Source organism: Chiloscyllium plagiosum, chromosome 13 (assembly GCF_004010195.1).
Source record: "Chiloscyllium plagiosum isolate BGI_BamShark_2017 chromosome 13, ASM401019v2, whole genome shotgun sequence".
NCBI lineage: Eukaryota > Metazoa > Chordata > Chondrichthyes > Orectolobiformes > Hemiscylliidae > Chiloscyllium > Chiloscyllium plagiosum.
Window position 1 is genome coordinate 31647478 of NC_057722.1, and position 69814 is coordinate 31717291.

Genomic DNA, 69814 nt, shown 5'->3' on the forward strand with positions numbered 1-69814 from the left:
CATTCCTGAAGAAGGGCTTATGCCCGAAACGTCGATTCTCCTGTTCCCTGGATGCTGCCTGACCTGCTGTGCTTTTCCAGCAACACATTTCCAGCTCTGATCTCCAGCATCTGCAGACCTCACTTTCTCCTCCAACTAGGTTAGAAAAAAAGCTTTCCTTCTTTAAAGTGCAGCTGGAAATGTAATGCTTCTAGATTTGCTATATGTTAATATTCTTACTAATGGAATTATTGTTAGACACTACTTAGACCAATTGAAAGGTTTAATTTTTGATCTGGTTTAATAGGTACCTTAGTTTAAAGAGTAAAATATAATTTGCATCAATCACTTGTCAACTTTCCTCCCACATTACCATGGATTCCTTTTCACTTTTTGGACAGTGTTTGCTCTAACAGCCTCCGTCAATGGCTTTAACTATGCTTTCTCTCTTTAGCTCATTCATTCTGTCTCCCACTACCACCCAGCAACAACTTTATACTGTGGGTCCCAATGTCAGAGAGAATACGGACAGCTAATGATCCAAAATTTAAAGAGTGTGCAAGGTAGATGAACATTGGAATAGCTGACTCTTAGAGGTGTTTAGAATTAATGTTGTGTGGAAAGAAAGAGAAACCATTGATAGCTGTGCCCCTTGAGACAGTAGAGATGAGAGTGACACCCAGGGCACTGACTGAATAATGGGCAAGCAACACTGCAACTGTTGTATAAGGTAATAGTTCTGACAAAAAATTAATGTTAGAGATTTAATTGAGCTCCTCACTACCTAATTATGTCATACTCTTTGGTATTGGTGAATTTCTTTTGATTTTAAAGAAGACAGATTAATCATTTGTGTCTCCCAGTTGTCCCAACTGTGTTTTCCCTGCTCTGCATGGTATTTTTGAAGGGCAAAGCTCAAATCAGTTACAGGTGTGTTCCTTACATTGACAAGCCCCCCAGGATTTGTTTGAAGTCTCCAGGAATTGAAGATCAAGATTAATCTCCAAGTCACTACTGTGTGTAACTCTGGAAAAATTCATAGAGGCATTAAAAAAAAGATTGTTTTTGTCATTGATTTTTATCAGAAAAAATACTGAAAACAGGAAGGAAGAAAAAATGATTGGCTGGCTGGCTGACAGTTAATCATCATCCAATGGCATAATGTATCCTTTTGCTTTCCAATTAGTGGAGGAAAGCAGAACATTAAAAGGATGTACTGGTTAACTAATGACTGAAACATGGGACAAGTCATGTGATGAAGTTTCCAGGAATAGATTTCATTATGGTTTGCAGCCTTAACCTTCTTCCACTTCCCAGTGGTTGAATGCAGAGCCTGCCATTTTCTGTGTAGTCTGCATGCTATTGTGCAACAATATGGGAAACATGCTGGCATATAATCTGCACGCTTCCGAAGCTATTGATTTAGCAACTAAATGCTACCTTATAACTCAGTTAGTCAGGCTGTTATGACTGACTAAAGCTGATGGTGAACTGGCAAGGCAACCATCTGAGGTTAACAAGTTGGAACTTTGTCCCCCAACTAGAGATTTCTTTCAACAGAAGAGGTAGAGAAGCATACAATAAGGTTAAGTGTGATTGTTACTGTTTCTGCTGTTTGGAGCACACCTATAAAACTCTCCAATATGTACCTCTAAGAATCTTGAGGATGATAGTTATGCTCTGTGTGCTGTTGTAAAACAAAGGTGAGGCCAGGCCAATGACAGACATTAAGCACCCTTACATCCAAATAGGATGGGCAGACCAGGTGTTCAGGCTTTGGAACCATATACCAATATAATGAAGAGTCATGTGTGGGAGGCCCATGAGTTCCTCTCTCTCAACAGGCTCCAGCAGGCAGAATACCTATGAGATGCCAACTGTGCTAGGCCTTACAGCCAAGGAATTTCTGCACTTCTACATGACAGCAATTCATCAATGTACTCAGGTTACTATTCCATTCTTGTCATCAAAATCACCAAGAGGCATCAAGATGCACTGTCTTCTTCACCCATTGAGGATTGCAACTTTTCATGCAAGTGACTGTTTACAACCAAAAACAAGATGGTCCAACATTAATAACGTGATCATGACATTTTAATTACACAATAAGAAGTGCATTTTAAGGTTTGAACGTCCATGTCACTATCGTGCACCTACATGCTATTTTGTTTATGTTTTTGAAACTATGATGTGGTGCAACCCTACACCTGCAGCTAAGGTGGAGGCAGGTTGTTGAACACAATGTCCTAGTGCCTGAGGTGAGCTTGGTAATTGCCCTCTAGTTGTTCATACCTGAAATGCTCCAGTATGCCGACAGATTAATCCATGGGTGCAATGCATCCTCTTTGGCCTTGGTTACCGGAGCATTGGGGTCACTGGCAAATAGGTTATGAAATGTGTATTCAACTTTGGCATGCTCTGAAAAGAAGAACAGCCTAGCAATCCTCTTTATTCTTGGTTTGGGATGGTACCTCAAAGCAGTACTTGAGGAGAAAGGACTCTTGGGAGAGGTGCATGTGCTCCTCTTGCCTTACTAGCACTGTACACAACTCTGAGCACTTAGCTGGCAGCCAATAAGTTATCTGCTGATTCTGGCTCTCCTTGATATTTGCAAACTTTTCCTTACAGGAAGGCAAATAGTTACCCACCAGAGATAGGGCAAAACTCATATTCTGAAGGGATTCGTCAACCACTCATACTTGTCCATACAATGCCTTTGGCAGCTCTGTGAGATATACAACTGCAACCCATCTCCAGCAGGCTTTGTACGGCCGTAACTGGAGGGCTCAAAAAACTTTTTAAAAATCAGAGCTGAAAATGGCTATTCATCCATTCAAACTTGGCAATTCAACAAAATTATAGCTGATTCGTTTATGCCTTATTTCCAGTTTTTCTCCTCACCCTCATAACTCTGGACTCCTTTGTAGAACAATAATCTATTTTATGCATTCTTGAGGATATTCAATGACCTAGCCTCCAATCATCTCTGGGAATGAGAGCTGAATTGAATTGAATTGAATTGAGTTGAATTGATTGTCATGTGTATTGAGGCACAGAGAAAAGCTTTGTCTTGCGAGCAATACAGGCAGATCAGATAGTTAAGTAGCATAGACAAGTAAATAATAGATAAACAGTGGCAAAAACAAAAACACAGGTACAAGGGAATGTTAAGAGTTTGAGTGTCCATTCAGTATTCTAACAATAGTAGGGTAGAAACTGTTTCGAAACCAGCTGGTGTGTGTGTGTTCAGGCTTCTGTACCTTCTCCCTGGTGGTAGAGGTTGTAGAAAATCATTGCCAGGGTGGGATGGATCTTTGATAATGCTGGCGGCCTTTCCTTGACAGCGGGCCTGGTAGATGGATTCTATAGATGGGAGGTTGGCTTTTGTGATTGTCCAGGCTGAGTTCACCATTCTCGCTAATGGTCTCCGATCTTGAATGGTACATTTGCCATACCAAGTAGTGATAGATCCGGACAGAATGCTCTCAATGGCGCACCTTTAAAAGTTGGCAAATTTCCTCAGCTGCCTGAGGAAGAGGAGACGTTGTTGGGTCTATATTAATGAACTTAGAAGAAATTCCTCCTGGCTTCCGTCTGAAACGTGAATTTGTAAATAACATCCTCAAGTTCCAGATACACCCATGAGGGAAACATTAGCTCAGCATTTGACCGATCAAGTTTCCTTAGAATCTTATTTTTAACTCTAATTCTTTTTAACTCTAACATATATAGGCTTTCCAAAATAGGCAACCAGTTGAACCCTCGCAAACTTTGTTTGAACTGCTTCCAAGGTAAATATATCTCTCCTTAACTAAAGACACGAAAACCATACACAGTACAGTCTTAACACAGGTCCATACTTTGAAGCAAAACCTCCCCACTTCTGTAACCATGGTTCTTTATAGCAAATATCAATATTCCATTTGTCTTCCTAATTATTTGCTGGACCTGCACACCATGGTTTGTGTGTTTCATGCAACCAATCTGTAGAATCGTAGATTCATAGAGATATACAGCATGCAAACAGACACTTTGGTCCAACTTGTCCATGCCAACCAGATATCCAAAATCAATCTAGTCCTATTTGCCAGCATTTGGCCCATATCCTTCTAAACTCTTCCTATTCTAACACCCATCCAGATATCTTTTAAATGTTATGATTTTAACAGCCTCCACGACTTATTCTGACAGCTCATTCCATACATGTGTGAAAATGTTGCCCCTTAGGTCATTTTTAAATCTTTCCCCTCTCATCTTAAACCTATGCCCTCAAGTTTTGGACTCCCCCACCCCAGGGACAAGACCTTGTCTGTTTACCCTATTCATGCCCCTCATGATTTTATAAACCTCGATAAGGTCACCCCTCAGCCTCTGACACTCCAGGGAAATACCTGCAGTCTATTCAGCCTCTCCCTACAGCTAAAATTAGATTAGATTAGATTAGATTATTTACAGTGTGGAAACAGGTCCTTCGGCCCAACAAGTCCACACCGCCCCGCCGAAGCGCAACCCACCCATACCCCTACATTTACCCCTTACCTAACACTACGGGCAATTTAACATGGCCAATTCACCTGACCTGCACATCTTTGGACTGTGGGAGGAAACCGGAGCACCCGGAGGAAACCCACGCAGACACGGGGAGAACGTGCAAACTCCACACAGTCAGTTGCCTGAGGCGGGTCTCTAGCGCTGTGAGGCAGCAGTGATAACCACTGTGCCACCATGCCGCCCACATCCTCTGTAAATCCTTTCTGAACCCTTTTGATATTTCACAACATCCTTCCTATAGCAGGGAGACCAGAATTGCACGCAGTATTCCAATAGTAGCATAACTAATATCCTTTACCGCCACAACATAACTATGCAACTCCTATACTTAATGCTCTGACCAATAAAGGCAAGCATGCTAAACACCTTCTTCAATATCCTATCTACCTGCATCTTCAAGGAATTATGAAACTGCACTCCAAGGTCTCTTTGTTCAACAACATTCCTCAGGACCTTACCATTAAGCGTATAAGTCCTGCCCTGATTTGTCTTTCCAAAATGCAGCATTGCATATTTATCTTAATTGAACTCCATTTGCCACTCCTTGGCACATCTGATGAAGGTCCCATTGTACTTCGCTGTCAATGACACCTCCAATGTTGGTGTCATCTGCAAAATTACTAATATACTCATGTTCATATCCAAATCATTTTCATAAATGATGAAAAGCAGTGGATCCAGCACTGATCCTTGTGGCACACTGCTGGTCTCAGGCCTCCAGTCTGAAAAACAATCCTCCACCACCACCCTTTTGTCTTCTACCTTTGAGCCAGTTCTGTATCCAAATGGCTAGTTTGTTTTTCTCTATTCCATGTGATCTAACTTAGCTAACCAATCTACCATGAGGAACTTTGTTGAATACCTTACTTAAGTCCATATAGATCACATCCACCTCATCAATCCTCTTCATTACTTCTTCAAAATACTCAATCAAGTTAGTGAGACACAATTTTCCATGCACAAAGCCATGTTGACTATCCCTAATGGACATTGTCTTTCCAAATATATGTAAATTCTGTCCCTCAAAACTCCTCTAACAACTTGTCCACAATCGATGTCAGACTCACTGATTTATAATTCCCTGGTTTTTCCTTACCACCTTTCTTAAATAGTGTCACCACATTAGTCAACCTCCGGCCTTTCAGCACTTTACCTGTGGCAATTAATGATACAAATATCTCAGCAAGGGGCCCAGAAATCACTTCCCTTGCTTCCCATAGAGTTTTAGGGTCACAGAATCCCCACAGCGTGGAAACAGGCTATTTGGCCCAACAAGTCTGCACCAATTCTCCAAAGAGCATTCCATCCAGATTCATACCCCTTCCATATGATCCTGCATTTTATATGGCTAATCTAATACCCCTGGATTCTACGGGCAATTTGACATGACCAATTCAGCTAACCTGCACATCTTTCTCTATCTTTATGCTTTTTATGACACCTCCTCCTCTGTAATATGGACATTATTCAAAGTGTTGCCGTTTATTTCCCCATGTTTTCTATCTTCCATATCCTTCTCCACAGTAAACATTGATGCAAAATACTCATTTAGTATCGTCCCCCCCCCCCATCTCCTGCGGTTCCACACATAGGTAGCCTTGTTGATTTTTAAGGGGCTCTATTCTCTCCTTAGTTACTGTTTTGTCCTTAACGTATTTGTAGAATCCCTTTGGATTCTCATTAACCCTATTTGCCAAAGCGATCTCATGTTCCCTTTTTGCCCTCCTGATTTCCATCTTCAGTATACTCTTACTGCCTTTATACTCTTCTAGGTACTCACTCAATCTCTGCTATCTATACATGATATATGCTTCCTTCTTTTTCTTGACCAAAACCTCAAGTTTTCAAGTTATCCAGCATTCCCTACACCTTTCAGCTTGCCCTTCACCCTAACAGGATCATCTGTACTCTCATCATCTCATTTTTGAAGGCTTCCCATTTTCCAGCTGTCCCTTTACCTACAAACGTTCACCCTCCAATGAACTTTTGAAAGTTCTTGCCTCATACTGTCAAAATTAGCTCTCCTTCAATTTATAACTCTATCCTTTTCCATTACTACTTTTAAACTAATAGAATTATGGTCACTGGTGCTATAGTGCTCCCCCACTGATACCTCAGTCACCTGCCCTGCCTTATTTCCCAAGAGTTGATCAAGTTTTGCACCTTCTCAGGTAGGTACATCCACATACTGAATCAGAAAACTTTCTTGTATACAACGTCCTTTCCATCCAAGCACTTAATACTATGGCAGTCCCAGTCTATGTTTGGAAAATTAAAATCCTCTACCATAACCAATCTATTATTCTTACAGATAATTGAGATCTCCTTACAAATTTGTTTTTCAATTTCACGCTATTTGTGGGTCCATAGTACAATCCCAATAGGTGGTCATTTGTTATTTCTCAGTTCCACACAAATAACTTCCCTGGACTTATTCCCAGGATTATGCTCCCTAAGTACAGCCATAATGTTATTCCTAATCAAAAACGCCACTCCTCCTCCTCCCTTGCTCCCCTTTCTATCCTTCCTGTAGCATCCACATCCTGGAACATTAAAATGCCTGTCCTGACCATCCTTGAGCCACATCTCTATAATGGCTGATATCCCAATCTCATGTTCCTACCCATGTCCTGAGTTTATCTGTTAGGCAGCTAACATTGAAATAAATGCAGTTTATCAGTTCTACATCATTCTCTGCTTCGTTCCTGCTGTCCTGACTGTTTGACTTACTCCTTTTCCAAACTGTACCAGTCCCAGTGAGGAGACAGATCAGTCTATCTTCCTTTGCTCCCCTTCCCCCTGCTTAAAAGTTTAAATCCTCCCGAGCAACTCTAGTAAATTTCCTTGTCAGTATATTAATCTCCTTCCAAATCAGGTTCAATCCATCCTTCTTATACAGGTTACCTCTACCCCAGAAGAGATTCTAATGATCCAAAATGTGAATCCTTCTCCCCTGCACCAGCTCCTCAGCCACACATTCATCTGCTCTGTCTTCCTATTCGAATCCTCACTAGCTCGTGGCACTGGGAATAATCCAGATATTACTACCCTCGTGGATCTACGTTTTAAATTCCTGCCTAACTTCCTATATTCTCTCTTCAGAATTTTGTCCTTTTCTTTTCCTATGTCATTAGTTTCAGTGTGTACAATGACCTCCTGTTGGTCCCTACCCCCTTTAAGAATATTCTGCACCCTTTCCAAGATATCCTTAATCCTGGACCAAGGGAGGCAACAGACCAGTTTGATGTCTCACAGTCGGCCACAGAAACATCTGTCTGTGCCTCTGACTAGAGTGTTCTCTGTCACTATCGATCATTTGGAACCTGGAGTACCACTTGTTCCATTAGAGCCAGTCTCGGCTGTCAGTGCTACATTCTCCTGAGAACCCACTACCTCCTACTTTTTCCAAAATAGCATACTATTTTGAGCTGGGAATAGCCACAGGAGACTCTTGCACTACTTAAGAACGAGGAGCAGGAGTAGGCCATCTGGCCCTTCGATCCTAATCCACTATTCAAGAGGATCATGGCTGATCTTTTGTGGCCTCAGCTCTACTTACCTGCCCTCTCACCATAACTCTTAATTCCTTTATAATTAAAAAAATTGACTGAATTAGCATCAATTACTCCACTGTGCAGAGAATTCCATAGTTTCACAGCCCTCTGGGTGAAGAATTTCTCAATTCAGTCCTAAGTCTGCTCCGCCTAATTTTGAGGCTATGCCCTCTTGTCCTAGTTTCACCTGCCAGTGGAAACATCCCTTCATAATTTTATATGTTTCTATAAGATTCCCCCTCATTCTTCTAAATTCCAATGAACATAATCCCAGTGTGCTCAGTGTTTCCTCAAAAGCCAACCCCCTCAACTCCAAAATCAACTGAGTGGGCCTCCTCTGCACACCCTCTAGTTCCAGTACATTCCTTCTCAAGTAAGGAGGTCAAAACTGCATACAGTACTCCAGTTGGGCCTCAGCAGCACCCGATACAGGCATAACATGGCCTCCCTGCTTTAAACTCAATCTCTTCAGCAATGAAGGACAAAATTCCATTTGCCTTCCTAATTATGTATTGTACCTGGAGACCAAATTTCTGTCATTCATGCACATGGATACTCAGGTCCCTCTACACACCAGTATGTTGCAAATTTTTACCATTTAAGTAATAGTCCTTTTTATTGTTATTCCTACAAAAATGGATGACTTTACATTTATTAACAATGTATTCCATCTGCCAGACCTTTGCCCACTCACTTAAAGTCTCTATTTTGCTCTGCCACTCATCTTAGTGTCATCTGCAAACTTCAACACACTACACATGGTCCCCAACTCCAAATCATCTATGTAAATTGTGAATAATTGCAGTCCCAATACTGATCCCTGAGGCACACAATTAATTACTGATTACCAACCAGAATGGCACTCACTTATCCCCATTCTTTGCTTTCTGTTGGTCAACCAATCCCCTAACCATGCTAATACTTTACCCGCATCTTTATCTTATGCAGCAACCTTTTGCCCAGCACCTTGTCAAACACCTTTTGGAGATCCAGGGACACCACATCTACTCGGTTCCCATTGTCCACCATGGTCATAATGTCTTCATAGAATTCCAAAAAATTAGTAAAGCATGACCTGCCCTTCATGAACCTATGCTGTGTCTGTCCAATGGGACAATTTCTATCTAGATGCCTTGCTATTTCTTCCTTAATGACTGGTCAATAATTCCCCACCTTCTGTCTACCGCCCTTTTTAAACAGTGGCATCACATCTGTTGTTTTCCAATCTGCTGAAACTGCCCCAAAGAAAGTCCAGCAAGTTTTGGAAAATTACAGGTGTACTTGTTATTTCCCCCGCCATCTCTTTTAATACCTTGGGATACATTCCATCAGGACCAGGCACTTGTCTATCCTCAGCTCCATTAGCTTGCCCAACACTATCTCTTCCGTGATAATGATTGTTTCGAGGTCCTCGCCTACCTTCGTCTCTTTGTTAATTACTGGCATGTTATCATGTCCTCCACTGTGAAGACTGACACAAAATACTTGTTCAATGCCTCGGCCATTTCATTATATCCCATAACTAGATGCCCCTTCTCATTCTCTCAAGGACCAATGTTTACTTGAGCTACTCTTTTTCGATTTATACATTTATAGGAACTTATGCTATCTGTCTTTATATTCTGTGCTACTTTATTTCTCATATTCTATTTTAGTTTTTGTGGCTTTCTGTAGACCTTTAAAGCTGTCTCAACTTTTCAGTTTCCCACTGATCTTGGCCATGTTGTATGCCTTCTCTTTGCATTTGATAGTTTCCCTTATTTCCTTAGACACCCATGGCTGATTACTCCTTTTCTTATAGTCCGGCCTTTTCACTGGAATATACTTCTGCTGGGCACTTTGAAAAATTGTTTTGAAAGTGCTTCATTGCTCGTCAACTGTCCCACCATAACGTTTTTGTTTCCAATCTACTTTATCCAACTCCTCCCTCATCCTATTGTAGTCTCCCTTGTTTAAGCACACGACCCAGGTATTGGATTTTATCTTCACACTTTCCACCTGTATTCTAAATTCAACCATACTATGATTGAACCTTCCAAGAGGATCCCTAACTATGAGGTTCTTAATTATTCCTGTCTCATTCCTGCACTGGACCAGACCTAGTATAGCTTCCTCCCTCATTGGTTCCACTGCATACTGTTCAAGAAAACTATTGTGGACATGCTCAATGAATATGTTCAATGCTACCTTGACCGAGCTGGTTTGACCAATCGACATGTAGATTAAAATCCCCCATGATAACAGCCATACCATTTTTATGGGAATTAGTTATTTCTTTGATTACTGCCCATCCCCAATGTGATGTTATTATTTGGTGGCCTATAGACTTATGGCTATCAGTGACTTTTTCCTTTTTATAATTTCTAATTTCCATCCAAATGGATTCAACCTTGTTCTCCATAAAGCCTATGTCATCTCTCAGCAGTGCCCTGATGTCGTCCCTGTACAGCAGAGCTACACCACCTCCTTTACCTTCCTGTCTGTCCTTCCAAATAGTCTGATACCCCTGGATATTTAAGTCCCAGTCGCGATCATCCCATAACCATGTCTCCGTAATGGCTACTAAATCAAATTCATTCGCGATGATTTGTGCCATTAACTCATTGATCTTGTTGTGAATGCTATGAGCATTCAGGTAAAGTGCCCTTATGCTAGTTTTCATATCCTTATGATTTCCAACATCTCTAATAATATCTCCTGCATTGTCCTTCCTTGTTACTTCTTTCATAGTCTGACTTGTAGTTAAACCCTCCTGCACACATGCTAACCTGCTGCTTACCGTTTTATTTACCATCATACTTCCTGTCATTTTCCCCTTCCCTTCCCAACTCACTTGCTTAGAAGTCCTAGTGACCACCCTATTTATCCTTTTTGCTAGAACACCTGTTCTAGATCAGTTCAGATAGAGATCATCCCATCAGTATTGATCCCTCCTGTTTCAAAACTGATGCCAATATCCCATTAACTTGAACCCCTCTTTCGCACACCATTCCTTTAGCCACGTTTATTTGACTAATTTTCTTATCCTTATGCTAATTTGCATGTGGCTCAGGTAGCAATCCGGAGATAATAGCCCTTGACGACCTTTCCTTAAATTTTGTTCCTAGTGCTTGATAATCCTCAAACAGGTTCTCCTTCCTAGCCTTGCCCATGTTGTTTGTCTCATAACAACTGGATCATCACCTCCCGCTCCAATATCTTTTCAAGCCACTCAGAGATATCCTGCACCTTGGCACCGGGCAACCAAGACACCATGCGGGATTCACTATTCGGCTTACAAAGGATACTATCTCTCCCCCTAATTCTATAATACCACTTGTCTTTTTGGTCCCCCTTTCCCCAGATTGCCTCCTGCACCATGGTGCCATGGTCAGCTGGCTCGTCCTTCCCGCAGCCCTTTTCTTCATATACATAGGGATCAAATAGCTCATACCTTTTGGACAAGGTCAAGAGCTGAGGCTTCTTTGTTCCTGAACTCAGGATCCCCCTACCTGCCTCACACTTGCAATCACACCCAGATGTCCCTCATCACTGACTGGATTTGAATTACTTTATTTACCAGGTGACTGCCTCCTGAAACAAAGCATCCAGGTAACTCTCCCACTCCTGATGTGCCACAGTGTAAGTTCAGATTCCAGTTCATCAAATCTGAGCCAGGGTTCCTCCAGCAACCAACATTTGTTGCAGATGTGATCACTGAAGTTCACAATGAGATCAGCCAGCTCCCATATCATACAGCTCCAGCACATCACCTGCCCAGCCTTTTTGACATACCTCCCTCTCCTACCTTTCCTGGAGGTCACCCATCTCCCTGACTGTATCTTCAGTTTATCTCCCTCCCTACAACTGCCATCCATTATATCCTTTCACTCTGTAAATTCCTCATTGTCTCTAACTGCCATTGTAATCAATCCATGTGATCTGATAGGATTCACAGCCAAACACACTTCCTGCAGTCACAATCATCAATAATATGGAAATTCTCCTTAATCTCCCACATCCAACAGGAAGAACATAGCACTCTACTAAAGGCCATCTTTGTATCTTAACAATCTACAGATCCAGAAAATAGCAGTCTTACTGCTCTAAAAACACTGTTCCATACTAGCTTAGTACCTATTTTTAAAATATTTTTAAAGTTTAACAAAGAAATACATCTCAATAAAAACATGTAATCAGAAAAGAACCCACTCTATTCACTACTGTAGTTTTACAAAGTTACACTACAGCAATATTGAGAATCTCACCATTTCAATATTCTTTTCTATTTTTCTTGTCAAAGTGGACTACTGCAGATTTTTCTGCGTTACGCTCTACCTGCTAAACATTTGCCAATTCACTAAATGCCTTCACATTCCGTCTGTATTCTATCCATGTTTATATTACCATCAAATTTAGCTACAGGACAGTTGGTCCTTTCATCCAAGCCTAACATTGATTGTAAATAGTTGATGCCCGTGCATAGACACCTGTGCCACTTCATTCTGGTTTGATATGTGAAAATGACCCATTTTTTACAACTCTTTTGATGTTAGCTAGCTAATCTTCTCTCCAAGCTAGTAAATCATCCCAGCATCATGAGCTCTCCTCTTGTGTTGTGATCTTCAATATGATACCTTAATGAATGCTTTTGGAAATGTAAATACTCAACATCCATAGTGCTGTTGCATTCTCAAAGAAGCCTAATACATTTGTCATGTTAACTGTGCCTAATTGTTAGATAATTTTGTAAACATCCCGCTGCTACTTTACAAATGGATTCTAGCAAATATTTTCCGATTCATTGATAGTTTTCCCAATGTCCGATTTTAGGTGACCTGGCCTAATATTCCTGTATTCTAAAACACCTTCTGAAATGTTTGCCATTGCTTTTCAGTCGTTACCTTCTATCATTTTTCTGGTCTACTTTAGCCAATTATGTATTTATAAACGTAAGTAAAGGAAATTATAATTTGGGGTACTAGTGAACAAATTTCAGAAAGATAAGATTTATTACAACAATAAACATGAACTTAAAAATGAATCCCTAATACTAAAAGCTAGACCAAACCTCTGGAGTATTGTGTACAGTATTGGTCTTTACTTAGGAAAGAATGTAAAAGCATTGGAGCAGCTCAGAAACTGTGTCTCGATATGGAATGGGTGATATGTTTTGAGAAAGGTTGGACAGCCGAGGCTTGTATCCCCTGGAATTTAGAAGAAGAAAAGATGACTTGATTGAAATATGCAAGATCCTGACAGGTGCCGACAAGGTGCTTGTGAAAAGGATGTTACTTTTGTCGGAGAATCTGAAATGAGAGGTCACAGTTTAAAACTAAGCAGTCATACATTTAAGATGGAGGTGAAGAAACATTTTCTTCTGTCAGGTGACAATCTTTGAAACTGCTTCCTCAAAATTTGGTGGAAGCAGAGTGTTTGAATCTTTTTGAGAAAGACGTAGATAGATTATGGATAAGATAGGGATTGGAGGGTAAAGGTTATCAGGCATAGGTAGGAATGTGGAGAAATGAGATCTTATTGAATAGAATCACAGAAAATCAAAGCATAGAAAATGGCTACTCACTTCATCATATTTGTGCCAGCTGAAAAAAGGAGAAAAAAAAAACTAGGAGCTCATTTTAATCCCACCTTCCAGCACCTGGTCCACAGGCTGGTCAGTTGCAGCCTTTCAGATGAAGATCCAAATTCTCCTTAAGTGAGTTCAGGTTTTCTGCTTCAATCACCAAACTACACAGAGAGTTCCACACACCACCATTTTCTAGGTGAAAATGATTTTTCTTATGTTCCCTCTAATCATTCGACCAATTAACTTAGAAAAGTTACCAAGGTGTGGGAGTGGAATTAGGCCATTCTGATCAATCATTGAATGACAGAGATGTTTCTCAACCCCACTCTCCGGCCTTCTCCCAATAAGTTTTGATTCCCTTACAAATGAAGTCCTCTGCAACCTCCTGGCATCCTCAACATCACCTGTCCTCTGTCTATCTTTGTATCATCTGCAAACTTAGCAACTGTGCCCTCAGTTCCTTCATCCAGATTGTTAATGTATAACATGAATAGTGGTCCCAAAACTCACCTCTGTGAAACTCCACTCGTCGCTCGTAAAAAGAAAACCCTTTATCCCCACTCTCTGCCTTCTGCCAATCCTTTGTCCATGCCAGTCCCTTGCTCCGAACACTATTGACTATTATTTTCTTTAGCAGTCTTCTATGTGGCACCTTGTCAAAGGCCTTCCCGAAATCCAAATACATCTCATCCGCTGGTTCTCCTTTGTCTAACTAATTCCTCAAAGAATTCTAACAGATTTGTCAAACATGATCTCCCCTTGAGGATATTGTGCTGACTCAGTCCTATTTTACCATGCATGTCCAAGTACTACAATTTCATCATCAATACTGTACTCTAAAATCTTACAAACAACTGATGTCAGGCTAACAAGCCTATAATTTCCTATCTTCTCAGAATTGATTAAACTAATTCACATACCATGAAGTCAGACTGACTGGTTTATAGGTATGTGGCCTATCTCTTGCATTTTTTATAAATAATGGTGTAAAATTCACAGACTTTCAATTCCCTGGTATTTTTCCTGTGTTCAATGAGGATTGAAAAATGAAGTGAGAAATGAGCAGGTTGAAGGGGCCAAGTGGCCTACTTCTGATCCTAAATCATGTATTTGTATGTAAATCAATCATCTATATAAATGAAAATCAATTAATCAATCAATTATCTGAGCTATTGCTGGGTATAACTAACATGGACTTTGTATCAATCTTTGGAGGCAGACACACTGAGTGGTCCTAGATGGAATTGATAGAAACTGAAGGGCTGAATTGGGTTGCTTTTCAGGTTTGCCTCCTCTCCCAGCCCGTATGTAGGTAGATGTTTGGGAAGGAGGAGAAGGAAAAGGGGAAGGGTGGTGTGTGTCTACACTCTCTCTTATAAACACAAACTCTCTCTCCATCCTGCCCACACTCTCGCTGCCTCCTCCACACATTTGTATTTTTTACTATTCTCCTTCTTTCACACTCACACACTCATATCCTCACTTATTCAGTCACATTCCATCATACACCCTTCAACTTTCATCCCATAATCTCATAGCTTCCCTCATGCTCACACTCCCTCACAAATACAATCACCCTTCCTTCCTTGCATTCCTTCCTTCCATTTCACGCTTCACACTTCATAGTCATAGCATCCCTAACGTGTGGAAGCAGGCTATTCAGCTTATTGAGTTCACACCACCTCTCCAATGAACAACCCATCCAGACGCACCCTCTACCCAATCCCTGTTTCCCTGCATGCCCATGGCTAATCCATCTAGTCTGCACATCCCTGGACACTATGGGCAATTTAGCACAGCCAATCCACCTAACCCACACACCTTTGGACTGTGGGAGAAAACCAGAGCACCCGGAGGAAATCCATGCATATGTGGGTAAAATTACACAGACAGTTGCCCAAGCCTGGAATTGAACTGGGTCCCTGGCATTGTGAGGCAGTAGAGCTAACCACTGAGTCACCATGCCACCCATATATCCACCCTTTACTCACACATCCTATTACAAATTTGTATAACCTCCCTCACTTTTCCACAAACAGACATTCATTCTCCCAGTATCTGACACACTCACACACACACTTTCTCTCCCTTCCACCCTCCTTCCCTTACATATACACAATCACAGAATCAGAAGTGTTCTGTTGCAGGAGAGGCCATTTGGCCCATTACATAGCACTAGTACTTAAAATGAGCATTATTACCCATAGCCAATTTCCTCCTGTATACACATACCTAAGACATTATTTCTTCTTAATATTCATTCAATGCCATATTGAATGTCTCACTTGAACCTGCTTCTATCACAGCTCCCTTCATGCCAAAACCTTCAGTATTCTGTGTGAAAAAGATTTTACTTGAATCACATTTTCACTTTTTGCAAATCAGTTTAAAGAACAGTTTCTCCCTATCTACTCTATCAAGCCCATTGTTTTCAGCGCACACACTCCCTCTCTTCCTCCTTCCCACAAAATCCCTCTCTGCCTCCCTTCCAAATTCTCACTCTGTCCACTTCTCCCACATGCTCATTCACTCACCCTACCTGACACATACACTCTCTCCCTCACATGTACACATGCTCTCGCTCCCTCACCCTCACTCACATGCACACTTGCTCCCTCCATCACTCTCTTACATGCACTCTCCCTCCCTCACTCTTTCACACTCATTCACACTCATACACACTTACCCACACAATCTCACATGTACATATATTTTCCATTCATCATGCTCATACATGTGCACACATTCTTTCTCCCTCACTCTTATGTACTGTCTTGGATTCTCAGTGCTTTCCATCAAACCATCCCTTTTAAATCTTTTCCCCTCACATTGACAGCCCCTTTACCTCATTTTCCCCAGCAAAAACAAAATACCTGTGGCATGTTAAGTAAAAATCTGTGGAAATATAAACTATGACCACGAATAAAATTATATAACAGACCAGCAGTCTAGCATTTAGAATTTTATAGCTGCATTACATACAGACTTTACTTCTGAGTGAAAATGGATATTAATTTGCTATAGAGCTGAGCTCAATGCCTCTTTCCATTAGATTACTGACTTATAGTGTGGAAACAGGCCCTGCGGCCCAACAAGTCCACCCTGACCCGCCGAAGCGCAACCCACCCAGACCCGTTCCCCTACATTTACCCCTTCACCTAACGCTACGGGCAATTTAGCATGGCCAATTCACTTAACCTGCACATTTTTGGACTGTGGGAGGAAACCGGAGCATCCAGAAGAAACCCACGCACATACAGGGAGAATGTGCAAACTCCACACAGTCAGTCGCCTGAGGCGGGAATTGAACCCGGATCTCTGGCGCTGTGAGGCAGCAGTGCTAACCACTGTGCCACCGTGCCACCCAAATTAGAGTTGTTGGCCATTTCAACAAGGTTTTGTCTGAGAAGTTGCTAAAATATAAGCTGATGAAGATCTGCTAATGGTGTCAATCAGAACATGTGAAACCAAGGTTTGTTTGTTTGGTTCTTAACACACTTTTCTTATATTGATGAGGAACTTTTTGAATGGTTCACAGGAGGATTATCAACTTGTTGAACTACATTAGGAATGCTCCTCTGTGGCCAGTAAGTATGGAGAAGGTTTGAAAGTGAGCAAAGCGAGCAACTATGAACAGCATCTCCTTAAGCAATCAGATGTAAAAATTTGAAAATTAACAGTACAAGGAATGACTAATCAATGTAAATTAGAATGGGTGAATTCAATTTCAATTCAAACAGAAAAGTAAGTAAAGAGATGAAAAGAAAGGTTGATTAGCAAGAGAGGAGAAACAAAAAGGAGAAGTAAATATTTTAAAATCATCAAAGAATTGTTGAAACCCGAAGAAATTAAGCTTCACACTTACGAGAGTTAGTTTTCACGAGTTCATTGGTAGTAATTCACAATTAGCACAATGTTGAAAGAGTGCCCAATATTTTATCCAACATGCTTGAACACTTTCTGGCTCTAAAAGAAACTGTTTGGTGTCAGTTCATGCCAACTCTAATTTTCTGCTATGTGCTTAGTTTGACTTTCTCATAGAAATGCAGCAAATGCACCCTACTCAATACTTCATACTGATGAGCTATTGATAGTTAGCAATCCTCACCTGAGGTTACTGCACCATTACTGTATGATAGCAAATGTGATACCCTCATGGATATTTTGACAAATTCTGATTTTATTAATTGGTCTTCCTGTTACTATTTAAATTATTTTATGAAAAGAATAGCTAAACAAAAACAACAGGTTTAATTCAGGTAAAGTAGAAATACAGCATCATACTGGAAATACAAAAATGAGGTGAAAGATTCAAATTGAAAAGTAAATACATTCTAATTCAAATGAAAACCAGGGAATAGGACAAAACCAAAAGCAGAAAACTGCTAGAGAAAATAATAGATTAAATGAGAAAACTGAGGTTGAGAAAAAAAAACCTAAAATGCAACAAAATCTTTGCAGTGGTCTTGGAATTGATAGCAGGGCTTTTACAATGAAACATTTTATAAATATGTGTATATTAATTATTACTGATACTATATAACATATTTTTCACTTAGGAGTTAATAACGTAAGGCTATAATACCATTGAAAACTTAGCAAGCATTTAAGCAAACAGAGCTTTTCCTATTTGTCACAAGTGATTTTGCAAAGGGAAAATGTTTAAACACTAGTACAACTATCTATTTTTCTGTTATAAGCATTGAATTTACTTTTCCAATCTGACATATAAGAGTTCCATCGATGGAATTCCTGCTTCCACCGTTGGTCTGCTTCATCCATGTATGCTGAAAAACAAAATGCCATTTATGAATTTATCCTTTTAAATGGCAGTTCCTACTAAGGAAATTAAGTTAATATACTAAATTAATACTGAACTGAGATTTAAACATTTACACTCTGGAAAAATTATACACTCAAGTTTTAATAGAACAAGATATTTCAATCTAAGCAGCTTTATTGTCACAAATCACACTGTTTTAATTTTTAAGTCTGCAGTATTTCCCACTGGTGTTATCACATAGGCAAAAAGCTCCGTGTTCTAAATTTATTTCTGAACAGCAAAGGGATATGCCTCTCCAATATGGAATTTATCCTTTTTTGGTTGCATTAAATCACTTACATAAATATCACATTAACACACAAGATTCCTGGCACATTTCCAATCATTATTCTATAAAAAGGAAATAAAACAAAGCAAAACAAATATTAACTTTATCTGCTTCACTCTTTATCACAAGTTCATATCCCACTTCAAGTCAGCAAAAGATACAGAGCTAATCAGAGCTGTAGAAACTGATATTTGGGCTAACCATTAATGAATGATTTTTTCAGAATGTACAGCAACATTCAGCTTGTAATTACAGCAAAAGCTCAAACAGTGAAACACTACACAAAAAGCCAAATGTGGACAGCCTATTGTTGAGGTGATATGATTAGACAGTTTAAGTTGAGTTCCATTCATAATTTTTCCATAATCAAACAAAAAGAATGCTCAACAAATATCTTTCTTTATCCTACACTTAGGTACTAGGATCAGTTGCAGTGTGTGGTAATCAGCAACATTTCTTTTCATTCTGAAAATGAAATGATAGGGAATCTTATTTAATTTGCTCTGCAGTGGCAATGTCATGACATTGTATCATAAGTATTATTGATGTATTAAAACTTAAAAATATAAATTTTGTAGTTTAAAGAGAATTACGGAGAAAAAAAGCTGTAGATATAATATAATTATATCTGACAAATTCTCAAGTGGTACCCTGGAATTTCAGACCTGTAGAGTGTGAGGGAAACTTTAGACAGAGCGAGAGAGAATGAAGCGAATGACTCTCTCTCACCTCTCAGCTGAAAGGGACCTCTTGCAGACATTTTTGTGTGTTTTGCCCTTCCAGAAATATACATAAAATGGGGTTCAAACCCAACTGCAACTCTGATCTCTGTGTACCCGTGGGAGAACATGTGCTGGTAGTGAACTGAGAAATCCATGTAACTGGCCTAGATTTGAATGCTAGAATGTTATGAAGGTCACAGCAATGAACTACTCACTAGTCAACAATTCATTGCAAGTAAAATGACTCTGTTGCTCCGAATGAGACAAGGAAGTTAGCTTGGCTGAGGGATGGGTAGGACAGGCAGCTTAATGTTCCAGGATACATATGCTACAGGAAGGATAGAAAGGGAGGCAAGAGACGAAGGAGAAGGGCATTTTTGATAAGGGATAGCATTACAGCTGTGCTGAGGGAGGATATTCCCAGAAATACATCCAAGGAAGTTAGGTTTGGGTAGAACTGAGAAATAAGAAAGGGATGATAACCTTATTGGGATTGTATTATAGATCCCCTAATAGTCAGAGAGAAATTGAGAAGTCAACTTGTAAGGAGATCTCAGCTATCTGTAAGAATAATAGGGTGGTTAAAGTAGGGAATTTTAACTTTCCAAACATAGACTGGGATTGCCATAGTGTTAAAGGTTTAGATGGAGAGGAATTTGTTAAGTGCGTACAAGACAATTTTCTGATTCAGTATGTGGATGTACCTACGAGAGAAGGTGCAAAACTTGACCTACTCTTGGGAAATAAGGCAGGGCAGGTGACTGAGGTGTCAGTGGGGGAGCACTTTGGGGCCAGCAACCATAATTCTATTAGATTTAAAATAGTGATGGAAAACGATAGACCAGATCTAAAAGTTGAAGTTTAGAAAGGCCAATTTTGACGGTATTAGGCAAGAACATTTGAAAGCTGATTGAGGGCAGATGTTTGCAGGTAAAGGGACTGCTGGAAAATGGGAAGCCTTCAGAAATGAGATAACGAGAATCCAGAGAAAGTAGATTCCTGTTAGGGTGAAAGGAAAGGCTGGTAGGTATCGGGAGTGCTGGATGACTAAAGAAATTGAGCGTTTGGTGAAGAAAAAGAAGGAAGCATATGTAAGGTATAGAGAAGATACATTGAGTGAATCCTTAGAAGAGTATAAAGGAAGTAGGAGTATACTTAACAGGAAAATCAGGAGGACAAAAAGGGGACATGAGATATTTTTGGAAAATAGAATTAAGGAGAATCCAAAGGGCTTTTACAAATATATTAAGGACAAAAAGGTAACTCGGGAGAGAATAGGGCCCCTCAAAGATCAGCAAGGTGGCCATTGTGTGAAGCCGCAGAAAATGGAGGAGATACTAAATGAGTATTTTGCATCAGTATTTACTGTGGTACTAAATGAGTATTTTGCATCAGTATTTACTGTGGACAAGGATATGGAAGATATAGAATGTAGAGAAATAGATGGTGACATCTTGCAAAATGTCCAGATTACAGAGGAGAAAGTGCTGGAGGTCTTGAAACGCATAAAAGTGGATAAATCCCCAGAACCTGAGCAGATGTACCCGAGAACTGTGTGGGAAGCTAGAGAAGTGATTGCAGGGCCTCTTGCTGAGATATTTGTATCATCAACAGTCACAGGTGAGGTGCCGGAAGACTGGAAGTTGGCAAACATGGTGCCACTGTTTAAGAAGGGTGGTAAGGACAAGCCAAGGAACTACAGACCAGTGAGCCTGACCTCGATGGTGGGCAAGTTGTTGGAGGGAATCCTGAGGGTCAGGATGTACATGTATTTGGAAAGGCAAGGACTGATTAGGGATAGTCAACATGGCTTTGTGTGTGGGAAGTCATGTCTCACTAATTTGGTTGAGTTTTTTGAAGAAGTAACAAAGAGGATTGATGAGGTCAGAGCAATAGATGTGATCTATATGGACTTCAGTAAGGCGTTCGACAAGGGTCCCCATGGGAGACTGATTAGCAAGGTTAGATGTCATAGAATACAGGGAGAACTAGCCATTTGGATACAGAACTGACTCAAAGGTAGAAGACAGAGGGTGGTGGTGGAGGGTTTTTTTTCAGACTGGAGGTCTGTGACCAGTGGAGTGCCACAAGGATCGGTGCTGGGTCCTCTACTTTTTGTCATTTACATAAATGATTTGGATGCGAGCATAAGAGGTACAGTTAGTAAGTTTGCATATAACACCAAAATTGGAGGTGTAGCGGACAGCGAAGAGGGTTACCTCAGATTACAATAGGATCTTGACCAGATGGACTAATAGGCTGAGAAGTGGCAGATGGAGTTTAATTCAGATAAATGTGAGGTGCTGCATTTTGAGAAAGCAAATCTTAGCAGGACTTATACACTTAGGGAGTGTTGCTGAACAAAGAGACCTTGGAGTGCAGGTTCATAGCTCTTTGAAAGTGGAGTCGCAGGTAGATAGGATAGTTAAGAAGGCATTTGGTATGCTTTCCTTTATTGGTCAGAGTATTGAGTACAGGAGTTGGGAGGTCATGTTGCGGCTGTACACTACATTGGTTAGGCCACTGTTGGAATATTGCAGTAAATTCTGGTCTCCTTCCTATTGGAAAGATGTTGTGAAACTTGAAAGGGTTCAGAAAAGATTTACAAGGATGTTGCCGGGGTGATGGATTTGAGCTATAGGGAGAGGCTGAACAGGCTGGGGCTGTTTTCCCTGGAGCGTTGGAGGCTGAGGGGTGACCTTATAGAGTTTTACAAAATTATGAGGGGCGTGGATAGGGTAAATAGGCAAAGTCTTTTCACTGGGGTCGGGGAGTCCAGAACTAGAGGGCATAGGTTTAGGGTGAGAGGGGAAAGACATAAAAGAGACCTAAGGGGCAACGTTTCCACACAGAGGGTGGTACGTGTATGGAATGAGCTGCCAGAGGAAGTGGTGGAGGCTAGTACAATTGCAACATTTAAGAGGCATTTGGATGGGTATACGAATAGAAAGGGTTTGGAGAGATATGGGCCGGGTGCTGGCAGGTGGGACTAGATTGGGTTGGGATATCTGGTTGGCATGGACGGGTGGGACCGAAGGGTCTGTTTCCATGCTGTACACCTCTATGACTCTAGTCAAGCCAGTCAAAAGGAATCAAGGCAACAGGAGGACGACTCTCTTTCTATGGCTACTGCCAGCCAACCACCATCAAAAGGAAACAAAACAAAAGGATCGAATGACAAAGCCAAACATTTTTAAATTGACTGTCCAACTACCTATATTCCACTACCTACTCTTCATGAACCACCCAGAGAAACTATGTTTATATCTTGTAACTTTTATTCTTTTTGGACTCACTTCTTCTACTTAATCTGTGTGTATGCTTGCAATGTTGTTAATTCATATCCTGTTTGCAAACTAATAAATTCACTCTTATATTTACTCAACAAAGCTCGGTTAAATTGGCTACTTTTAGAACATTAATTCATTCGATCTGGGAGAAAGACATCCACAGGTGAGGGATCCTTCTTTAAATTAACTTTGTTGCAACCAACCAAAGGGGTAGATGAACAAAGAAGGGGAGCTAACTCATACCTGATCATCAATAAGTTTAATCATTTGAGCTATCTATTTTGAACTGTATTAACTTGAGGAACCTCACTTGGGCTCTTGTCAAAATATGGTCATGGTCTGATACCATTAAAATTCTAGCCTTGGAAACTGAGTTATGAATCATCCTGAATGCATTACAGACTCAAAATTTGGCTCCTGCTATCAAGTTGAAGCCCACATTATGACAACCTTTAAATCATGTTGCTACAGGAGGTGATTACACCAAAGGGAATTAATGGTTCCAAAATTGGCATCTTAGTTGGCCTCAGTAAAATAGAAGCAAAGCCTACAACAAGGAATGCAAAGGCTGGAATAGAGGTTGAAGAAGCCCCTTTCAAAATTCACAAGTGGAATAGAAAAATTTACCTTTTCCCAATATAATGCAAATTTAGTAAAACTAATAATAACTTCAGCAATTCCCAATTAGCTAGCATGCATTCATAACCTTGAAGTAGGTTTGTTCATTTTTGAAGTGATTAATCCTTAATTCTTGAAAATATGTTCAATTTTATGCAACATACTTATGAATTAACTTCTAATCTTAACAGGTACAACATTCTATGCTTTATTTCATTTTTGTTGATGGAAGTCTCAGACCTTGTATAAAACCCTTCCATTAAATTTTTAATTGTTTTCCTTAAGCATAGATTGGTTGAACAGTGTATTTGAAATTAATAGGCATTTTATCATTTAATTTACTGGTGTTCTATGGTACTGAGCTGATGGGAAAATAGTACCTACAATAGATGGATAATGTTGGTCTCAAGGAAACTTAAAGATAAGCAACAAATGCTGGTCTCATTGCTGACGCTCATTCTATGAATAAAAAAGTTTTGTTATGTATCATTTATACCTGTTCTTTGAAGTAGTTTAGGAAGAAATTGATTCCAAAAGGCACACTGCTGAGCACGGTGTTTCACATAAATACTTGGTGCTTCAGTGTTTAAAGTTATGTATTGTTGTCCTAACTGCGTATATTCAGGCCACTCCACTCCTTGCATTTTGGATTCGTTTGGGTTACTTTGAAATAATAATATAAAAATATTAATATTTAACTCTGTTACAAAAAAAAGCAATAGCTTGACAGTAGGAAGAACCTATTTCAGAATTCTTTAACCACAGCTAGTAATTGCCAAAACATTAGCAAAACAGCTAGTTGTGTCTAAAAACCGAAAGAACTGCGGATGCTGTAAATCAGAAACTAAAACAGAAGCTATTGGAAAAGCTTAGCAGGTGCAGCATGTGTGAAGAGAAATCAAAATTAACATTTTGGGTTCTGAGGAAGGGTCACCTGACCTGAAACGTTAATTTTGATTTCTCTGCACACATGCTGCCAGATCGGTTGAGCTTTTTCCAGCAACTTCGATCTTTGTGTAGTTATAGAGTCATAAACAGTGTTTGTTGATTTTTCAAAAAGCAGAAGTATTAAGTGCATTCACACTTTTAGGACTGTTAGTGAATTTACTTGTAAGCAGATCCCATCTGCATTTGATCCTCCTTTGTGTGCAAGGGATTTATCTGGCTATGTGTACAATTCAACAATGCCAATCTTTACATTTTGTACTTTTAAGTATCACATGCATTAACCCATGACATTATCATTACAGACTGAATTTACCAACATGCCTTGATAAGGAGTATCAACAAGCTAAGATGGTAAGGTCACAAGAAAATAAAAGGCAAAAGAAGTGAAATATAACGATGGTCATAGTGAATAGCACTGAGGGTCACTGCAGAATAAGTAAAATAAACTCTTACATTTAAATTTAGATAGCCCCTGTAACTGAGTTACCAATCATTTCTGGTGAAGAGCAACACAGCGTTCATTTGTGATTATTCGTTATTGGAAGTGTCAAAGACACACGTACAATATCTCAATCACAGAGTCGATATTAAAGGTTTAAGGTAACCACAATGTTCTTATTTAAAGCAACATTAACTAATATTTGACTGCTGAATTATTTCACAAAATAAGAAATTCTTATTTCAGAACAAAAGGTCAGTGCTGATCCTCAGTAAATACAACTTTAAAATCCCTTGGGCCTAAATCCTTTAAGGCTGCAAAAAGGATGTAAAAGAAAGGAAAGTTTGCACAGCCAACGTGAATATTTTTCTGTGAAGCCAGAACCAGAAATAATATTTTAGGTTGAACTTTTTCTCTTTCACAGATGCCACCAGTTCTGCTGAGCAATGCCAACATTTTTATTTTTGTTTCAAATTCTCGGCACCAGCAGTACTTTTAGTTTTGTACAAGTATTTTCCTGATACTTTCAGCAATAGTATCTTGCTGTTGCTAAGGAAAAAAAAATGCTACAATAAAGTATTAAGTATAGCGTTAATGTAGAGAAGGAGATGCGACATAGGCCTTCACAAATTATTAAAAGGACAGTATCCTGACATTTCCTTGTATAGATGACTATTAACCAAAAACATACGAATAGGATAGTGAAGAAGGCATTTGATATGCTTTCCTTTATTGGTCAGAGTATTGAGTACAGGAGTTGGGAGGTCATGTTGCGGCTATACAGGACATTGGTTAGGCCACTGTTGGAATATTGAGTGCAATTCTGGTCTCCTACCTATTGGAAAGATGTTGTGGAACTTGAAAGGGTTCAGAAAAGATTTACAAGGATGTTGCCAGGATTGGAGGATCTGAGCTACAGGGTGAGGCTAAACAGGCTGGGGCTGTTTTCCCTGGAGCGTTGGAGGCTGAGGAGTGACCTTATAGAAGTTTACAAAATTATGAAGGGCATGGATAGGATAAATGGACAAAGTCTTTTCCGTCAGGTCAGGGAGTCCAGAACTAGAGGGCATATGTTTAGGGTGAGAGGGGAAAGATATAAAAGAGACCTAAGGGACAACCTTTTCATGCAGAGGGTGAACATGTATGGAATGAGCTGCCAGAGGAAGTGGTGGAGGCTGATGCAATTGCAACATTTAAGAGGCATTTGGATGGGTATATGAATAGGAAGGGTTTGGAGGGATATGGGCTGGGTGCTGGCAGGTGGGACGAGATTGGGTTGGGATATCTGGTTGGCATGGACGGGTGGGACCGAAGGGTCTGTTTCCATGCTGTACATCTCTATGACTCTAAATAAGTTGGACAATAAATTAGTCGCAACAGTACTGTGTATTTGTTGTAGTGGCCCATGACTAAGTTGACAAAATGGCCGCTTGGGGTATTTAGCTAATACAAGATGGCTGAAAGGGTTTAATAGTTACATATAAATGCTTACAGCTAGACTTGTGGTCTCCATGTAGATATACTGAATGAGATTCTCCATAGGAAGAAACAATAGGGAAGTTAATCAGGTTCTGTAAATAGGCAATTCTAAACATATAAGCATTTTAGTAAGGGGCATTTTTGTAAGGCTTGATTTAGTGATTTAGCTTGATTGAGTAAAAAGTAGAAGGAAAAGTCTAATCCTATGGTATTTTGAACTGCTTAGGTAATTGTAGAATTAGAAAGGTGAACAACAAACTGGTGTGAAAAGATTAGTTGCATTCCTTGAGCAAATGTTTACAGGCAATAAAGAGGCATTATTAGGGAAGATACAGTAATAAATGGTAGAAACATGACCTCCAAAAACACCCATTACCACAGGATGAGGGCGGCAGGGTTCTGGGAAGGTCAAGACCGGTAGAGATAAACAATTGAAACTTCAGTACAGATGTAGATAATTCAAACAAATTGTTACATCCAAAGATTAAGCGAAGAGTGACAAAGACAGATTACAAAATACAGAACAAAGCTGTCGGGGGTCCTCTAGTTGTTTGTGGAATCCAAACAAGCTTCATTTAGTGGCTTGGTACTGAATTTCACCTGCATCAGTGGAGTTCAAACAGATGCTTTTCATTAAGAAAAGATAATTAGTAACGAAAGTGTTCAAAGTGGAAATAGTAAAGCTTTATTTAAAAGTGAAACTTTAGTTTAAAATCTACTTATAGCACGTAAGTAGCAGGGGTCATAAACTGTAGTTGGAAGTCATAGGGACTGTTATTTGATCTCTCCAGCTTAAGTGAGAGAGGAATTGTTCTTCATGTTCAGCTGTGTCACATTAACTTTATATAAGAGTTATTTCAAAGAATTTAAAACAATTGGTAGAAATTAATATCTTTTCTAATCTGCCGAAAATCAGTTAGTATGGAATTTGGAAGAGTTCTTAGAGAAAAGCAACTACTGGGTTATTGGTAAATAATGCAGTGTAGCTGGCAAATGTCTAGGAAGGGATAACACTGTCTGGTGCATTATAAGATCCTGAAGAGAGATGAAGAAGGTATCTGGTTAACATCATGAGAATATGGAGGACATAGTGCTATCCACAGAGTTTGGATTTAGTGGTGCTAGAAGAGCACAGCAGTTCAGGCAGCATCCGAGGAGCAAACCAAATCATCTGCCGACATTTCCGCCACCTCCAAAATGACCCCACCACCAGGGATATATTTCCCTCCCCACCCTTTTCCGCCTTCCGCGAAGACCGTTCCTTCTGTGACTACCTGTTCAGGACCACCCCCCCCCTCGACCCCCCCCCATCCTGGCACCTTCCCCTGCCACCGCAGGAATTGTAAAACCTGCACCCACACCACCTCCCTCACCTCCATCCAAGGCCCTAAAGGAGCCTTCCACATTCAAAGTTTTACCTGCACATCCACCAATATCATTTATTGTATCTGCTACTTCAACAGTTTCCTCATTTCCCCTTCCCCCACCTCACCCTAGTTCCAAACTTCCAGCTCAGCACTGTCCAGCACTGTCCCCATGACTTGTCCTACCTGCCTATCTTCCTTTCCACCTATCCACTCCACCCTCCTCCCTGACCTATCACCTTCATCCCCTTCCCCACTCACCTATTGTACTCTATGCTACTTTCTCCCCACTCCCACCCTCCTCAAGCTTATCTCTTCACGTTTCAGGTTCTCTGCCTTTATTCCTGGTGAAGGGCTTTTGCCCAAAACGTTGATTTTGCTGCTCCTCGGATGCTGCCTGAACTGCTGTGCTCTTCTAGCACCACTAAATCCAAACTAAAGGGCTTTTGCTGCAGAAAAATTAAGGTGGGGCAGAGACACACAATGCTGCACAGATGGTGACTGCATGTATCATGAGTATCTCATTTCTGGGTCAAACATGATACTCAGGTTGTCAATATTCTGTCATGGCTCAGACAGTTGCCAGAAAAAGGGATGGTATTGATGGTAAAGGAGGGAGTTTGCATAAGGAAGGAAGACAATTGCTTCAGTCTTTCAAATAAATAATTGGAGATTTCTGCTTAGTCATTAACTCAGGCTGGATAAATAGTCTCACAATTTGGAAAAAGTAGAGGGGTTTAGTGAAGCAGTGGTGAGAGAGAATGAGTATCATCTGCATATACCCGGAAACAGGGAAGTTTTAGATGAAGTGGTGGAGGTTGGTACAATTACAACATTTAAAAGGCACCTGGATGTGTATATGAATAGGAAGGGTTTGGAGGGATATGGGCTGGGTGCTGGCAGGTGGGACTAGATTAGGTTGGGATATCTAGTCAGCATGGATGAGTTGGACCAAAGGGTCTGTTTCTGTGCTGTACATCTCTATGATTCTGTGTCATCAAGGGGCAGCCTATAGATAATGGGAGGTAACGTTGGGAAGAAAAAGGATTTAGGTGATTCTCTGCGAAGAATGGAATAAAGTCCATGTAATTTCACTTAGCTCTATGATTGTGTTCTGTTACAAATTAATACTAAAACAATCACAAAGACAAAAGGTCAATGCATAAGCTATGATGGAAAATGCAACAATTGAAACAACATTGTACTTATGCATGAAAAATATATTCACAGCTTACACAGGCTGATTGCTTACCCAGTTTTTGCAAAATTTGCCCAGTAGTGCATCATTTTCCTGCTGAGTGTCTGCTCTGCGGTTGTGTAATTGAGCCTTTCAGCAAGAGGAATTCCAAACACAAATTCAATCTCATAGCCATGCATAACTCCCATCCACCCAGGCCAATCTGCATTTGATGCACGATGGTCAAACAAATAAACGTAGGCAGTATTTCCACATTCAGCAAACTTATTAACAAAATCCATTAGTGGACATACAAAATTGTAGTCTCCAGCCAGATCAACTAAAGCATCACGATTTTTTGTTGCATTGTTTTCATCTGTCCAATCTGTATATTGAAAAACAACAGCCTCGAGTCCAATATCACCAGCTTCAGGAAAAGACATCCTTGCACCGTGCAGGAATTCTTCACGAGTAATGAGACTTTCTGCATCTTTCTTGAAACCAGGAACCTCGTACACCAAAAAGAAGCTCCCCTCATGTTTGTTCACACCTGTTAAGATTTGGATTTGTTTAAAGTTTCCCATTTGGATTAATTCTTCTGGCAGGCCAGTGAGAAAATCACCATCAACTACAGGTAAAAAAACATATCCAGGCAAAAGGCTATCTGTTAAGATTGCAATACTCTTTTCTATTATCTCTTGGGGATGTTTACCATGAAGACAACTCACTAACTCTGTTTCATTATTGTCAGGACATTCAAGGCGGCTGGCCAAAACTGTTGCCCTACGTTTTGCCTCAGCATCTTTTAAGACAGCCCAAGGAGCATTTGAAGAACCACTTTGCATTATGGCTCTCGTAAAGAGAGAATGGCTTTTTGGTGAAAGGATATGCAGATGTACTGAAGCTGCACCTGCACTCTCTCCAAACAAGGTCACACTTTTGGGGTTCCCTCCAAATGCTGCTATATTTTCTTGAATCCACTCAAGGGCTAAACGTTGATCAAATAATCCCATATTCCCAGGAACACTGTGGCTACCAGGTAAAGCTAGGAAACCCAAAGCACCTAACCTATAGTTCATAGAAACTACAATTACATTTTCAACGTAAGAAAGATATCTCCCATCATACACTGCCAGGGAAGAGGTGCCTGAAGCAAAGCCTCCACCAAAAATCCATACCATGACAGCTGCCTTATTTGGTCTTGGTGATGGAACCCATACATTAACATAGAGACAATCCTCACTAAGTTTTGTGTTAGGGTTCCACATTTCCTCCCAAGAGAAACCAGAGGAAGAGTTGTTTACATACTGGTAACATGTGTTTGGATATTTGTTTGCAATCCACAACCCAGACCAGGGATGTCGAGGTTCCGGTTTTGTAAATCGAAGTTCATTGATAGGAGGTTCTGCATATGGTATACCCAGAAAAGCAGTGACTGAACCAGAAAGGACATTTATTGGAATTCCTTTTACTTTTCCTTGACTAGTTGTGACCACCAACTCTTCTTCGCTTGGTGTACCACTGAGAAGCTCAAGTGTCAGAAGAACCCACAACACTAATGTGTGGCATGTTAAAAAGCTTGGTTTCCTTTTGAGTCTCATGATTGATTGTATGCAGGTCTAAAAACGAAATTAAAAAAGTGAAAACAACAAGATTACATTAATCTTATTCTTAAAAAGCATCCAAAATATAAATTTTGTTGCGATAAAATATACTTTTAAATTAACTGCATCCATTCATTATTACCTAATGTTAATAATTCAGCATTTGTAAATGTTAATTCTAGAGGAGGTTATTGTGCAGCATGTAACAGATCAATTTGACAACATTGTGATCATTGGTATATTTGTATTAAAATGTAGAAGTTTTAGAATATGTAACAGATAACAATACAGTGACGGAATCGGATAAATGCAACTGAGAGGGTGATAGTTCACATAAGCATACTTTTGGGTAACCCAATATGTTAAAAAAGTATAAAATTTCCCATGTTTTTAGCTAACGCCTTTTCAACAGCTTGAAAATCTCCCAATGAAGCTCCAGCACTCAGAGATCATACCTAATGTTGATTTTCCCTGTGCACTTTTCCTCTTCACATCAAAAGCTCCATTTAACTAATTTGATTGAATTTTGCCATAGATTAGCCAAGACTAAGGGTTAACAACTACCATCTCTCTTCAACCCACATACCCCCAAACCAAGTGCACACATGATATTTCTGGAGATTAACCAGCTGAAAAGTATGCAGCCTACAAGTTGCAAGAAGACTTAGCAATTTTTATGCTTTTCTACATTCTACAGTGCCCACCATTAAGATATTCATTAGCAGAATTACCTAGAGTCTAGTGGAAAAAATCCAAAATTCCTAGGACAAATCTACTTGCTTTCATTAACAATACCAACAAAATCTTTCTTTAACTTGGAAAAGAAGATTATCACGACTGTTGAGACTTATTTCAAATTAGATGATTAGATGATTCAAATTAGATAATGAAGAAATTCAATATAACAAGGTGTCAAATTACAAAATATACAAATGCAAAGTCTATTGTTTCCCCAGCTACTTCAGTAAACCCCTAGAATTGATTCAATCTACTTGAAGACATGATCTAATTATTTATAGGAACCTATACAGCATGATTGAGTGCTCGTCAAATAGTAGAAATGCCATTTTACACATTTTTCCATTCTGAGCGATGATCATCCTAAACTCTGCCCAAAGACAAACCCATATGGTCTGTAACCAGAATTGATTAAAAAAAATCAACTGATAAATTTTCACACCTTAGCACAAAAAGGGCAAGCTGTTTTCATCCTGAACAAAGACACAGACTGGTGACCCAGCCAGAGAGAGATAGACAGACTGAAACAGTTGTTGTCATAAAAAACAGAGGATAAGACTTTAGCACAGATCGTCCCTACTGTTATTAAACTTACGAATGGACCTCTCAAGTGTTAATTTTGATCTCTCTCTTTGCAACTTCTCTGCGGCTGTCAAAAAGTATTCGGCGACCTTGATGCATTTTGAAAGGTATGGTCTGCCTGTATAACATGCAAGACAACACTTTTCACTGTATCTCAAGTCAACAATAAATCAATGAAGATTGTTTCTGTGTTAGCTACCAAATAGGATAATGGCTGAACTGGTTTTCTATTTAAGATATGAGAATCGTGGAGATTCAAGATAAAAAGAGTCACTGATGTGGACTTTGCTGCTAGATGTCAGTTGGAGTACACAGATGACAGGGTGGTACTTTGAAGCAACACTTTTACTTACATGACAGGGAAAAGGGAGCCTGTTATCAAGTCAGCAGGATGTTTGAACTGACCTTTCATGGTAACATATCTGCTGGGATGATGTTGTGCATATTTTGTTAGTTAATGGGAAAGTAGTTTTATACTTTATAATCATTTTAGTCCATTTCCTTTTCGTAAATATCTTAAAACTTGAAATGCAATTCTTGAACTGCCATGCAATTCTTTCCATCTGTCACTAGAAAATGCACTATTTAAAAAAAACTGACCTCTATCATAGAATTATAAATGGCGGAAGCAGACCATTCAGCCTATTAAGTCTGCACCAACCCTCCGACCAGCATCCCACCCAGACCCAGTCGCCTAACCCTGCATTTCCTATGGCTAATAAACATCCCTGGACACGATGGTCAATTTAACATGATCAATCCACTTAATCTGTACATCTTTGGACTGTGGGAGGAAACCAAAGTACCTGTTTGAAACACATGCAGACACAGGAAGAACATGCAAACTCCCAAGGCAGTCACCCAAGGCTAGAATCCGACTTGGATCCCTGGCACTGTGAGGCAGCAGTGCTAACCACTGAACCACCATGCCACCCTTATGGTAGACATATGTAAAAACCACAAGATCACAAAGTTTACAATTCATACTAGTATGGTCACAATATCTTATTCTGAAAACATTTATGGAAATGTGTTTTATATTTTGTACCACCTGTCATTTATTTGTATGCTTTTGGAAGTGTAGGTTGGGTGTGGGATGACATGAGTCACTGGACTGGACGACTTTCCATGCTTTCAGTATTCCTTCACCCTTGTACTAATCTGTCCTGGGTTTACTATTTTTTTTAAAAAGACGATCACTTTGGTGATTTATACTGCTATTTCAGCCTTTCCAATTGACTTTGGATAATGTGGATATGAGCTTGTTGTCCTGCATTTCTTAATCATTGAAGTAATATTTGAACTCTTGTGAATTTATGGTCATTGACGCTCATTACAATATCTGGAATATGCTTTGCTTTCAGTCATTCTACAACCTACATGTGTTTGATGTCATCTAGTCTAACTTGCAATAAAGTAGTCAATGGTGACAAGAAAATCAGTTCCTGTGAGAATAATCTATTCCAGACTTCTCTATGATCTTTCTGGGATGTCATGCATCACAACACTTGTTTAGTTTGAAATTCATTGCATGTACTTCATTGGCTGAAATCCTTAACTCACTACTCATATTTGACAAATACAGGCACTTCTCTTGTCTTTCTTAAGATTAGACTCAAGTTCTTGATAGTTAATGGTAATATGCTCAACATCTTTGCTCACTTCCTTATGGATACGGACTCTTATTTTATAGTATCTTGTAAAAACTTGGACTATCACTCATAAGAAACTGAGACTATGATTTTTCTATGTTTTCTTTTTTGCAGAGGTAGACATTTTCAATAAATTTAGCTGAAACAGCTTTGAACCTCCCCATATATGTCTGAATATAATCAATCCTTAACAAAAAAAAGGGGAAAAGGCAAGTTAAAGATAAAAGTTACAAAGATTTCAAGTTACTGAGGCCCAATAATCAAAATTGTTTAGGAAAAGTAGAAAGGTCTGTTCTTACATAATGCAAGCTGATCTCCAGCTGGGCGTGGACAAGGAGTGATAGTTATTCTGACATTGTGGGTACTTGTCCCATGTTAGTTACTTGAAAAGACTCAAATAATTAATTTATACAGGTGAAATTACCAGAACCTTGAAATCAGTTATATCAACAAATGCTCAGAGTCAATAGGGTGATTTCTCATCTGGTGGTGGGTCTCGTCAGATGGCAGTGCTCACCAGGCATCACCAGCCCTGAATATGTCCATTCCCATCATCAGGATAGATCTAGCAGAGTTGGTGACACAGTAGTATATAGTCAGTTAGGAGTTGCCCTCGGAATCCTCAACATTGATTTCAGATCCCATGAAATCTCAAGGCATCAGGTGAAACCTGTGCAAGGAAACATCCTGCTGATCACCATGGTCACCAACTCACACCTTAATGAGTACGGATGAATCAGTACTCATCCAAATTGAACACCACTTAAAGGAAGCACCCAGGGTGGCAAGCACATCAAATGTACCCTGGACAAGAGCCTTCACTGGTCACCAGAGTGCCTCAGCACCAACACTACTCACCAAGCTACTCGAGTCCGAATGGACACAGCTACAAGATGGAGTCAGAGGCAAGTGTGCAGGAACCAACAAAAGGAAATTATATTTGATCTCTGAATAGGAAGAGTTTGGTGGGATATGGGCTGGGTGCTGGCAGGTGGGACTAGATTGGGTTGAGATATCTGGTCGGCATTAACGGGTTGGACTGAAGGGATTTTTTCCGTGCTGTACATCTCTCTGACTCTACCTCATCCTCATTGATCTGCTCATGACAATATCAGTAAGAGTGACTACTCCACGGATCTTGTGGAGACACCCCTCACATTGAGAATACCCTTTATAATGTTGTATCGCATAATAACCACACTAACTGAGATAGACTTTGAACAGATCTAGTAGTTAAAGACTGGACTTCACTAAGGCCATCATTAGCAGCTGAGTTATAATTGAACACAGTCTGCAACCTCATAGCCTCGCATATCCCTACTCTACCATTCCCATCAGGGGATCAACCCTAGTTCGATGAAGATTGCCAAAAGGCATGCCAGGAGCAGTATCTGGCATACAAAAAAAATGAGGTATCACTTGTTGAAACTAGAACATTAGTATACAAAAGAAGATGGTTGTGGTTGTTGAAGGTCAGTCAGCTCAGCTGTAGGACACCTCTGCAGGAATTCCGCAGGGTAGTGTCCTAGGCCCAACCATCTTCAACTACTTCATCAATGACCTTCCCTTCATCATAAAGTCAGAAGTGGGAATGATCATCCATGATTGCACAATATTCAGCACCATTCTCAACTTCTCAGATATCGAAGTAGCCTATATTTAAATGCAGCAGGACATGGAATATTCCCAATTTTGGGCTAACAAATGGCGAGTAACACTTGTGCCATACATGTGCTAGGCTAACACCATCTCTAACAAGAGATAATCTAATCATTGCCCCTTGACATTCAATGCGAGTACCATCACTGAATCCACCGCTATTAACATTCTCTGGTTACCAATGGCCAGAAATTCAAGAATTATCTATATGAATACTGTGACTACAAAAGTAGGTCAGTGCCTAAACATTTTGGAATGAGTAACTCAGCTCCTGACTTCCCAAAGCCGAGACACAATCTTGCCCGGATTAATGCTGTTTAACAACAGAAGATTGATAGTATCCAGGATAAGGGATGGGCAATAAAATGCTAACCCAGCCAATGATGCCCACATCCTACGAATGTATTAAACAAACTTAGTTCATGAATCCAATAAATTATTGATCACTTTCCTATTGGCTGGTATCACTAATGCAACTCTCAGCTAGTCAGGATCTCTGCAAAATCCTTTCGCCTTCAGTATATAATCTACATATTTAACTTCAGTCATCCTCAATTATCTTTTCTTGTTCAGCTTCAGGTTCATTTGGCAAACTCTTTCCGGCAGGTGTTGACTTGGTTTGCGATTGCTTCTTCCAATGTATCTTCAGATCCACAGACTAGCAGGTTATTTGTGGTAGCTTATATTTAGTGAAGATCACAATATTCTTCTGGAGCAGTGGAAATACCAAATGGTATTCGGTACCATGATTCAAATCACCCGAACTGTGTCAAGAAGTCGTCAGTAAACTGCTGCTTTCATTCAGCTGCACTGCCCATTATCCATCTTTTGCATCCAGAGTAGTAAAGGCCTTTGCTTTGACAAATGTGGCAACATTTCTTCAATGGTTGACTTGGGGTAGTGAGATCTCTTTTGAGCTTTATTGAAATCCTTTGATTCTATGCATACTTTCAGCTTTCTGTTCTTTTCTTCCTACTTCTATGCTATGGCTAATCCAATCAGTAAGAGTGGTGATTTTATTTATTATTCCCTACTTGTTCAGCTCCTCTACTTTGTCTTTAAAGCTAGACTTGAGAGCATTTGGAACCCTTCTACAAATGCTGAATTGATCTCATACTCTCATTGACTTTGAAATTACATCCACCAGGAAGACTTGTAAGAACATCTGTGTAATCTTTGAGGGTATATTCAGCAATCTGTAGCTTAGTGGCATGCAAAATGCTGCAAATCTCTTCTGGTATACATAAAATAAGATTACCAGTCCAAAATGTAGGCTTGTTTTAACGGAGATGGATTATGTTTACCATCTATGATCTGGAACAGTTGATCTTTGGTCTTCCTGATGCACTGAGCTCTCAGTTTTGTTTATCCTTTTGGGATGAGTAATATTGTATCATATGGTTACCTTGCTATAGGAAGGATGTTATTCAACTGGAAAGGATGCAATAAAAGACTTACGAAGATGTTACTAAGACTGGAAGGTTTGAGTTATGAGGAGAGGCAGGATAGCCTTGAATTTCTTTCCCCTAGAGCGTCGGAGGCTGAGGAGTTACCTTAAAGAGGTTTATAAAATCATGAGGCGTATACATAAGGTGACTAGTGAAGGCCTTTTCCCCAGGATAGAGGACTCCAAAACTAGAGGGCAAAGGTTTAAGGCAACAGGGGTAAGATTTAAAAGGGGCCTGTGGGGCAACATTTTCACACAAAGCATGGTGTGTATTTGGAACGAGCTGCCAGAGGAAGTGGTAGAGGGAAGTACAATTAAGTTTAAAATACATTTATACAGGAAAAAGATTGAGGGAGTTATAGGCCAAACATAGGCAAATGGGGCTAGTTAAGTTTGGGAAACCTGGTCAGCATGGATTAGTTGGGCTGAAGGGCCTGTTTCCATGTTGTATGACTCTATTACCCAGCCTTACCTTCAAGGTGTTGATTTTTTGATCACCATTTTTAGCTAGTTCACACAGGTCTGTGAACCTTACCACATTGCACGAAGAATCAATGTTTATCTGATACTTCATATTCATTTGATGCTGTCCTTCCACAGTCATCATTCCAACAATCATAAACCATTTACCAAATTTAGACTTGACTGTATCAAACTGCAAATGTTGTGAAAAGATTCACCAGAATCATCATCTGAAATCTAACAGCCATCTTCATAGATTTGCTTTGCTTCTTTCTAGTGATGCAAATGTGTGCAATATCATTTGGCTTCTTATAGTTAGAACATTGCTTTCACCATGCTTGACATGTTTCTGTTTTTTTTTTGTGTGGTACCCTCTGCAACATTTACATGTTACATATTGCAGTTTGGCCCTGATCATTCTACTGGCTCTTCTGCAAATATTTTTCCCTTTTATTTCCATTATGTTTTCTTGTTAGAGCTTAACTGTCTTTCTACATAATGTAAAGCCTCATCCATTCTCCCATTAATATTCTTTAGCTGATGACTGACAACCTCAGAGTTTCTACACATTGATCATTTTCTTGAAAGTAAGTTTCTCTTCTCACGGTGGGATCATTTACGCACAAGACAATACTGTCTCTGAGAAGATTATTTTACAGTTGTCCAAAATCACAGCGATCAAAGATATCTCAGATGTAATGTACAGTGTGTGGTATATCATCATTTATTTTAAGTTTATGTTTGAATTTTGAATTGATGATGTAAGGGCTCTTTTGTGTCTCAGTACGTGTTTCTTTTTAAGCTTCAGGGAGACACAAATAGCTGAAAATAAGTTTTTGTAGTTTCTGTTTTGGGACAGATCTTCAAATGGATGTATAAAGCAGTGTCCTGAATACAGAAAAAAAAAGATCTTTTTAGAAAAAGGAGTTTAATAATATTTTAGAAAGCAGTTTAGGTGTCTCAGTGGTTAGCACTGCTGCCTTACAGTGCCAGGGATCCGGGTTCGATTCCCGCCTCGGACGACTGTCTATGTGGAGTTTGCATTTTCCCCTTGTCTGCGTGGGTTTCCTCTGGGTGCTCCGGTTTCCTCCCACAATCCAAGGATGTGCAAGTTAGATGAATTGGCATTGCTAAGTTGCCCATAGTGTTACGTGCATTAGTCAGGAGTAGATTAGATTACTTACAGTGTGGAAACAGACCCTTCGGCCCAACAAATTCACACCGACCCGCCGAAGCGCAACCCACCCAGACCCATTCCCCTACATTTACCCCTTCACCTAACACTACGGGCAATTTAGCATGGCCAATTTACCTAACCTGCACATTTTCAGACTGTGGGAGAAAACCCACGCAGACAGGGGGAGAGTGTAAACCCCAGAAGTGTGGGGTTTGGATAAAAAGTTGAAAGAGAATATTTGAAGCTAAGTATGTTTAAACTCAGGCTAATGAAAGCTCCAGGAAAAAGGCCATCAGATTTGCTAGATTGGGAGTTGAAATCATCATTAAATTAAACGTGTCAAGATATAAGAGAAAATGATTATTCTCTTGTGTGAGCATGGTACAAAAGGTGTTTTGGGTACTATATACTTGCATAACTGCGAACTAAATTTTTGGGATTAATGGAATAATGTTTTATCATATATTTCAAAATCTCTACACTTGCATTATGCATGGACATTTGGGTGTCATCAAATAAATATAAACAGCAGGGGGAGGTCTATTAACATCAAAAGTCGTGTCTCATTGGCATCATCAGCACTACAAAGTGAAGTTAACAATAATGTGAGGGGGAGGCCCAAGCTATAGAAATCTTAGCAGCAAATCTCATGCAGTGTGTGCTGACTCACCAAATTGTGATGGAGATTGACTCCTTTTACTAATCTCAAGTTTTACTGGGAAATCTTCAGCCCACTCATTCTTTCTTGTTACATTGCTATATTATTTGTCGAGCTAGGAAAAAAATTGTGATACAAATATATACGTCAAGGTGCCACATTCACTGTTGCATTGCAGACATGTGTCAAGTAACAATATATCAATTTATCAGTCTGCCAGCTACATAGATCAGTGCATGATATACACTGAATGAAGCTCACTCATTTTGAATGTAAAGTTAGGGCTTCCCAAACTGTTGGTCACAATCCCCAATGTGGTTGTGAAGTGTGAGGCAGAGATAGCTGCTATGGAACTCCAACTGAGGGTTTACAGCTAACAAGCTTTTTCAAATCCTGTGTCCTTTAAAGAAAACAAGCATTACACATGTCCTAACTTGCCAATCTAACTGGCGTGTAGTAACACCTCTGAACATGTTGATTAGAAGAATAGGTTAAAAAAAATTAAAACCGCCTCAAGGAGGCCCTCTTGCAGATCAGTTGTAGTGTCCCCATCCCTGGAGTGAGAGGACCGGATTCATCCCACCTGCTCCAAAGGTGTGTAATAACATCTCTGAACAGTATGATTAGAAGAAGAGCTCTTAAGAAAGAGAAAAAAATGAAGTAGTGGTAATTTCCCGATCCCTGAACCAAGAGGGCCAGGTTCAGTCCCATTTGCTCAAGAGTTATTTAGTAACATCTTTGAATAGGTTGATTAGCAGAAAAAAAAGTTACAAGAAGAGGGAAAAAAATATAAAATAGTGATAAAAGCGAAGAGAGCTGGAGGTCTGGAGTGATTTGATGTTACATGTCAGGCTGAATCATTCCTGAAGAAGGGCTTATGCCCGAAACGTTGATTCTCCTGTTCCCTGGATGCTGCCTGACCTGCTGCGCTGTTCCAGCAACACATTTTCAGCTCGGATCTCCAGCATCTGCAGACCTCACTTTCTCCTCTAGGAATATTTAACCATTGTTCATCTATGCAATAATCTAAATTTATCTGCTAGTTTCTAATTTTCCATGCATAACTTAATCAAAATAATTTTGGAAAGTGAAACATTATAGATTATTCTAAAGACTACTCAAGTTAATAATTTATAATAACTTTTCTAGTTTTGAATTCAAAAAGTACCCTTGTAATCAGATTTCAATTGGATCCATATTGATGTGATATAAGATTGTCAAAATTACTGATACAGCAACCAAACTGCATAGTTTCTTTTACATACTGCAAACAAGGCAATGCAAGGGACAAAGGACAGAGATGTGAAGAAGAGACAACAGCAAAGGACACACTGCTTCTGGTTCCATTGTGGAGTTTTAGTGTAGTTCAGCTGCACAATCATGTCAATGATACCAACTTTCTGTTCAAGTGCATTGGCAGGACATAAAGTATCTAATCATGGTATAGACAAAACAGTGCTTCACAAATAATCACGCCAGTGTCTTAAGCACTTTGTGGCAAATATAATCAAGTACAGAATGAAAACTACATTTAATTACCCAAATTTTAGCTAATTAGAATTCCTGTTTCCATTTAATACGAGTTCTAAAAGGGTGACAAAATATAAACTAATAACCTGCTTTAACCTAATTACATAGAGGTAAATGATTTGCCAAGTACTGGCATGGATTGTATTAAACTACATGAAGTAAAATTCTATTTATCCAACACTTAGAACCAGAGAAAAACTGTAGTCATATAGTAGAATTATTTTAAGGTCTTTTGTTACCCCACCCACCACCGCCAAACAGTGCACACTGATAATATGATGAAGAAAAATCAACAAGTTTGAATACAATAAAGATACTATTCAACCTGAAAATGCTGCAGTCTTATTTTGTTATGAACTCAAAATCTGGTCATCCCTTTAATCAATTCAAAGGAGTTGGGCACTGTGCTTTCCATGTTTCAAAAGATTATAAAGCTGAACTCGTCTGAACAGCAAACTGGAACAGCTAAATGAAAAAGTACAAAAATGATACTGGGTGTCTGCTATTCTACATTTTGGAAGCTGTGATATCTAAAAATCTTGTGAAATATAGTCCTAAACGTCATTTGAAGTTTGGAGCCAACAGAAATCATATCAATGATGACCTCATACTGTTCTCATATGGGAAAAACAATTGTGTGACTCAAACTGCTATTGACAGACAGTTGTTAAATAGATTTATTATATAGGCCATTTGTATGTTCTTTTGCTTTTTTTTGTTGTCATCATAAGGCATAATTTCACTGCCAGCTGCATCACCTGCTACAATTTATCTTTTAATCTATAAGAGCTTCAGAGTAGAAGTGTTCAGTTCAAAACAATTCCACCATATAAGGAATATGATTTAATATAGTATTTTGGAATACAGTAAGTAGGGAGTTATACCATTATATGAGGTATTGATATTGAAGCAATGCCATAATGCGAAATACTCAAGAAAAAACTTACATAGGCTTCTTCTAGTTATTATCCATAGTATCAGTTTTAAGAATTGTTGAGTGCTGATCGTAGAAAATGCATTTTTTTTAAAATTGGATTTATTGTTACATACTCACAATGCTCACAACTTATTATAAAGCTACATAACTTTTAAAAGACATTTTGAGCAAAGAGGTGTGATACTGCCTAAGTTGGGGGATAGCCACGTTCATTTCAATATCATCCTTATTGTACATTACATGAAAAAAAAGGACCTGAACTAATTTTACTCAAAATGATTAGGGAAGCATCCAAATTTTTTTTGCACTTAGACTAATTCCTACTTAGGTTGGGAAATATCCAGATGCAATTAGTTGAAGAACAGCCATGTGGAATTTCTGCAAACGCAACAGGTATTACACATAAATGCTAGAATTTCCAGCCCCACTTCACCTTTTGCAAATAAATAAATTGATTACTGTAATATGAAAAGAAAAATTAAATAGTGAATGTGTGTTTTGTTCTCTTAATTTAAAAGAGAAGGAAAGCATTTGCATCTCAATCTGGGTAAACAGAAAAGAATGTCAAGCCAGCACACAATTACAGCACTATTGAACTCCCTTGTTGACATCATTAGTGCAACACCACTAATACATGTAAACAGAGCAGAAAGATGGACGCATTAGAAGCAATTTGAAATCATATGTGATGAGAAGATTTTCCAAATCATTTTTATATGCAAATTAATTATATTACAGGTATGAATTTAATTGTAATATACAAAATAAAGTATGGCATTTAAACATCCTGATTTCGCTGTGCTGCATTTTGAAGTATTCATAAAACTTTTTGATTGATTAGTTGTTTTCAAAAATGTTGGTTGTAACAACCAACATAAGAAGAGTTATATCTCACATTGGTTTATCATCTTTGCCAGTAACGAGATCAAGTCGATCAACCAAGCTCATTAATGGAAGAAAATACATATAAGAGTTGATGGTAAATATTCTACAATGTTAGGTATTATTTCCTTATGACATCTCTTTTTGCACCCAACCCCTCATTGCTTTTATGCTGTGGGAACAGGTCAGTGCTACTGCCATTGGTCTTTGTCAGAGCATGTTATAATCCAGAAAAGACAAGACGTGATTGAAATGTGTATGAGTAACAGCATCTTCCAAACCATTGACTTCTATGACTTCAAAAGGAAAAGGGCAGCACATACATGGGGGCACCACAACTTCCAAGTCACAGACTGTTCTGATTTTGAACTACATGGCTGATTCTTCACTGCCATTCAGTCAAAAGCCTGGAACTTCCTAACTACATCAGAAAGACCACAGCTGTTCCAAGGTGGTCACACATCACCACCTTCTGAAGGGCCATTAGGGGTAGCCAACAATTGTGAACCTTGCTAGTAACACTCACATCCCATGAATGAATTAAGAAAAAACAAAATATGGGGTGATGATATAAGCAGGTTATTTATCTTAAACTGTGTTTGAACCGGAGAATACAAATACAAAACAACAGATACAACAAGAATCCAAGTTAGAATAATTTATTGCCTGACTCCAAGAGCTGTGGGTATGTTTAATATGCTCAGTAAAAAAGTAGATTATTGACTGAATCTTATAGACGTGGGCGCAGCATGATTATGGCCAAATTTGTGGAGCAACTGGACAAAAATATTGGCGACATTGAACGTGATGTCTTTTGTTTGTGACAAATATTACAGTAGGACTCTCACAAAGCAGTGAATTAGCAGTTAAGGAAGATTAATGCTAGTTAAAGCTTACTAATGGTAAAACTTGCCTCATAAATATTCAGCCTTTTATTATACCATTTCACCAAAAAAGCTAGGCATTGAGAAATATTGATGTGGAAACCACAGCAGCTACCTGCTGAATCCAACTTCCCACTAGTTTTGTATGAACTCCTGTTGATAATCAGGCATTATCAACTCAGGGCATGCTCCATTAGCACTGGCCAGACACGTCCTATGGCATTGCTCTTCTTCCAACACAGTTGCATATTACTCTACACTACCAAGACTACATTAACCCAAACAGCAATCTCAGACCAGAATAGCATAATGTGGTGTCATCACTTGTACTGCTGTTCCTCAGTAAGTGAAAGTCCCATGTCTATACCACCCTATCTAGCAGTACCTTCAGATGTCTGTCTGCAAAGCAGGGCACAAATTTCCCTTGTTTGTGATGTCTGGGACAAATGTCAGTAACCATGCAAGGCAGCTCCAAACTCACAGTTGGATGCACAGATTGTTAAAGATGGTGCTAGCGCAAGGGATGCCTGTGAATTCTGAGACATCTAGTGAGTGGTGAGTTATTCTAAAAATGGTTTGGGGTAAGGTTGAACCAGAATTGGACACGAGGGCTGCTATAAAAGCAGGGGTAAGTAATTAATGAGGTAGGTTTACTAAGAAAACCAGAAATTTCTCGAGGCCTCAAGGTAGGAACTGCACCAAAAACACTAGATGCAACACAGACATCACCAAAATAAGGTAAGATTCAGCCTTTTGTTTTATTCAATTAACTTCTGGGAAAAGTATATTTTATTTTTAAAACATGTTGAACCATTGTGGAATGTAACCTGTCAGAAACTTAAGTGTAACTTGTAAAGTCACTTTTATAATCTGTGGGCTTGCTTAATTACCCTGGTGAGTGCATGCTTGTTTGGGACAAGTGCCAAAGATTCAGAAATTTCACAGAGCATTGTGCTTCATTGGAATGCTGCCTAAAAAATCAAATACTCTTGAAAATATATAAAAAAAAAAAATTTTTCATTAAAACAAAGGTGATTGTAAGTTTTAATTACAGTATATTTAATTATGTCCAGGCGATTCACTTATGCCCCAGTAAATAAAAAAAAACAGAATGAAACTCTCGGATTATGAGTTGTGCATTTATCATGTGTTAAAACTACAAATAAATGCTTATTAAACTGGGTAAATATTATCTCTTTTTAACCTTCACAATTCAGCTTTTTGGATTATAAGAAGATTATTTGATGGATGAATTCAAAATTATTTCAGATTAGATAAGATTGATAGAAACATAATTTTGAGTGGTTGCTGGTTCCGGAATGAGTGAGCATTGAAGTAAGATCAAACATCTTGGTCAGAATATTTTTTTTTTGTCTTCCATCCTAATACCAAACCTCACAAGTGTCAATTTATAAATTTAAAACAAAATGTGCCAGTCACAAAATAACCAGTTCTACATGCATTCTATTTATATTGCTCTAAAAAAGTGTCCCACATCACAATTTAAAATTAATCCTACATAGAAGCCAATAGTCAAGTCACCTGACAAAATTCATGCTATCCAATACGATGTATCAATATCGATGGGTAGCATGAAGAAATATAAGGAGAAACCTTGTTAGATTAAAAGGCTTATTTAATAATTTTCAATCATTCCACATTATATAAATTACCAACATTAGAAACTTTACCAAATAAAACAAAGATTTATAATTTATTGCAACAATGACCCTTTTGAACTATCTATAATTGTAAAACCACGTTGTAATCAATAGAACATTGCATTTGCCAACATACCATTCATAATATTGTACAAAACTATCAAATAAAAACTACAGTCATCCTCCTCCAATGTCTCACTCAAGTAACTTCTTTGTGGGAGCACGACATTGTGTGTTTCAGTTGGCTATTTGATGCTAGAGTACTTCACCATTTATAAAGGTTCATCCAACTGACAAAATATATCATATAGTAATTAAGGGAAGGTACTATGACTGTTTTTTTCCCAATACTGCATTAGGATACTAAGATCAATTATATTATCATGTAATAGATTAATTTTTTTTTAGGATAAGCTATTGACTTGTGGCAAACATGTCAGTATCTCATTATTGAAGAAATGCAATAGTTCAACTATTTTTATATGCACTCAACAGTTATTGCAGATTAGCAGTTCACAACTTTGTATGGACTCTTCAACTTGACAGTACAACTTCAAATATGAATTATTGATGTTTTCCTGAATTAAAGGTACTCATCATAACATCCTATTATATCTCATTGGAATTATAACATATAATTTTCTTTATTACATGTGGGATATAGGTAAAGTAATCATAATTCCTTTTGCAGGGTAAATGAACTCACACCAGTATACAATTGTTTCAACCAAGTGCTGAGTCAACAAGAATAAAAACTATGTGAAGGAAATATATAATTGTTTTTGTATTAGCTAAAATGTGCATACAAGAATGAAATGTGCCTGCAAACAATGGTAGATGTTACAGACAAATACATAAGGTGCTGTGAGGGTGTAGATTAAGCCAGATATGTTTGTACAAACAGTAGTTATAAGCATCTGTTTCCCACTTCTGCAAAAACAAAAACAAACCTCAATTCAAAGGTCATAAGGCTCAACATTGTTGAGGAATGGGAGGAAATGTCACAAGTAAGGGAAACAGATGGCAGTGAAGGAGGATATACCTAACAATGGACCACAGCAAGATGTGGCGAAATGGCCAAGTAAAACTTGTACTTTGTTATGCACAAGGCTGGATAAGGCAAGAGATAAACAATAGTAATGGGCACTGGGTTTAGAGTAGTGGGAAGAGGGAAGGAGAAACGAATCCTATATATGTACTTGCTAAACTCTGCGTGTCTATTTTAGGCACCGCGCTTGTAAGCGTATAATAAACGATACTGATTGCTTCAAATCTTGTCTCGGACTGAAATTATTGAAGTGAGTAAGCTTTGTTTCTCACATTACGTTATTACAAAATCAATTTTTTTTCAGTTTCCAGTGACCATTAACAGTCAACAGATGAATCACACATCTGCTTCCATTACAAGTTTTCATGGAAGAGGTCTCAGAGGTTATACAAAGCTTGAGGGGATTCCACTCCGCATCAAGTACGGTTGACTAAGGTACACTCCTGCTCTTACCACCTGCCATAACATTTGAAGGATTTGCAGGAGATTATTCAATTCTTTTGGCCGCTTTACACATGCAATGTTTTTTTGACTCGTTCATGGGACATAGGTGTTGCTAGCTAGGCTAGCATTTATTTTGCATTTTATAGCATTTAAGTAGACCAAAACTATTTACAGTTTGCAAGACTTGCCTAGTTTCTTTTTTTTCATTCACAGGATATCAACTTTTCTCGTTAGGCCTGCATTAATTCCCATCTCTAATCGCCCAGAGAGCAGTTAAGAGTCAACCACATTGTGAATCTGGAGTCACAGTAGGGCAGACCAGGTAAGGATGGCAGTTTCCTTCTCCAAAGGACATTAATGAACCAGATGGGGTTTTCCAACTGTCAACAGCTCTTAATTCCAGATTTTTAAAAATTTTACTTGAATCTGGGTCCCCAAAATATTAGATTAGAGTGGTTCTGGAAAAGCACAGCAGTTCAGGCAGCATCCGAGGAGCAGTAAAATCGGCATTTCGGGCAAAAGCCCTTCGTCGATTTCACTGCTTCTCGGATGGTGCCTGAACTGCTGTGCTTTTCCAGCACCACTCTAATCTAGACCCTGGTTTCCAGCATCTGCAGTCATTGCTTTTATCTCCCCAAAATATTAGCTACCTCTCAGGATTAACAGTGGCAATACTACTAGGCCATCACATCCCCTCCAATGGTCATTAAATCTGGAGTGGGACTTGAACACCAAACTGCTCACAATGGCACACAACTTCCTCCAAATATTTATACCAGTGTAAAAATCAATACACTGTAATTTACTGCATTTGTTGACATTAATACTACAGTGTGGTAAAAATAACTATAAACGTTTGCAAACATTATAAACTGCACCATAAATATTTTATTATAAATTCACTTCTGCAATATTTTGACCTGACATGTAAATATTTAAATAGAAAATGGAGATCAACAACTTCTATTATTGCTAGAAAACAAAAGTTCTTTATATGCGACAAAACTTGTGCAAATTGACAAATATAGCCTGTTGCTGTTTCTATAGTTCGCATTGTTCAATCACATTAGTTTTAGTTTTGTTTGCAAGTACAGAAACGTAACACTTGTGCAAATACACAAACGTATTTTGTGTAAATACCTAAATTTGTTGCGTCTCACTGCATCCTCACAGAAAGATGCTTGAACGGTTTACACACTCTGGACTGTGCCAATCTGTTCACACCACAGTACATAGACCGAGCTCACACATTTCTCATTTTAGGTTTAATTTCACGGCTGTTGAAATCAACGCAATAACTTCGAGTGGAAGGCTGAACTCTTGTGCAGTACTAAACCAAGAGTTGAAATCGTTCCAATCAGCCTTTCGCTCGTTTCCCAGGGTGTAACTATTGCTAGACAACGTATTAAGGCACAGGAAGATCCCACGGTGACCCTGAGGGATGACAGTAATCCGCTCGGCGCCTCTTCATCAGCAGCCATTAAGTAAACGAGCAATTCTAAATCCTTCTAAACTAAAGAGAAGGAAGACTGAAATTTGTCCACACACAACTGTCACAAGTGACCGGCCAAAGTTGACGGTGAGCGCAGCGGCAGAAATAAATACCCGATGAGTCCATCACCAATCCAACGCCCCCCCCACCGAAAATCCCGACACCTACCTCCCTGTAGTGCGCCCTCACCGCCCAGCCTCTCGCGGCTGCTGTCTCCGTCTCTGCGCGCCCCTCGGCCCAGTTTTCGCGCCGCGCGCACCACCAACCGCCGCGCCGCGCCGCGCGCACCACCGCCACCACCAACCGCCACGCCGCGCCGCGCGCACCACCAACCGCCGGCGACATCGCGGAGTTGGTGGCCGGCTGGGAGGCTTCGGGTCGAGTTGGATGAGACAGCGCAACATTCCGAAGAGAAAGCGCAGACAAACAACATCGCGTTTTAGGCTTTCGCAACCTCCGACTTCACTCTGGGTCCTTGTGGGAATTTAAAAAAATAACTTTGATTGTTCTTGACCAGAATGCTGTTACACTCAAATGCCAGCTGTCACTGAAGACGTGTACCAGGAATACTGATGTGATTTAGGTACATGCATTCTGGCAAAGAAAACTGCTTTTCAGAATGGCATAACTAAACAGGTTCTCAGTCTGTTGGGATGGACAAGGTGCATACGCTGGTTTGGGATAGCTGCACTTCTTTCTCTGGAGAAATATCAGCAATGTGTCTGAAAGATCAGACAATTCAATGTATAGTTAAAGTGTTGATTTAGTGCCCCAGAATAGCATTTTTCTGCCAACAGTTCTGCTATGCCAAAGAACTATACAACCACTGAAGGACACTTGCATGTAGATTAAGTATCAAGATCTAAATCCATGACTTCCACCTGCTTCCAATTATTTTGAGTTGTACATGTGTCATATGCATTTTTCATGCCTACACAGCCCCACTTCAAAGCACAGGCAAAATTTGTGTTGATATACTTCCAGATAAGGATTGTTTGAATTCCTGATGCATCAAGAGTAACTCCAGTATTTGTCCAGTACTTACTTTGGATCTGACATGTCTCTCAAAGAATCCAGCTGTGCTAAATTCAAGTGAACTTCACAGTAGCAGACTGCAAGATACCAGCAATGTGTTCAGACAAGCATTGCAGAAGTGTACAGATAATAGCCAATACATTTGGCAAAACAGCACATGACATATAGATGCCAATGGATTTAAATCAAAGCAATAAACGTTGACTTGAAGCCAAGGAGATTGGTGAGGTTCATTCCCCAACCAGAATCTTAGCATGCCATGGAGATCATGTGAATGGTGAGGAAGAACATTTCAGTACTTCCTTTCAATGGCTTCCAGGTTAAATATGAAGTGCTACATGCTCTGTTTCTACTTTGAGGTAATTTGCCTTTATCTTTTTGGCTCCAGTATCAACATCAGTCACTCTCACCACCCCACCTTCTGGCCAATGTTCAGTGGATCCACAAGGGAGAGTGCCAAAAAACAAATAAATCAAGTAACTCAAGAAGAATATCAGGTTCAATTGCACTCAACGTATTTAGTTTCTGAACTACCTGGGACTGTTATACATGAGGTAAGGTAGTATTATTTCCCAAGAGTGTCTTTGGTTATGTTCATTCATTACAGCATGTCGTCTGAGGAAATTTTGCAATGTCTTGTCAAATTGATAGTAATACCTGACCAAGAATCTCTTCCAAACTTGCCTTCACATGATGGAAAGATTCACAGATTGGTAAACAATGTGCATCATGAATGGCTAACTTCCATGGCTAACTAGTGCCCGAATGGGATTTGAGCCTGAAGCATCTGACTCAGACAGCTGTCCTACGCCCTCAGCCGCAAGACCTCCTCTACAAAACTACACTATAAATTAAATTTATGGTAAAGTAATAGTACGATGAATTCATTATTTAATATTTATAATCTATATATATTACAAAATGTGCTGTCGATCATATTGTAATGAGGTACAGCTGTAGATCATATTGCAATGGCTCTGCTATAACATGTATTACTTTAACACGGTTAAAGAATTTAGACCGTTATTTGTTGAATGCGAACTTTCCTTACCTGTATTGGCTATAACGTGATTCCAACCCCATCAGTTTAAATTGACGGTCACTATTGCATGGTTTTCGTGTAACGCAAGATCGCATGAGACTGGAGCTATCGTGTTCTATCTGAACCAATTTATATGTCATGATCACACCTAGGTGTCTGCAGGGTGTCTGTGAACTACAAATTTGTGTGGATTGTTTAGCTCCATTTTAATTTTTTGAGTGATCCAATTTAAAATAACTGCAGCAGAGCTTTAGTCGTAAATAAGATCATGTTTATTTTATTGCATGACTATTTTTGAAAATTACTAAATTAAAAAAGATATAGTTATGAGAAAATAATCTTTTGGGGAGGTTTGCTGGTTCTGCTAGGGAGGATTTAAACTCGTGTGGCACAGGGTTGGGAACTGAAGCACAAGGTCAGCATGTGAGGAGAAGTTAGAGGTAAATACAGTGAACAAGTAGAGCCATTTTAAGGAACAAGGTAGGACTATGAAAAGTGTTTTGAGCAAGACCGGAGGGAGAATTAATGAAAAGATCAAAGCTGGCATAGATACAAAAAGGCCTTAGTTTACATTGGTTGAGTGGTGGTGTTCCTAAAAATCAGAGTCATCAGTGAGAGACAACTGAAGATGAGACAAGTGAAGTATTGATTCTGATGAGGTTAGGCAATTGTGTAGCAAAACAAAAATTTAAACAGTAAACCTGTCCTCTCTAAGCAGAAAACAGTACTTTAAGATAGCTAAATTCCTAAACTGGCAGCTTAAATAACTGTTAATATAAAATATGTTTTAAAATATAAAAGTGGAACATTCTACGTAGAGAATCTCCTTCATTGAGCCCTCCAAGAGTGATTTTGCTGATAGAACTCCAGGCTGTCAGCTGAGGCCGTCGCTCGATTCAGGCTTTTTCGTAGCCACTATCTAGCACTGTGTATTTTGTCTACCTGGTGCCAGGGTCTCCGAAAGGGCACAGGACATTCTGAAAGGGGAGGGTGAACTGCCAGAGGCCATGGACATATTGGGACGAATAACATATGTAGGACGGGTGATAAGGTCTCGTAAAAATAATTTAGTAAGTTAAAAGGCAAGATCTCTAAGGCTGTAATCTCAGGATTACTCCCCATGCCACATGCTGGTGATGCCAGAAATAAGCAGTGGTTTAGTTGAATATTAGGCTAAAGTGCTGGTGCAGGAGGAAGGGCTTCAGATACTTGAATCTTTGGATCTTTTGCAAGGTAGATAAGACCTAAACTGGAAGGGTACCAATATCCTTGTGGGGAGGTTTGCTAGGACCACTCAGGAGGATTTAAACTAGTGTGGCAGGGGGATGGGAACTAGACCAGCAGGTCAGTATATGAGGAGAAGGTAGAAGTTAATACAGTGAACAAGGAAAGCTATTTTAAAGATCAAGGTGGGACTATAAAAAGTGTTTTGAGCAAGACAGGAGGGAGAAATAATAAAAAGATGCTGAAGGACACGATAGAGTGTACAGCCAAAATTAGAGTTCTTTATACAAAAACACAGAGGGTGTAAGGGGCAAATTAAATAAACTGGAAGCCCAGATTCAAATTGGAAACTATGATATAGTAGCCATTATGGAGACTTGGCTGCAGGATGGTCAGGACTTAGAACTGAAAATACCAGATGATAGGGTTTACGGGAAGTGTAGAGGAAATGGCAGAGGGTTGGAGTAGCATTACTGATTAGAAACAGCATCAATTCTATGGTGAGGGAGAATGCAATGAGGGGAACTGAGGAACTATAAAGGAACAAGAACCACAATAGATGTCATATAGGCCACCTGGTAGCAGCTCAGACATGCTCGATTGTATTAATGCTGAAATTGGGCAACTATATAGCAAAGGGAATGGAGGATTTTATTCTTAACATTCTTAATATTCTTATCAGATACACAAGCATCTGCCGGAAAGGTTGTGAATTTCTAGAGTGTACCTCGGATTGTTTTGTACTGCAATATTTCTTGAATGCAACAAGATAACAAGCAATATCAAATCTAGTAATGAACAATAAGCCTGATTTAATTAGTGACCTGGTTGTTCATGAACTTTTGTCAAATAGTGATCTTGAATCTTAGAGTCATACAGCATGGAAGCAGACCCTTCAGTCCAACCAGTTCATGCCATCCATAATCCCAAACTGAATTAGTCTCACCTGCCTGCACTTGGCCCATCTCCCTCCAAACATTACTTATTTATGTACTTACCTAAATGTCTTTTAAATGTTGTAACTGTACCCACATCCAATACTTCCTCTGGAAGCTCATTCCACACATGAACCGCTTTGTGTGTAAAAAAGAAAATGTCCTTATGTCTTTTTAAAATCTTTTCCCCCTCACTCTAAAAATATGCCCCCAGTCTTGAAATCCCCCACCTTAGGGAAATGACACCTGCCATTATCTGTACCTCTCATGATTTTATAAACCTCTATAAGGCTACCCCTCAACCTCCTATGCTCCACTGAAAAAAAGGTAGCAGCCTATCCAGTTTCTCCTTGTAACTCAACCCTCCATTCCTGGTAACATCCTTGTAAATCTTTTCTGAACCCTCTTCAGCTTAGTACTATCTCTGCTATAACAGGATGGCTAGAACTGGACACAATACTCCAGAAGAGGTCTCACCAGCGCCCTGTACAATCTCAACATGATGTCGGTTAAAGTATCTATTTGAGATGGCTCAGAGAATCCCTAATAGCCTCGACCTGTAGCCTCTCTTGGTTCGTGCTGGAGATTGTACTCTCTGGTAGTCTGGAATATAAAACTCTTATAGACAGTTTAGTTTAAATTATTACCTTTATTTACCAATGGCATCAATGTTACACTATAACCTATATACCGACAAGCCAGGCTTGAGCTAAGGTTCTAAAGCCATTAACTGAGTAGCCGCGCCAGCTCTTACTCTAAGCTCTCCCTGGCTACTCCCCTTATTACTGCAAACAAGCTGTCTTTATACAGAATTTGGGATTAAAATCACAAAAACACCACATGTCCTTAATCAGATAAGTAGCAATAAAATGGCAAAAGTTTGCAGTGGAAGTGAAACTCATTGGCAGGTCTTTGTATGCTTGACTAATTAAGCTACATGCACATCACAGTGGGACTCCCTTGAGCCAACCAGGCCAGATGGTTCAATTACTTTGGCGAGTACATCATAACAAGAGGCTAGTCTAAATTATGTGGAAAAAGTCATCAGGTAATCTTGCTCAGCTAACATATCCAGTATCATTGTCCTACAAAATGGCTTTTTCTTTTAAAATTATCTTAGATTCCCAAAATGCAAATTAAATTCATAACATTCCTGATTCTCGAGCTCCAGGGAAGAACACACAAACATTCAATCTATGACAAGCAAGTGGGCACTCAAATCAGACCATAAAGAGTTAAACTTTCTGAGCTTTGTCATCTCTCTCTCTGTCTGTCTGTCTGTCTCTCTCTCTCTCTCTCTGTGTTCCTTAAACCCTTCAGTCAGTGAATGTAATTTACGGAAGAAAGTTTTCTCTCTCTCAGTCACGCAACTTCCTTACAATGCTACTTGCAGTCTTTATGTGTTTTCCTAGCCTGTAAGGGTAATGAGACTTTCCCATTGCAGGGCAGTCAAGATGAGGGAACTGCGCTTCATAAATTCAAATCTGCTCAGTGTGGTATACATGAAAATGTATCAGGATTATTCTATTACATGCATATTTCACTCAGTTTATTAAATTACAAGTTTTTTTTCCTATTGAATATGAGTTTTGTTAAGAGCCTTTGATATAATCCAGCAATTTAGTTCTTCTACATCCTATTGTGAAATATGCACCCTTGGCATGAGAAGGAAATACTGCCACACATTCCACAAGTGAGCAAATGTTATCACCTTATTTACGCTGATCCATTGACACGAAGAACAGATGATCCCAATTCCTTTGAACAAGCACTTTCCTGCATTCTCTGCAGCAAATGTGTCACATTTAAGGCTACACGCTTTGTCATTCCCTCCTTTTATCATTTCATAATAACAATACAACAATTCAGTCCATTTATATTTTCAACAAGTCGAGTGCCTCTTCCGGCGAGTCATTGTCCGGAGGAGCAGATTTGGAAAGATACCTGATTTCGGCATAAAAGTTCGGACATGGAGGTATAGGAGTGAACAAAGGTCGATTCACAAGATTCTTCTTTGGCTTAGGAAAAACAATGCATGGTCAATTTCATGCATAAGCAGACGGCAATGTGTATTCCTAGAATGAGACCAAGGATTACCAGTGTGTCCCACACAAACCATCTGCGCAGTGACCATAGCCAGCAGCATCCACATGAGTCCAATGGTGGGGCAGGTATCTTCCCTGCGACTTAACCTGTTTTGTTGATAACATCTGTGTCATTATACAATGTCTTTCAAGAAGTCGACTACGTAGGCAACATTGTGGGCCAATGACAGAACAAGCGCCTCCTTTAGCAAGAAGGAAATCTCACACTAACTGATTCTGAAGCGTCTTCATCCAGGTCTCCTGTAGTCCTCTGTTCATTAGTTTCAATACGTGGGCAATTGAGTTGGCCAGTTTTTCAATATCATATGCAAGGTCACCTATCTGATCATTTCAACACCCCAGCCAGGAATAAGGCCTCCCATCAACCTAGACCACCGGGTTTATTAATGGAAGAAGTCATGCAAGCCTCATTTTGTTTTTCCTCTAATTTTTGTTCCATAGTGATTCATAAAGAGTCATAGAGTCTTAGAGGGCTTTCCATTCATCATCTAACTTAGGTATTTGATGGTGGAGAGTAAAAAGCGGTAAGGCGTGCACTGAAGCACAACATCCATACCAGTCATTGGTTAAATATGGGTAGGCCTTGTTTTTGCATAGCCGGTGAAGGCTAAACGGAGTTCAGAGGGCACACTTCTGTGAGTGAATGACATATCCACTCAGAACGAGGGCTGAATCTTGTAAACAGTGGGTGTTATCAAAGTTTGGTTATTGAAGCGTGTTAGCAGATGGAGAGTAGGAGTACAACCAATGTCTTTTATAACATTTTTACACAGTACTTTCTTCACTTGCCCCATGTTGTGGGTACCAGAAGTTCGTTTAATACACCACTCTAAAAGTGGAACAATGTTAACGTTGAATCCTTTAAGTTGGCGAGTGCATTTCATACAGCGATGTGCTTATTCTACTGAATGGGTTTTGTCATCGCAGTGAGAGGTTGCATAATTGGTTGAGTCTTATTCATACATTATATATCAGAATGATGGCAGAGTGAGCAGACAACACATGGATCAGGGTGTTTAGCTTGAATAAAGAAACCATTGGCAACAGAAGGGTGTTAGGGGTGCATAGTATTTTTGGTCTTTCTTCACCTTTCCAGCTTCTCTTGTTAACTATGGTAGCTACTGATTCCAGAAGCTCTATAAAGCTATTCCTACCAGTAGTGGTAGGTCAGATGGGAGAACGTTCTGTCGCAAAGGTATAGGTTGACAGTCTCAGAACAAAAGATGCCTTAGGGTTCCGTGATTTCGGTACAAAGTGTTCAATACTGCAATTCTAATGGTTCCTTTTGGGAGGGAAACAGACAAACATTCAAAGTAACAGTTTTTGACTGATGGAGTGGATGAAGTTATGAAATCATGTCATCTCATGACAACTGGCATAGATGTGTTGTGAGGGTGACAATAATGTCAGAAGTGATGTTCAGAGGTGAATAACTTAAATGTGTTTCAGCTGGGCAGCTGCATTCATAGCTTCCAACAGTATTGGTACAAGTTTCATGGAGCTGACAAACTCGATCTTCAGGGGGAGCAATGGGAAAAAATAATACATTCATCATCTTCGGAGCATTCTGAAGCACTAGTACCATTGCCAGTGTAGCTGTGATTATATTGGAATTCTACAGCTAAATTGTTGGTTTTGTTTCTGCAAGTGTCATTGGGGTGAAAGTTAGTGTTCTCACAGTATCAATGTAGTGTTCAGAATCGCAATAGGAGTAGCAAAACTGGTAGTGGTTAGCAGAGTGAGCGTTGTTCAATTCTGCTGTTTCATGGCCATCAGGATTGTCTTGTCATGAGTGGTAGTAATGATGTCAGTAATAGTGATGTTGGTAGTTGATGATATAGTCGTCAGTGTAGGGGGAAGAGTCATTGATGGGCATCTCATTATTTTGGTATGTGGCATCTTCCGAAGTATGGTTTAGATTGATAAAAGTAATTCCTGTGACATTGTTCACACCAATAAATGTACATACTACCTTCGTCAGTTCTCCATTTGATTCATTAGTATTGACACAAATTCTGTTCATACAGTCACATTAGAGGTTTAGCCAGTCAGAGATATTACAGATGGACAGATTCCATCTGGGCGCATGTACTTGGCTTGGGTTTTCATCGGATGATTGCACTCGTACTAGGATTACTTCGCAGAAGGGTTGCCATGATGTGGAGGTGCCAGTGTTTGACTGGGGTAGACAAAGTCAGAAATCACATGACACCAGGTTATAGCCCCACAGGTTTATTTGAAATCACAAGCTTTCAAAGTGTAACCCCTTCATCAGCTGAAGTGGGAGAGAAGTACAAAGGCACAGAATTTATGGACAAAGAGATCAAAAGATCATACAAATCCAAATATCATACAAATGGTGTGAGTGAAGTGTCTAATAATAAGTCTTTACAGGTGATCAAAAGTGTCAGACAGTGTGAGTAAAGTGTCAACAGCTGAATAACAAGTGAAGGGATTGTTAGAAATGGGGTAAAGTGTTGTTTTTGCAGATATAGAAAGAACACACACAAAAGGGGTACAGCAAGAGAACTATTAACCCTGCAGGTATTTAGGGACTTTTCAGTGTATAATTGTGGTTAATTAAATACTAACTTTGGTGTGTAATTACTATAACAAAAAGTTCTTTTTGTAAAATTATGCTTTCAGCAAAAAGCTGAGATAACCAAAATGCTTGAGCTATACAAAATGATACAAGTTAATGAAATGTCCGAGGATGGAATGTACCAGCAGAATTGATACAAAATGTTAAACCAGATCTAGATGTACTCTCGACAAAATAAATGTATGTGTCAGCACTTAAAGAAAGGAAGGTTGCCAACCTGGGGAAGGGGGAAATAATAAGGGTGGAGCACAGCTGGGCAGTGGTCTGGTACAGTAAGAGAGATTGGGCAATAAGGAGTCTGGAGAGATGACCTCACTCTGCTCAAAGGGTATAACTATACACTAACCGAAGTTGTAATTTGCTCAATTGCTCTGTGCAGTTGCAGCCCATACTTGCAAGTCCGTAATAAATTGTCTTGATTCCAGATTTGTTGGTCTCGTCTAAAATTTTATTGAGTTTGTTTCTAACAGGATGACCTATAATCAGATTAAATGAGGCAGGGTGATAATTACAAAAAAGTTAAAATGAGGTGATGCTGGAGATAAACCGTATGACTGGAATAACATGATCGGTATGGGAGTCACGTGGTGAAGGTTGAACCAAAATAATAAATAATCCCAAATTATAAGAATTACTTAAGGTGGAAAAATCATAACAATTTATCAAGGTGATGGTGTCAAAACAAAACAGTATAGAAGATTCTACAGATATAGATCAGTATGGTGGAGTCATATGTAATGCAACATCAACCCAGGGTCACAGCTGAGACCATCTACATGCATACAAAACTTGACTATCAGTTTCTGCTTGGTGAATCTGCATTTTTGTATATCTTGAAGGCCGCCTTGGAGGATGCTTGCCTGAAAATTGGAGACTAAATATCCTTGATTGCTGAGGTGTTCCCCGACTGAGAGGGAACATTCCTGCATGGTAATTGTTGTGTGGTGCCCATTCATCCATTGTTGTAACATCTGCACGGTCTTGCCACTATACCATACCTCGGGGCATTTTTGCCTTAGTGTATGAGAAAAACAGCATCGACCGAGTCACATCAATATCTGCCTGCACTTGATAGGTGGTGTACCCCCATGTGATGGTAGTATCCATGTTGATAATCTGACATTTCTTGCAGAGGTTGACGTGGCAGGGTTGTGTGGTGTTGTCCTGAAGGCTGGTTAGTTTCCTGCCAACGGTAATCTTTTTAAGGTTTGTTGGTTATTTGTAGGTGAAAGTAGAAATGCTTGTTGTCATCATTGACATGTTGAAGCCCGCGAAAATGTGACGGTCGTTTCCCTGCTCTAGGACAGTACTGGATGATGAAGAGTATTCTATTGGTCTTTTCCTGTGCCTGTCCTCTGTGGAGGTTTCTTTCTTTGGCATGTCGGAACTGGCAATCGATGATTGAGCAATGTATCCTGTTCCTATGTGGGTGAACTTCAAAATCTTTAGGTGTATGTTGTGATCCTCCTCATCTGAGCATAACCTGTGTATCCATACGGCTTGTCCGTCGGGGATGGCTTCTTTAACGTGTTTAGTTTGGAATCTAGAGAAGTACCAAATGGTGAGGTTATCAATGGGCTTGTGGTACAGTGAGGTATTGAGATGTTCATTCTTGATGGAGATGCTTGTGTCCAAGAATGAAACTAATTCTGAGAGTAATCCATGGTAAGTCTCGTGGCATGAAGCCTGTTGATATTGTTATATCGTTGTTTCAGTGATTTCCCGCCATGAGTCCCAAGGAAGAAAATGTCGTTGATGTATCTGGTGTATAGAATTGGTCGGATGTCCTGCACAGCAAAGAGGTCTTGCTCAAACTCACGCATGAAAATGTTGGCATACTGTGGTGCAAATGTGGTCCCCATGGCTGTTCTGTGTGTCTGGATAAAGAAATGGTTGTCGAAAGTGAAGACGTGTGGTCAAGGATTAAATGGATGAGTTGTAGGTTGGCGTCTGGAAATTGGCAGTTGTTGATATCGAGCACTGAGGCTGTTGCAGCGATGCCATCATCATGGGGGATGCTGTTGTAGAATGCTGAAACATCCACTGTGACAAGGAATGTACCTGGTTCGACTGGTCAGTGGATGCTGAGTTTCTGTAAGAAGTCTGTAGTGTCAGGACAGAAGCTGGGGTTTCCTCATACAATGGGTTTCAAGATGCCCTTGACATAACCAGAGAGGCTCTCACATAGAGTCCCATTGCCTGATAGAATGGGTTGTCCAGGTTTTGGCTTTGTGTATCTTCAATAGGCAGTGGAAGTCTCCTATGTAAGATGTGCACAAGATGAGCATGCATAGGATTCTCTGAAGGTCTGGATCAAAGCTCTTCATCAGTCTGCCGAGTTGACAGGAATGTTCTTTGGTCAGATCAGCAGGTAGTTGTTTGTCATGTTCCTTGTTGTTAAATTGTTGTTATGTTTCTTTGCAGTTCTCCATTCTATTCTGTACGACAATGGCTCCTCCTTTGTCTGCTGGTTTGATGACAATGTTGCAATTAGTCTTCAGAGCATGGATGGCGTTACATTATGTTGGTTGATATTTTCTGCTGTCTTGTGTGCACATCTGATGAATCTGACTTTAATGCATCTCCTGACGCCCTGAAAATACATGTTTAGCCGAGGGCAGCAGCCTTCTGAGGTGAGCACTTCAACTCTTTCTTCTTTGGTCGCTGCACCACGGATCTCTCTGTTGACTGTTCCAGTTCATTGTTTCATTGGGCTCGCTGCCGACATAGAGTCATAGAGATGTACAGCATGGAAACAGACCCTTTGGTCCAACCTGTCCATGCCGACCATATATCCCAACCCAATCTAGTCCCACCTGCCAGCACCCTGCCCATATCCCTCCAAACCCTTCCTATTCATATACCCATCCAAATGCCTCTTAAATGTTGCAATTGTACCAGCCTCTACCACATCCTCCGGCAGCTCATTCCATACACGTACCACCCTCTGCATGAAAAAGTTGTCCCTTAGGTCTCTTTTATATCTTTCCCCTCTCAACCTAAACCTATGCCCTCTAGTTCTGGACTCCCTGACCCCAGGGAAAAGACTTTGTTTATTTATCCTATCCATGCCCGTCATAATTTTGTAAACCTCTATAAGGTCACCCCTCAGCCTCCGACGCTCCAGGGAAAACAGCCCTAGCCTGTTCAGCTCTCCCTGTAGCTCAAATCCTCCAACCCTGACAACATCCTTATAAATCTTTTCTAAACCCTTTGGAAGAATTGTAGGGATTCTATGAATTCTACGAATTCTACTTCCATCCATGGGTGTGAAAAGAGGTAAGAGACCAAATTGCCGATGCCCTCATGATAATGTATCAGTGTTTCCTGGATTCAGGAGTTATACCTTTGGATTCAAAATTTGCTGATCCACTCTTTAAGAAGGATGACTGAGGGAAACCAGGAAGTTTAACGTTGGAGCCTATAATCGAGGATACGGTAAGTGATCACCTCAAAAAAGTTCAGTTAATCAGGGAAAGTCAGCATGGCTTCCTGAAGGGTAAGTCATGTCTGACAGGCCTCATGAAGTTTTTTGAAAAGATGACAAAGATGTTGGATGGAGGTAAATTAATGAATGTTCTTTATATGGACTTCCAGAAGGCTTTTCATCTGATCCTACACAAGGGACTGTCAGCTAAGATGGAGGCCCATACAAGTGAGGTGAAATTACTGACATGGATAGGAAATTCGTTGAAGCAGAAAGTTCAAATAATTCGTATGTACTCAAACAGGCAGGATATGATGAGTACTGTCTGCAGGCATCTGTATTGGGGTCTTTATTATTGACAATATTCATTGACGACTTGGAAAGTGGCATTAAAAGACAAATACCCAAATTTGCTTATGACACAAAATTGGACAGCATTGTAGACACTGTTGATAACAGCATAAATATTTGAACAGAAAATTGAAGGGTTAAGTGAATGGGCAAAGCTGTGGTAGGTGGATTTTAATTTAAACAAGTTTGAAGTTATCCATTTCAGACTGTATAAGTATAAATCCTGCCCTGATTTGCCTTACCAAATGCAACATCTCACTTTTATATAAATTAAATTCCATCTGCTACCCTTGAGCCGATTGACCTATCTGATCAAGGTCCTGTTATACTCTGAGATAATCTTTTTCACTGTCCACTACACTACCTATTGGGTGATATCTGCAAACTTACCATGCCGCCTATATTCACATATAAATCATTTATATAAAATGACGAAAGCAGTGAACCCAGCACCAATTCTTGTGGCACACTGCTGATCATCGGTCTCCAGTCCAAAGAAAATCCTCTACCACCACCCTCTGTCTCCTACCTTAAAGCCAATTTTGCATCCAATTGGCTAGCTACCTCTGAATTACAGTGTGATGGAGGCCAAATGGAATATAGGCCAAATGCTGGAGAATGGGACTAGGTCATATTGGGAGTTTGGTCAGCTTGAGTGAGTTGGACCATAAGATCTGTTTCTGTGCTGATCTAAAGGGCTGGAGTATTGAGATGCAGACATTGTGCTGCAGTTATACAAAACCTTGGTTAGACCGCAGAGTGTACTGTGAGCAGATCTCGGCATCACACTTTTAAGAAGGATGTTTTGGTCCTGGAGGGTGTTCAATACAGATTCATGGATTGAAAAATGTGGTGCTGGAAAAATACAGCAGGCCGGGCAGCATCCAAGGAGCAGGAGAATTGACGTTTCGGGCATAAGCCCTTCTTCAGGAATGAGGCTGGTGTGCCAAGCGGGCTGAGGTAAAAGGTAGGGGGGAGGGAATTTGGGGGAGGGGCACTGGGAATACAATAGGTGGAAGGAGGTGAGGGTGAGGGTGATAGGCTGGAGAGGGGGTGGAGCACCACATTTTTCAACTCTGGTCTCCAGTATCTGCAGTCCTCACTTTCTCCTAACAGATTCATGGATACCTAGCTTCAGTGGTTACGATATGAGCAGAGATTAGACAAATTGATGCATTTATTCTCTAGAATTTAGAAGGTTGTAGGGGTGATCTAATCAAGGTCTTCAGGGAAAGACAAAGATAAAAATAAACTGTTTTCACAAGTTGAAGATTCTAGATCTGGGGAGGGCGCATATTCTTAAGAATTAAGGCAGGTCATTCAAGCAAGATGCTAGAAAGCACTTCTACAAGCAAATAACCATTATTGCTAATCCAATGGTTACAAATAAATCTTAGACAAATTTTTATTAAGCGAGGGTATTGTGGATTTGCTCCAAGGTAGGCCTATGAAGTTAGGCCACAGATCAGCCATGATCTTATTGAATAGAGGGAGAGGCTCGAGGGGCTGAATGGCCAACTTCATTCCTATGTTCCCATGTCCTGTGGTATCTCTTTGGGGCTCTATGGCTTTCCACCTTGCTAGCAGCTGCCATCTCCAAATACAATTTGGCCATCACTCAGCAGGGATTCTCCCCTTAGCTTGTTGCAAAGTCTTGGCTGTCTTCCCCCTCCTCCTTTTTGGTAATGTGTCCATTGTTACTGGTTTGGTATTTTTACTTGACCTCTCTTACTCTGAGGTGATCGTTGAGGTTGTGAGTTGGCTGTAGAGGATCATGGCTTTGGGACTGTTGGAACGTTGCTAGGTAGCTGCTGATACTTTTTGGTTGGGAGATGGGGGTGTGAGGATGACCGTGGTCCAGTGACGTTTGGCGATGCCACGGTGTTATTCTGCTGCCATTGGTTGCACACTGCGAAGAGTGTTCCATAGTTCTGATTGCTGCCTTGTGGGAGGAAGGGGGTGCTGCCACAGGCAGTTAGGATCTGCACTCAAGGTCAAGGAGGGTGAGAACTGTTGACCTGTCATTGCCAGCTCTGCGTTTGTGTTGTGCCATTCCCAGTTGTGCAGTGCCAGTTATTATGTGTGGGAATGGAGAATAACCGGATCTCTGTGGTCAATTGGGAGATGTGGGTCAGTTGTGTGTAGGTTGGTCCAGGGGTCAGTGGTAATATTATTGGGGTGATTCTGACTGGCAGAAGCTATAGTATGGCTGGCGGTAGGCAGTGGCCCTGCTGGTTAGTTAGGGGGCCTGATGGATGAGGGGTCCTTTGTGTCGAGCTTGGCAGCAGTGCAGCATGGGGAGATACTGCAAGTCAGAAAGCTGGGCTTAGGGAGCAACCTCAAGTCTAAGAGAGGGAAAGGTATTGCCAAAATGGTATCAATCAGATTATTTACTGTACTACAAAGTTTTTGGTTCCAATAATCTACAGATATTAAAGTGAATCATCTCTGAATGGAGAAGTGTTAAACATGGACTGGCTGTAAATTGTAAACATGAGAATAAAATCAGTCTGTTTTTGTTGCAGGCTTGTTGATCAAAGATTCTGTCTCTGAGGTGAAGCAGTTGAAAATCTTAAGTAGAAATCAGCAGCTATAATAACATCAGTGGTTGAATAGTTGAATGTTGCTTCCACAAGTAGACTGAGCAGAACACGTTCTGAAAGGGAATTAAGGTTCCTTGATTTCATTATGTGGCAGGTTGTGGCCCTCAGTAGCCTGTTTCATTATAGCAATTCTCAGTTGATTTGCCATTTTTTCCATTTATTTTTCTTTTCCTTTTCCCTTTTTAGGCACTTTACCTCTCCCCCTTGAAGGACGGAGATAACTAGGAGTGGTAATTTGATGATGGTTGCAGCTTTGCAGAAGATCTCAGCCTGTTGATGTGCGTAAAGCTGGATTTGAATCTACATTAATATTTTGAATATATTTACAATTTGATGTCCACTTTAATGTGAATTTTTTAATAGCAAGTTAGCTGTGTTATAGACTAGGCCAGACAACTCAAAACATTCTTAAGCAGGCAGCTTAATGGTAAATGTACAGTGAAAATTATCCAGAGTAAGTTAACTAGGTTGCCTACTAGGTTTTAAAACAGACAAAAAAAATTCACAAAATTATGGAGTGAGACACAAAGAACAGAATACAGAATGCCTACTGAACTGAATGGAGAATAGAAACTGGTGTTGTGAAGAACACGCTTCAAGCTTGTTTCACAGTAGCAAAGGCAATTTCACCCTCTGAGTGTACAGTTAGTTCCCTTTATAATATTTGAAAATGAGGTACAGATGTGATGTTTATTACCAAGTCATAGATTGTTCTTCCTTCTTCTATGATGCATGCTTGTTTTTCAGTGCCTTGCCATTCCCCATGTTTCCCCTCATCTGCTGTACCTCAAGCAATGCCGTAACTTTGTCCCTGAGGTTTCCTTGCTCCCTTCCTCCCTCAATCTCTGCATTAAGTGACTGCCAATTGCTGATTCCAGCTTCAATTGGCTCCTCTTTGTCTTTATCCTCTCAACTCACTGCCCTTCTATTATCACAAAACTTGTTTCACAGTATAAACTCTGTTACCTATATTTACAGTCATCCTACAACTTTAACATCCCCTATGGACTGTGCACGCCCACGATCTTAGTCTGAAGTTGTGGAATCAGTGGCACCTGCAGAACTGACAGTGGCTATTCAGCCCATTGTATTTGTGCTGACTTTTCAATAGGGCGGCACGGTGGCACAGTGGTTAGCACTGTTGCCTCACAGCGCCAGAGACCCGAGTTCAATTCCCGCCTCAGGCGACTGACTGTGTGGGGTTTGCACGTTCTCCCCGTGTCTGCGTGGGTTTCTTCCGGGTGCTCGGGCCGAAGGGCCTGTTTCCACATTGTAATGTAATGTAATCTAATCTAATCTAATCTAATCTAATCTAAAAAAAGCTGTCCAATCAGTTCAGTCTGCTCTGTCCTGATAGCTCTGCAGACAGCATCTTCAAATATTGATCCAATCCTGCTTAGAATGTGGTGATTGAATCTGTGAACAGGCAAGAATTGATCATAGCGACTCACAAGAACAGAGTTTTACAAACTCTGGAGCAGTGAAGGGTGGCGCTGGAAAAGTACAGCAGATCAGACAGCAAATGAGGAGCAGGAGAGTCGACGTTTTGGACATAAGCCCTTCATCAGGAATCTCCAGCATCTGCAGTCCTCACTTTCTCCTAAACTCTGCTGCTGGGCTATCAGATGGGAAAGTCAGAGCAATAGTGGCAGGAGATGACAGAGGAATTATGCTGTTCCTAGATATTCCCAGAGTGACAGTAGCTCAGCACTTTTCTGCCCAGAGACGTGAGGCCATGTTTCTAATTAAATGGACAATTAACAGGCATTTTACAGTTGCTCAGGGATGTTACTGACAGTATCCCAGCTCCCTACTGTGTGGAGAGTCTCCCATGGACTGGGGAGATGTGAGGGCCTTCTGTGTTGTTTCTCTGGGCTGTCGGTGCTGTGATTAGATCAGATGCTCAGAAAGGTAGATTCCTGTTTGATGGTGTTGTGGTAATGTCACTGCCCAAGGCCCAAGCTAATGTTGTGGGGACATCGGTTCAAATGCCACCATGGCAGATGATGAAATGTGAATTTGGTTAATGTTTGGAATAGAGGCAAAGGAAAGCAGGCCCAAGGGTGACTAGTCATTGTCAATTGTTGTAAAAACAACCCATCTGGTTCATTAATGCCCTTCAGGGAAGGAAACCTGCCATCCTTACCCAGTCTTGTCTACATGTGACTCCAGATCCACAGTGAGATTTTAACACTTACCTATCTTACCCAGATAATAATGGATAATAAATACTGACCTAGCCAGCAATACCCTCAACTCACCAACAACTAAAAACATGTTTTTGCCACTGAGAAAAGGGTTACCATGGTGAAGGACCCACTTTTCATCTGTCCAATGAGATAGCCCACCCTGAGGTAAACCCTAGCTTTGTGTGGCCTCTGGTCCTTTGTCAATCACTTCAAATTTATTTCTCAAAACTATTGATAGCATTTCTGTCTTTATTTCTATTAGTACTCCTTTAATATTGTCACCTGCAAACTGTATCTTGATGGTCTCATGAATTTGTTGATATTGTGTCCTATGTATTATGACATATCATCAAATCCCCTTTTGTAGTATGAATAAGGCTGGAAAAGAATACTTACTAAGAATTTTTATTAGCGCTTCTGATGTATGATCTATGTTTATCCATAAATTTAATTCCCAAGAGTCAAAATTAGAAACCTGCCAAGTTTTGAGCAGCTTTCGAGCATCTCTATGCTGCCTGTAGATGATTTTTGTGGGATAAGAACAGTGAATTTGAAATCATTGTCATAAATGTGCTTAGAGCAGAATTCAAAATTGGAAGACAGCCTTTTGGGTAATTTTGAACATTAGATTGGAAATCAGCAGAGTGGGTCACGTGTCACTTTACATCAGCAATTTGATTTGGAAATGTAAACTCTGTTGCTGTTAGTCAAAGTAGAACCTCAAAACATTGCAGAGGCCTCAAAAACTGAAATGGAGGAATTGCAAAATCTAACTGTACAACTGAATTGGCTGAGACTCAAAGGAGGCCAGATGCCAGTATTGAAGTATTAGAGTCGAGTGTAACTATGAATAATTCCAAGTTGGAAATTTTTTAGGCAATGACAATACTGAGAATGTTAAAAATGGAGCATTGTGCTTTGATACTTGCATAACTGGGAGATCCCAAGAATGTGAAAGTTGTTTTTACTGATGCTTATCTCTGTGATGTGTTCTTGAGAGTAGGAAGGCTTATATTTTTTCTTGTGGGAAAGAGGGGCAAGTATTGCCCTTTGTTTTAGGAATGCAAAAATATCAGAATAGTGATAAAAAGTGTTTGAGTTGCAGAAACCCTCAAGCTTGATGAGGCAGTAGGTATGATGTTTTTCTTGGCAAAAATATTGGAAGAAATTCTTAAAAGCAACTCACCAGCAGAATCCATTGTTTCCATTATTACATATATTGATTTATTTAAAATATAAAGAGGAATTTGATATCATTTAATATGGTCTAAAGAAATGCCTGAGACCTATTGGAACAGGAAACAAACGATGGATTGTTCCATCAAGTAATTAAAGTCTAGATGGGTATAAATTTATTATGTAAATATAGGGAGCTAGCAATCAGTGGGATATCATTTTTTTGGAATGTTGTTAGTTTAAATAAAGCTTCCACAATGGACTTGGACTCTGTTTAAATGTAGTTATCATTTAGTGTATTAAACCGAATACAGTATGAGAAATTCCAATAGCAATGCTTCCACAGCATCCTTTGCATTTAATAGGCAGATTAAGAAATGTTAATGTCTTTTTTTTCATTCATTCATGGGTTGAGGGTATTGTTGGTTAGGCCAGGATTTATTACCCATCCATAATTGCCCAGAGAGCAGTTACGAGTCAAGCACATTGCTGTGCATCTGGAGTCACATGTAAGCCAGACCAGATAAGGCTGGCTGTCTACTTCCTTCACATTAGTTGAGTTTAAATTTTACTATCTGCCATGGTGGAATTCGAACATTACCTGGGTCTCTGAATTAACAGGAAAATCAATGTTTCGGGCATCAGTCGGCATAATCAGCTTTCCTGATGAAGGGCTTATGCCCGAAACATTGATTTTCTTGCTCCTCGGATGCTGCCTGACCGGCTGTGCTTTTCCAGCACCACACTCTTGTTTCTGAATTAACAGTTCAACTATAATGCCACTAGGCTAGCACGTTGCTATGAAGTCTGTTCCACAAGCATTAAGACAAAAGGCTAGCAAAATCAACTTTGAATTGGACACAGTTCAATTTTGCTTAAAAGTGACTTCTCATCAGTTCTCATTTATGCATCTCTGAACTGGTGAGTGTTCTAAGGTGGACAAAGAAAACACTGCAGAGATGCTCTTAAGCTCTCCTTTGAGTGAGGCAGTATTGTAATTAATAATTGTTAGAAGTTTGCATCTGGTCATTCACAACAGTGACAACTTGTCCATTAAACTGTAATATACCTCTGATCATACTGAATTAATCATGAGGCGCAGCAGCAATGGAGTATGAAATAAAAGCATTCAAAGCCTTAAATCTGGATTCTTATGGGACATCCTTCTTCATATGCTCAACGGTCTGTGAGTTGTGAATAGACCGGTTCAGTCACAGGATAATCCATGGCAGAAACAACCATGCATAATAGATATTATCCTCAAATGGAGGGAAGGCCACTGAAAAACTTTGAGCTTTTTAAAAGAAAGTTGAATTCCCAACATCAAAAGGAATTACACAGAATAAGTTCAATCTTTAAACTTGTGCTGTAACAAACAAATTTAAACAATATTAGCTAAGCAGTAGTTTTGCGACAATTTATTCTATAAACTGGAGAAAACATCTGTTCTTAATGCTTCAATCTAATCAACAATAACTTTTCGTTGTATCGTCCCTTCCTTCCTTTCATTACAACACAAAATAAAGAGACTGTCTCGAAACATAACAACCTTATAAAATTTTGCATTTGAAACAATGCTCCTTGTATATACTACTTCCATTCTCATTTTGTGACTTTCAAGTTCTCATCCTTCTTCACTTTATAAAGTGAAAGTAAAAGGGTTAAGTTGATCTATGTCTAAAATGATAATTTATATGCAGGGATCAGTTAGCTCAGTTGGCTGGATGCTGCTCTTTGATGCAGAATTATGCCAACAGCATAAATTCCATTCTGACATCAACCTAGATTACTGTGAATTACTCTCCTTCTCAATATCTCCCCTTGAGGTTTGGTGACCCTCAGGTTAAACTATGACCAGTCGACTCTCTTTAAAGAGACAGCAGTTTTTTGGTCTGCTTGGATTATGGTGACTTTACCTTTAGTTTATATGTAGCTAGTAAAAATAGCAGCAAAAGCAACTGAAGTCTCCATTTACTTTAGAAATGCTCTGTTGGCAAACAAACATGATCATTCAAGATGAGCTTGAAAAATTGACTCCTTTAAGTAAATGAAAAGAACTATCAACTTGTTCAAACATGTTACAACACAACTCTTAGCAGATGGCACTTGCATGTAAAACTTCTGGCATTGATGTAGGAACACTATCATCGAGCCACAAGAGCCCTTCCATTCAAGTTATATTCACTGCAGGGATACCTGTTGCTGCCTGAACTGGCATTTATGGTGGCACTAACTGTCTTGGCTGCATTTCAGACAGATATAGAGGGTAATATTGGATCTTGAAAGCTGCAGTAAAGAGAAATGTAGGGGTCCATGTGCTGGTTCACAAAAAAACTAGCATCCAAAAATAAATGAGCAACTGTCCTTTAGTTTGAAAGGGAAGGGATATTAAAAATAGGAATATCTTACTGAAACTATGCAAGGCACTATGCAGAACACATCTGGGATAGTGTTAACAGTTTTGATCCTCTTTTCGAAAGAATGATGTAATGGCATTGGAGCAATTCAGTGAAGGTTCTGGAGGTTGATTCCAGGTAAAGAGGGATTTTCTTATGAGAAGAGGTTGATGAGGTTAGGCTTCTCCTCAGTTTAAAAGACTAAAAAGAGACCTTATTGAAAAACACACATTTCTATGGAACTTGAGAGGGTGTTTCTCCTTGTTTATCCTGGGAGAGTCCAGGATAAGGGGTCACCTATTTAAGTCAAGAGTGAGGAGGCTTTTTTTTTGGTCAGAAGTTGATGAATCTATGGAATTGTTTACCACAAAGGGCTTTAGTGGCTTCGTCATTAAGTATGTTCAAGATTCGGAGATGCCGGTGTTGGATTGGGGTGTACAAAGTTAAAAATCACACAACACCAGGTTATAGTCCAACAGGTTTAATTGGAAGCACACTAGCTTTCGGAGCGACGCTCCTTCATCAGGTGATTGTGGAGGGCTCGATCGTAACACAGAATTTATAGCAAAAATTTGCAGTGTGATGTAACTGAAATTATACATTGAAGAATTGATTGTCTGTTAAGCCTTTCATCTGTTTGAATACAAAGATAGTTTCACTTCTTTCATGTGTAAATCACAAAACCCTTTTATTTAAAGTTGCATTCTCGGGTTAGCTCTTAACAATGGTGATAGTTAGACAATATGTTGAAGGTGTTAGCCCCCTGTGTTCTCTGTCTATGACCTGATGTTTAGACTGATTCTAATCTAAAAAGTGAGATAACAGAGTTTTACATAAATTCATGCAGTTTTTGAGCTCAGAGTTCTACATGAATGTATACAGTTTTTGAGCAAAGTGCAATGTACCTCTGCAAGTACAAAAAATTTCACCACACAAAATATATGTGTGCATGTGGGTCTTTGTCTGTCTGTGTATGTCTGTCTGGGGTGGGGGTTGTGAGTGTGAGAAAGTGTGTGTGTGTGTGTGTGTGTGTGTGTGTGTGTAGTGTGAGTGCAGAGTGTCTTAAGTCTGTGA

At 39.7% G+C, this 69814-nt stretch overlaps 1 protein-coding gene across 2 annotated transcripts; it reads right to left on the reverse strand.

The window, feature by feature from the left end:
* Nucleotides 1-17882: 17882 nt before the first annotated feature.
* On the reverse strand, nucleotides 17883-48083 carry LOC122555895 (cholinesterase-like). Of its 2 annotated transcripts, none has more exons than XM_043702148.1 (4): nucleotides 47824-48083; nucleotides 28874-30417; nucleotides 23888-24054; nucleotides 17883-18437 (listed from the first exon to the last, which is right to left on the reverse strand). In XM_043702148.1, the coding sequence occupies exons 1-4, from the start codon at nucleotides 47998-48000 to the stop codon at nucleotides 18313-18315; spliced, it is 2013 nt and encodes a 670-aa protein (XP_043558083.1). In that variant the 5' UTR covers nucleotides 48001-48083; the 3' UTR covers nucleotides 17883-18312. The 2 variants fall into 2 exon arrangements, with proteins under 2 accessions (XP_043558083.1, XP_043558084.1); XM_043702149.1 differs by lacking the exon at nucleotides 47824-48083 and adding an exon at nucleotides 47304-47805.
* Nucleotides 48084-69814: the final 21731 nt, after the last annotated feature.

What these genes read in the sequence shown, in the direction of transcription:
- LOC122555895 (XM_043702148.1), bottom strand. Translation starts at nt 48,000, where the DNA reads ATGTCGCCGGCGGTTGGTGGTGCGCGCGGCGCGGCGTGGCGGTTGGTG. An exon ending in TGAGGGCGCACTACAGGGAG is followed by an intron (nt 30,418 to 47,823) that starts GTAGGTGTCGGG and finishes TTTCGTTTTTAG; the next exon opens with ACCTGCATACAATCAATCAT. An exon ending in TAAACTACTTCAAAGAACAG is followed by an intron (nt 18,438 to 23,887) that starts GTATAAATGATA and finishes TTTGTTTTTCAG; the next exon opens with CATACATGGATGAAGCAGAC.